General features: G+C 40.1%; 1 protein-coding gene across 1 annotated transcript; it reads right to left on the bottom strand.

Annotated features, from left to right (window-relative positions):
* Positions 1–21722: 21722 nt before the first annotated feature.
* On the bottom strand, positions 21723–69568 carry FAM120B (family with sequence similarity 120B). Its single transcript, XM_030945885.1, has 10 exons — positions 69518–69568; positions 67619–68664; positions 63097–63277; positions 57073–57168; positions 50933–51105; positions 47100–47192; positions 31622–31828; positions 27634–27742; positions 26251–26364; positions 21723–22877 (listed from the first exon to the last, which is right to left on the bottom strand). Exons 2-10 carry the CDS (start codon positions 68636–68638, stop codon positions 22825–22827), a joined length of 2046 nt encoding a protein of 681 aa, XP_030801745.1. The 5' UTR covers positions 68639–68664; positions 69518–69568; the 3' UTR covers positions 21723–22824.
* Between the last annotated feature and the right edge of the window lie 2521 nt (positions 69569–72089).

Here is a 72089-nt window from a genome sequence, read left to right as displayed (position 1 = left end):
AGGAATGCCCTGAGCTTGAGCTCTAAATGCAAGGAGATGTCTCCACCATCCCTCAACCCCTGCAAAGACTTACAGCACACCCTGCTCCAAGTGTTTCCTGAATGCAGCTGTGGGGCAAGAGAGCCGTCACTCCCATGTCTCACCAGCCGCTGGTTGCCATGAAAGGGACAAGTATGATTGGCACCAGCATGTCCCATTATGGTCCAAATGTCACCCCAATGGAAATACTGAGGGAACAAAGGGCCAAAAAAAGACAAGTGCAAAATGTCTTCATTCCTGCTGCAGTGCTTCTCTATTTTGACATTGCCACCCAATTTTGACATTTATTCCATCTCCTCTAAGCACCTCAGATGATTTATTTCAATAATATCTGTATGTTTTTGTGGCAGATCCGATCTCAAATATAGTTGCACACCTTACTGCCAGCAGTTACCCCTTAGCCCTGCTCTGAGTGAGGGGTACTGCAGCAATCCCAAGGGACACCTCCTGCCCATGTTGCTCACTGGACTTGCAGGCTCCCTTTCTTCCACCTCCTCTGTCCCAGTGACTCATTTCTGATGGGCACTGAGGCCTCTGGGGAGCAGGGCTCAGCCTGCTGGGCACAGTGGCTTTTGTTAGCTCTGCTTTGTGACACCTCTAATTCACGGCAGTCTCTTAAGATTTTGGCTGGAGTGTCAAGAGTTCCTGTAGTGGGATCTTCATCTAATCTCCTCTGGGGTAGCCTTAAATGCCTTGTTTTCCCTTTTCCTTTTGCTTGGGCATTGTTCTTTTTGGTTTGCATGTGGCTAAATTCTCAAGTTGACAGCAGTTACTGAGAGTACAGAGGTAACTTCAATTACTTCTGTCATGGTGAGAACTCCCTCCTATTTTCCTCAGCTCTGCTTTACACCGACTGAGTGGTTGCTTTGGCTAATTACCTTAATTGTCCTACTGTTAGACAGATCTACTACCTGTGTTTGACTCTCAAGTTTTCCAAGGCATAGGAAAAAAGAAAATAGGCAAGAATGACCAATGGTTTCAAACATGTGGAGCTGTTAGAAATAGGACAAAACCTCACATTTGGAGACATATACCTATGTTCACTGTACCTGCCTAAATTTTCAAAGGAGACAAGCTGTTAGGAAAAGTGACCTTCACATCACATTCCTAAATGGACACATCAGCAGATAAGAAATTGCCCAATGCATCACAGATTCACAACTGCTACAAAAACAGGAGGAGGATGGAATATTATTAAACAAAGATAAGAGCCTGTTGTTTAACAACCATTTTAAAACAAGTTTACTAAAAAAGAGGTTTGTTCAATAATTTTTCTGCACATTTGCCCGGATTCATGTACACTCAGCTCTCTTAATATCCTTCAAGTTGACTGGCCACTCTCCACCAGGTTTGATGGAAGTTGAAATTGCACTACAAATTATTAAATTCCTACAAGTCTCTATGTAAATAGACACCTGGGTTGAGGAAAGTGGTTCTGTTTATGGCCTCATTGAAGACAAGCCCCTATCAAATGCTAAAGCTTACTAGGTGCAGGGAATCTGTATGGGAGACATTACAAATTTCTCAGATATGGGGAAAAACCTTGACTAGAGACAACATTTTATTAAACATCAGAGTATACAAACACAAAGGAGAAATCCTGCAGGCAGCATGCTCCTCCAGTTCCTGTACTCTTGCTGTGAATTTCTTGCCTTAAATTTTAACTAATTTGCTTAGGTGGATGATTACCAAGTTTCCCTGCCTTGCTCATTATGGGCCTTTTGAAACATCTAAATGAAAGCAAAAATACAAAACATTATACAGGCAGTCAATTTGCCTTATCAATCAGATTATTTAGTCTTGCATGTTTGCCCATCCAAATGCAGGTGATCAAAGAAAGGTGAGTGGGAGAAGTGTACTAAAAGTGCTCTGCACAGGGTGTTGCTTTCTGAGGGTAATATTTATTTCATTTATGGCACTACCAAATACTGATCTCTGGGTCTAAAGTGGGCATTTGCAACTACATGAGTTTTTGCTAAATATGTTGTTTTAATAAAGATTAAATTCTTCCCAGGAGCATATTCATTTAAACAATTTTCTGGTCCAGATCCATCTAGTCACTTCTTATTACAGAGACAATAAAGAATGAATGGGAAGGTTTCAGTTTTCAAGATTATGTACATTAAAATCCAGTAGCAGGGGACTTCTCTATCTGGTTCTAAAGGGGAGACAGAAAAATAATAGCAATATCAGAAATTTATATGAGTTGAATAAAGCAAAAATTTGAGTGAAAGCAATTTGTTCTGATGGAAATACATATTTGCATTATTTTGCTGTTGTATCTTACTGAAGTTGTCAAATTCTGCCTTTTTGCTAAAATTTCACACACTCTGTGTGATTAAGGGAAGTCAGGGATAGTGTAAAGAATATCTGCATTCCTCCTCCTATTCCTGTTTGAGTGTTCTCTGAGGTGGAAATACAGCACTGTTATTCTTAATCAATGACACTGGTAACTAAGTGTATAATTCAAAGGGCCAAATTTTAAGTTAGGATGGTTTTATTAAATTTTATTTTTATATGAATCATCAGATTTTTCATCATCTCTTTGGTTTGGCTGTTGTTACAGAACTTATCTATGTATTTTAGCAGCTGGATGACAAACTACTGCTGTCAATTTGGTTTAGCTTTTCCAAGATGGTAACCAAATAAATGAAAACTGAATACCACAATATCAGTTTTCATTATACATGTGCTCATTCTGCTTATATTTACATGATGGTGAACTTTGATGCTGCCACCTGTACACATCTTCTATTGCCAATTTGTTACATCAACGAAAGTAAGCAGTGGAGAGAGAGGTCAATGTTTCTGAAACAGAGAAAGTGTGTGAGGGTCCAAACACTTCACACAATTTTGGAATGCCAAACTCCAAGCTAAAGTCACATTTGACTGTTCATTTGAAAATACTCTTCTGAAAGCCGCCTAAATCTGCAACCAGATTCTGTTTCAGGATGCTGCCTGAAGCTTGAACAAAAGTGAAGCATCACATATTCAAGATTATGAAAAGTATGAATAACCATGGCCAAAACCAGATCTTCTGGGGTGTCATTGGGTAAAAGGGTTAAAGCAGCAATGGCTGCATAGGGAGACATTTATAGAAAAACCGAAACCAGGATCCAGCTAGTATGAATTTATCTTCAAAAAGAAAAGAAGCACAAAACTCAAAACCCACAGCCCCCCAAGGTACTTCCCCCATGTGATATCTGAGAAGACAGAGGAGTAGCAATTGCCTGTGAGATGTAATACATCATGTGCTGATGCTCAAGGAACATTGCAAAGAACCAGGTCCTTGCCATTTTCAATAGAGAAGCTGTGGCTACAAGAGTTCATTAGTTTCTGGCGGTGTTGCTATTTTACTTTCAAGCAAAGGCAACCAAAATAACAGCACTGAAAAATACCAAATGGATATTCCAAATTTTGGATATTTCACAGGGAAAAACGCTTTTGCATACCAAGCTATCTTTTCTTCTATTTCTCATGAAGTGTCTTTGTCAGTCCAGATGTGATAGCAACTTTTGTCTCAAAGCAAGAGTGATTCTATTGAAAGAGAAAAAATAGAAACCAATAAATAATACTTCAGCTGAGAAAAAAAAGCCTTTGGAGCCCAAAAGGCCAGGTTTGAAGGAGACACTAGGTATGTATCAGCCAGGGTGACAAAGGGAAAACAAACCACATATCCAGACAACTTGTTGATGGATATGCTTGCCAAAGATGATTTAGCGCTGAACACCGAGCTGAAAGCAACCAAGTAAAAATCAATAGGCATCCGAGTGGTGCTGTGTAGAGCAGTTTTACAGAGAACAGCAGACATCAAAGTCTGCAGTGAGAGTGAGCTGTGGCCTTTTGAGTGCTCAGAACTGAATTAAGTCGAATGCACATGGCTTCCTCATACAATGCTAACAGGATAGAAGGAAGACTTAAGCCCATCAGCAAGAACAGAGCAATGGATAAACCTCTTTGACTAAGACTTAGTTTATTTAGTCAGATGGGAAAAAAAAAAAAGCAATCCACCAAAGCCCCCCTGAAACCATCACTATCCCATCTGTCTGTGTTATTAACAAAGACTTGTCCAAAGGCTGAGTGGTGTTAACAAGGCATCTCTGCTCATTTGAACCACACGAAGGTGCAGAAAGTCATAAAGTTAAAACATTGTCAAGCATTTACCAGACAATAACAACAAAAGGTACTGAGAAATCCAAGAGGATCCTCTGCCAGCAAATATTTCAAGGACACAACTGTAGGATGTGAAATCCAAATTAGAGACAAGTTGTTTTCTTGTCCCATCAGCAAGTCAAACGTCATGAAATTCTTTCTTTAAAGATTGTGTGGGGGTGTGGGTGTAAATCACAAAAGTATACATCTCAATTCCACTGTGATCCTCTCTTTCTCCCTAGTCAGAGACCACCACAAGAACACAGGACTTCTCAAAGAGGGAAGATGTGTGTTATACTGCATGCTCAAACAATGGGCACAACCCAGCAGAATTATAGATCTTGGCTAATGCCTGAGAAAGTCAGAAAACAGCCACAAAGCATCACTCCCTGTCAGAAATATAATAGTGTGCTCCCCTGGGACTGACACATGCAGGGCACTGATTGGCCTGCATATCTTCTGGGGATGCAGTGCTGTTGGTGTTTTTTCAGACAAAGGAAAACTGGGAGCCCTAGAACCCATGCAAAGAAAATGTCATTATCAATATAACTTCTCAGTGTTTGGACAACCCTGGGAGCTTTCATCAGGCTTCTTTCAGAAATTACAAGAATTCACATGCCATCTGTTTGTCCCTAAAAGTGCAACAACTGATGCCATTACCAATCCTTCTCTGCCAAAAGGGATGAAATCAACTCCAGCCAGCTTCCCCCATGCAAAGATTGCTTATTCCAGCATGAACTGCATGCAAACCATTAAGCAGGCATTTGGAGATAATTCCTGCAATGTGAACCCACTCTGCTGGATCCAGCAAGTTATGGCTGGACGACTGATGCCAAAGGGAATTTGGACATTCAGTGGATGCCTGAATCATCATCACCAAAAACTGTCTTGAAGCTTATGAATTACAGATGTGTAGCGTCCATTCCTGCCAAACTGATGAATGCTTATGCATTAGTAATGGATTCAAATGCACAGAGATATGCAAGTTCCAAGCTGTACCAAGTAAAAGACTGAAAAGAACAGTTTGCAAGATCACTTCAGTGAAGATTTGGCAGAGAAATATTAGAAAGGGAACAATCATGTTATACAAGACCTGTGAAGCAAATATCTGACATGATTCCACAGGGGGAAAATATAATGTTGTTTATTATGGTATATTTAAAATTATCAGTTCCCTACTTGTGTTCAGAGCCTCTTTTTTGGCCAAGAACTATGTACTCTGATAAAGTGAAGGTTGTCAACAAAAGCATGTTTAGCAGCTCTGAACTACCCCACTGAGGAAGCTTGCACATCTAAGCAGAGTCTAGAGGTAGCAACACCTGTGAGGAGCTTCAGAAGAATTTTGACCACAGAACCATGAGCAAGAGGAATGCCTGACCTTGGCTCTCCAGAGGTTGGCTGGACAAGACACTTGTGCATTTTAAGATCTCCTCAACTCTCTTCTTTTGGAAGATGATCCTTTCAAGGCTGCTAAGAATGGGAAACTGTCATTGTTAAATGGAAATTAAATAAATTTCAGTGGAGACAATAAGATAGTGCTAACCCAGGGAAAAAGTGGCCCTGGTCTCTCTGTGTGCTGGCTCTCACTATCCATCCTGGTGGTATCTTGTCCTGCCTCCTGAAACATGGGCAATTCATGCCATAAATTAGACTGGGTAAAGCAGATTCAGGAACACCCTCATCCTCTCCCAGCTCCAGCTGCATCTGCTCCAGTTTCCCATTAAGTTATTAAAAGTACTGTGGAAGGAAGAGAATAGCATAGGGTGAGAACAAGCAGTCAGAAGCAGAGGAAGTGAGGATCTGCTGCTTTTATCAATACTGACAACTTATGCCAGCTTAAATTATTTGTCTGACTACAATCCTGAGATCTTCCAAGTAGCTTCTCATTCCAGCTTATATATTACCACTCCATAATCCTGTCATCACCGCCTGAAGCTGGTCAAAACACTGCAAGGAGAAAGTTTTATGGAAAAGAGGGTTTCTTTTTCAAAAACTAAGCTCAAGGCTTTATCCATGTGTGAAAAGGACTGAATACCTGAAGACTACTCCTGCACATTTGATTCACCCCAAAACCCACTTTGTCTTACTGCCCTTGACAATCACTACTGCCTGATTACTGAGCACTGAAAGTTCAAAGCAGAGAACATCCTACTGTGAAGATGATTGAAGAGACTGAGGAAGAAAACCAAAAACCAAAAGCCAAAGCTGAATAAATTGCTCACACTCATTCAGAGACCAACCTGACTTAGCTCGAGCACTTCTCTCCCAAGTTACAGAAGCAAAACCATCCTCTTATTTCCCTCTTTTCTTGTATGCCACTCACAGTTTCTTGTTGAGCTCTGACAGTGTGCAAACCCCATGGAGTGCTCTCACCTTCAGTGGGAAAAACAAGCATTATTCACACAGCTCTGGCTCATGCATCTCTGTTCACTAAAAGTGTCAGCAACAAGTATCAGCTTGAAAGCTTTAGGCCAGGATTTTAAAATAAATGTCTTTCTGTCTATTAGGGCCCCCATCTCCAGGATGCTTTGATTTCTACATTGCTATGAAAAGAAAATTTTTTAAATGTTAATAATTTTGTCACAACTTCTTAGTTTCATTTCACTTGTTATCAAATTGGCTTTTGTAATCAAATTATTTCAAACACATTTTAATAAATATTTTGTTTTAAAAATTTACCATAATCTGCCATATTTTATCATTAATTAATATGCCTTTTAATATTGCATTTTTGAGTGCTTTAATATAAGGAGCATAAAGAAACTGGCATGACTGAAATAAGAACTTCAACCTTACTGTAATAAAAATATTTGATCAATCTGAAAGAGTAAAAAGTCTCTTCCTTGACCTAGATATACACTGATTCTGAAAAAAAGCAGATTCCTTCCACACTGATTCTGGAAAAAAGCATCCATGGCATTCCTGCCCTCCCATTACTCTCCAGCCCTGCAGACCGTGGCTGTGCTGGCTGGCTCGGTAGCTGCAGCTCCTTTGGACAGAGCACCCAGCTTCCAGTGCTCCCCCTGAGCTGCAGCTCTCTGCTAACAACCTCATGGCCATTGCTTTTTGGTGAAATTGATTTTTTAAGGCCAAGTTTCTCCATTCAGCACCTGCAGTCCTCTTGATAGCTGCTGAAAGTAATTCCAGAAACGGCCAGAGATTCCTCCTCGAGGGAGGCACAGTGCAGGTACCGCAGTCCCCTCCTTGTCCCCAGCAGCTCCTCCCCTGGACGGGAGCGCACTGGAGAGCTTTTATGAAGTGACATATGTCTAATTGGCTGAAAGGTAATATTCAAAGCTGCTCTTGGAGCTCAGGGACTGCAGCTGGCAGAGTGTTAAATCAGTTAACAGTTGGGCCTTTGCTGCGCTGCACCGCTGCTGCTGCTGCTGCTGCTGCTGCTGCCCACTTGGGCTCATTGAGCTCCCCACTCAATGGAGAAGGCATCTCTATTGTGCACCTCAAAGCAAGCTCTCAGCCCCTGAAAGAGAAACAGGCCCCAAACTACTGGGGCAGATCGTATGACAGGATTACTTGCTTGTTGTTCCTCTGTCTTTCTTTTTTTCTTCTTTAAAGGACTTCTATTGGGCTACAGGAAGGAATTACGTGAGGGGGAGACCGTATTACATAGTGACAGCTGGAAACCCGGGGATTGCAGGCTAGTAACGGAGCTGGGTTCCTTCTGTGCCGGCTGGACACCTACCTAAGGCGTCTTTTAATTAATTTGTGCAGAGAGTGATCTCCAGAGCCCAGGCAGCACAGGGCAAATCCTCTCATGACTGGTATCTGTGGCAGCCCGCCCCAGCACTGGGGTGAGAATGGGATTTTTTCGCAAAAGCACACACAACAGCTCCTCATTGCCAGCCTTAGAGCACAGAAGTGCAAGCATTTGTTGTTCTTACAGGATCCAGACATCCAGATTCAGGAAACGTATTAGAGCTGTGATTAAGCAGAGCTCTGAATGCCTGACACTCCAGTCACAGCAGAGATCAGGTTCTTGGCTGGCAAAAATCAGTATATCTCGAATGGTGTCAATAACCATTGCCCAGCTGATGAACTTCCCCAGCAGCCCAGCAGTGCTTCTGTAACTGGCTGTGGTACACCTGCCTAAGCAACATCAGAGAGGCAATTTGTGACCACCCCTCTGCTTTCTGCAGGCTGAGGCTGTGTGTGCACCTCACACCCCTGTATCTGTGCTTCCAGTGAGACATCTGCAATTTGCCTTCCAGTGCTGCAAACAGGCGCAGCGCCAGGGACCTCTGGCATTGCTCAAGGGGAGGACAGCACTCATTCCATAGGTGCCCATGATGGCAGCAAGAGAATCGCTATCTGGAGTTTCAACGTGACCCTTGGCCCCTACACTTCCCTAGAAGTGCACAGACATTGCACATTTCTGGTAAATTGCACGTATATGCCTCACCTCACCTTGCTGGTGGCATCTCAAGGCTTCAAAGCTCTTTAATTGACCACTCTCACTGTTCAAAGCACTCAGCTAAGACACAGTGTAATCTGTTTTAGCACACATAGAAAGCAGTGCCACTGTTTAATCTGGGCCTAAGAATTGCACAAATGTGCACTCCTGCCCTGGGTAAAAATAGCACTTTCTGTTGGGAACTACAAATCCTGCTGGGGGCTGGACTTGTAATGGCTTATGGTGTTAGTATTCCTTCACATTTTTGGACTGAGGGAAAATCAAACTGTCAAATCTTGAAGCGAAATGTTAAATTCTGCTTTGTTTTGATTCAAAATGCAGAGTTGTCTAGGTCTGTAAAGATATCAGAACTACCAAGCTCTGTGATGTTTTTGGAGAGGAGAAAAGATCAGCCTAATTTTCATCTACATGCTGGCGCATTTGCACCATTCTGGCAAGCAACAAGGACACCAAAGGGGATTTAAAAGCAGACTGGCATGAAACAAGTTGACACAAGAGAAAGTTTGAATTTAGAGTGCTCAGGCTCCGTGGTGGTAATTGTGATAAGCTGCAGATAAATGCTTTTGTCATAACCACAATAAAGGCAAGGTAAGAGACCTGGCATGCAGCTCGACACGAGCACAGGGCACTGCCCCACGTGTGCCACAGAATAAGACCCAACACGCAGGCACTCACCACAAAGCAGATGAGGCCATGTAAATCCCCACCCTTGCTGGCTTTGTGGTAATTTGTTCATGTGCTTGTCCCTGGGGTGAGTAAAACCAGCCTGTTCTGCCAGAATGTCCTGAAATAGCAGCATTTGCTGAAATTGTATGTTATTATTAACACCTAGGATTAGGTCAGAATGGATCATATCTTATCCAGCTCTACCACACGTCATGTGGTCTCTGAGCACACAACATTATTGTACTATTCAGTCATTTAATTAAAACAATAATTGATGCATAGGATGAAAAATAAAGAGCCTTTTTTCTGAAAAACTTACAACTTAGCCTTATGAAAAGATAGTGCAGACGCCTGATAGAAATGGGAAAAGGATTTTGTGCTAGGAACAGAAGAAAAGGGGATTTTAAAAGCATGAGAAGCAAGGGGAGCTGGTAGAAAGGCCAGCCAGAGTACAGCTGACTGGCCAGGCTACAGGAACCACTGGATTGAGGTAGGAAACAGAAAGGATAAGCTGGATGAAAGACTAAAAAGTCTGCTTTTGCAAGCTAGGGGCTGCAAAGAGACACTATATCTGAGAAAAGATTTTCAGAAAACTTGAAAGAGGCAAGGCTGGGGGGAAGGGAATTGAGAGAAATGGAAGGATGATGGGATAGTCTTCCGTTTCAAAACTGGGGCTGAGAGATCAGGTCATCCAGAAACCAAAACCCCTGGGTCAGTGAGGAAAACACTGAGGAATACCAACACAGAAAACAAAAGACCAAGACATTTCACAGCTTCAGAGCCTTTAACATTCCCAAGCATCCAGACTTCCTGTATCCTAATGGCTGTCACATTTCACCCTTTCTGTGGTGGTCAGCTTCACCAACAGCATTCGTTTATCAGATGCTGCTCTATCTCCTCACATATAAGATGGGAGGAACGACAGGGCAGAGTCTTCTCAGCCCTGGTGTCTGGAATGCAGCTCCTCTTGGCACCATGGCAGAGCTGGGGCTCTGGGTGGGTAGTGAAGGGCAATCTGCTCTGGTGATCTCAGCAGGCAAGGCTGGGAGGTGGGCATGCTGCCCATCCGTGCCAGCTCTCACACTCGCTGCTCCCCCTGTAAACTGGGAATGCCACCTGCCAGCCCCACAGGCTTGTCATGAGCATTGATTAATGTCTGCAGACATTTTTAAGAGAGGGGGAAGCTCACCAGGCAGAGCTGCTAAAAGGCTGAGTGCGGGCAAATGGTTTTATCACTGCTGTGGCTTAAACTGAGGCCCACACCATAAAAAAGAATTGTTACATTTGGATTCAGTTATGTCCAAAAGGTCTGTGGCTGTCAGGCACAACTACAACACGCAGAAGTCTCAGAACAAGTGACTCTTAACCAAGGGAAAAATAACCCATCCCTTGCCTTTTGCTTTTCTCCAAAAATCCCTCTGTAGCCTTGCATGTCTCTGGGGCTGCGGGTGTTTCTCCATGATGCCAGTCACAGCGTCTTCACAAAAGCTTTCTAAGCACTACCAGACATGCTCCCTCAGCCCTGGGCTCCCACTGCAAGCATGCCTGGCCCTGGGTCCTAGCTGTAATGCCAGCAGTTAGTTCTCAGGCACATTAGCTCTGCTGCAGCCTTGCAGCAGCTTGCCCCAAAAGTTGCACCTTGAGTTTTGACCGCGCTCCCCACCCAGGCCGAGGGAAGCTGCAGGGATGGGGTAACCCCTGCCGCGGCGGCGGAGCTGCCATTCCAGAGCACAGATAAAAGTGAAACCTGAGCAGAAAATGTTTGCGGTGCCACTGGCAATCAAGGGCCGGGTTGTCCCAGCAACGGGAGCACTTCATCAGCTCAGCTAACAGATGGTCAGTGAGCAACAGGCAGCATATGTTCCAATAAGCACTGACATCAGCACAGATGGAGGGTGGGCAGGAGGCTGGCCCTGAAACATAACCTGACATTTCCTTCTCATTTGGTGCTGCATTGTTATAACTCACACAGGAAGATTAGCAGGGAAAAGTGAATAGCATTAGGGAATCTGCTCAGGAACCGATTACTAACACTTCACTGCAGTTTTAGATTTTTACTTAACCAGAGTGCAACATTGTTAACAACATTCAGGGCCAGAAAAGGAAAATGCACCAGGTTTTAACGATGGGGCTTTATTTTCACCACAGACAGGTTTTCCCAAGAACACTAGTTAACAGATTGCCACCTTCTAGGAGTCTAGATCTCCAGTTCCACTATTTCTACAGCTTTTTCTTTTACTCCTTCCATCTCTCCCCTGACAAAATGCACCCAAATACCCCACAGGATTAAACAAAGCTCCACAACACAGTCACAAAGGGCATAGCTTTCCTCAGCCCAAAATAAACTTTAATGCTTGCTACAAAAGACAGAAAAACAGCCACAAAAGGAAAAAATAAAATAAAATAAAACATATATTCCTGCTGATGAACATTCAATAAAAATAGGATTCAAAGGAGACAGTAGTCCTTGGAATCAACAACGGATCAATCTGGGATTGAGGGTCACTATACAAACAGGTTACACACAAGTTGTGTATTTACAGACTTGCACTGAGGATAATGGGCAAGCATGCTGCACGGCTCCAAAGTGCCTCTTTGTGACAGGCAGCAAGATGCCAAGTAGATGCATCCAAGTGATGTAAGAGTACAGCTGTATCACAGGCAGATATTAAAGGGAGGCAGCATGTGCAGCCACAGCCTTCTGTTACCTCGTGAGATACCTTTAGAAGCCTTTTCCTCCACCAGCTCGTGGGAAAGTTTAGCAGGCACCTCCCGTCAATGCTAATGGCACTTGTATGTTCATCCATCTCTTGTGTCACACAAGAACAGACCCTCCAGTGAAGCCTGTCTGCAGTCCTGGGGGACTGCCAAGCTGTTTTGGAAATGGCAAATGCTTCCATCTCTGCTCCTTGTGCCTTTCTTTGGAGAGCATTAACTTGGTCAGAGATTTGCAGCCTGGATAACCTCCTGTACATCCTCCTGTTTATTCACAGCTTCTTCTCAGGATCTTTACCCAGGTGCTGTGCTGTTGTATTGCCCAATTCACACAAGGATCTCCTGCCCTTCTTCAAACTACAATATCTCTGAGAGATAAATACAGCTTTTAAGCAAAGAGCTGCACAAGGAGTCATCTGCTGATATTTTCAAGTGGCTCCTAGTTTTGCACAGCTCGGTATCTGGCCTCAGCACTACAGAGTTATTGGGGTAATATTCCACACATTTAGTGGGGAATACACACTGCAGCAATCACTTCCCATGTCTCTCAGCTCCTAGAAACTTCTAAAGATGGATCTGTGCTCCAGCTGATGACAATGAGTGTCTCAAGATTCTGGTATATCTTGAGCAAGGTCATAGAGTCAGTAAATGACAGCTCTAGGAAGGTGCAGGGGAACCAGTCAGGTTTCCTAACTCTGACCCCCATCCTAATGATTAGACAGAATCCTCTTACAGCAGGACAAATTAGATCCTCATCAACTCTGAACACGTGTTCAGTGAGAGCTCCCTAATGAACCACGTGTGCCAATGAGTGGACAGACACACAGAAACTGCAGATCACTGCATAAGGAGCAAGGAGTCCCAGGACTGTGCTCGTGTTGCTAACTGCCAGAGGCAAGCACTGCAACTCTAGCAAAGTCACTTAAGAGCACTTTTAACCTGAGAAGACTGAGTAGCTGAGCCATTTTTGATCAATTTCAAGCACAAGGATGCCAGACTGATGAGAGAGGCTCATTTTATGCTCTGGGCTGTGCTAGGCTTTATGCCATCAATGGCTTTCAGTATCAGAAAGGCAATCTGCAAGTCTGGGACTGTGCTCTTGGAAGTCCACCTCTTTTAGTGCTGTTTGGGGAATGGTGTTCCAGTCATAGGGGATGTTTTACCCCTTTCCTCCACTGCATGTACAACCAGAGCTGGTACATACTTACTAATTTGGTGCAGCCTCACTCTCCCAGTTACACCAAAGACTGTAGTTCAGTCATCACCATTGGGTCCTCTGGCAAATCTTCACTGATGTTAAAGCAGTGCAGACCCTTTATGGTGAACAGCCTTCTTTAGTGGAAGTTGGAGATGGTCAATGATAGCCAAAGTCAAAATGAAAAATCCAAAGCATGTTTTAATTGCAGCAATAGTGCTGACTGTTTACAAAACAGCTGCAGGATGAGCATATACAGCCAGTTTCTGCCAGTTAGAAACACTTGGAATCACATTTAACAGTTGAAGCCTTTCAGGATCCAAAAGTATTTATTTGATTTCATATAATGTGCTTTTTATGAGTAAAAAATTTCTGTATCTCTATTTGCACTACATATGTTCCAAAATACGAGGCAAGTGGAGCATTGGGATTATTTATCCAACAAAGCAGGCCCTGAGTGTGCTATTTCTGGACAGAGGTAGTTTTTCTAGGAAAATCAGCAGCCAAAGGAGGTTAGCATTGCTTTGATCTCCAGAAGTTCCTGCCTCCATGTCCATCAGTTAAGAAATCAACCTGGGCAAGGTACCCGAGCATTCCCTTCTAGTGAGTCCCTCAGTTCTCTGGAGCAGCGTGGATAATCTGGCAGGTAAACAGATGAGTAATCTGAGCAAGGAACAGAAAGAGGGGAGACTGCTTCCACCTCTCCTTCACTCTCCAATTTCCTGATCCTCAGAATGAACAGGATATTCATGTTTACCGAAATAAGAAGACAAGAGGCAAGGAAAGGTTTCGTTTCAATATAGTAAATAAAATCTTTACAATGAGAACAATAATTCACTGGAACAACCTCTGCAGGGACGTGGTATGGTCCTCATCACTGGAGGTTCTCAAGGTGTGGTCAGACAGGGTGCTAAATAATCTCATCTGGGCTCCTTCTCCCATGGAAGGTTGGATCAGATGATTTTACAAGGCCCCCTCAAACCTGGACTCTTCTGTGATTCCATATCTCCCACTGCTTAAAAAAACCCACCAAAAAAGTTTTACAAAATGCTTTTGGGAAGTGAGACTGGTTTCACCTTAATGTGGAGCAAGTCCTTCTCCTAAAGGGAAGGGAAGGTCCTGTGTTCCCTCACCTGCTTCCAGCTACCAGGGTCTGTCCCTTCTTTGTGCTGGCCACAACAGACAGATTAACTGACCAAAAGCTAGAGTTTGTTGCTAGCTTCTTGGGGAGGTTTGACTCCCTGACTTTGTGAACAAGGCACAGGCAAAGCGAGCCTGTGGGCAGTAGTTTTCAGTTTGCTGTAAAACACATGACTGGAATGTTCAGGAGAGACAAGAGCAGTGTCGTTTGACTTCTGTGGACACGCAGCCACAAACGTGGCAGACACTGGTGGGTCTTGTCTTCAGCTCCAACCACTGCAGCTGCAAAGTGTGACCACAGGCAGGACCAGCAGTGGATGTGCTGCACCCACAAGTAAAATCTTGTTCAGGCAGAAAAATGAAACCAGGGCATTCATAATGTCAATCCATAAAATACAGAAGAGTCTTTACTGAGAGCACATCCTAGAGCACATCCTGGAAAAGCAGGGTGAATGGTGCAGCTTCTTCTTTTGATGTCCCCACCAATGTGAGGGCTCCAGTGACAGGTTAGAGTCACAAATAGAGAGATCCCAGCAAAACTTGCTCTGGAGCAGCATAAACAGAGCAGTTCTAACAGGGCTCATGCAATGTTAGGGGCATATTTGTGCAGGGACTGGCAGTGTCTTACAAATAATTGCAGGTGCCTGATCTTAATGCTAGCAACTGCTTCTTTTTGTCTGTACTGTAGCCAGGACTGGTGAGCGAGAGAGAGATTGAATGCTTTGTAATGAAGGTATATTGTAACATTTCTCTCCAGGTGGCACTTTGTTAACAACAATTAGATCCTGATTCATCTTTGAAGGGCTAATTCTTATGTGGTTTGCAAGGGTCCTACAAGGAGCAAGTGTTGAGTGGGGGCACTTTAAAAGTATTAGTGAGGGGGGCAAAAAAAAGAATAGTGCCATAAGAAATTTGCAATACAATGCCCAAGCCTCCTTTGCACCCCACAGTAATTTGTTCTTATTCCTGTTATTATCCCCTCGGGCACTAATGGTCACTTTATTAATTAGTTGAAAATTGCATTCTAGGTCAAATGGCAGCTTTTTTCCCTCCCATTGTTGCAAATTGCTAGTGGTATGGCCCAGTAAATGGCAGTGTTACTGCAAAATGGGAAAGATCCTTTGCTTTTCAAGATAAAGCCTATGGACCAGCTGCACTTTCCATGACATTTCTAAGCAGAGCATTTCCCCGGGCCTGCTTTTAAGCAGTTAGGAATTAAACAGAACTCACTGTCATTGTTAAGATTTCTAATCATAGGCTGTTACTGTATTTGCTCTCACTCTCCTCACCCTCCCCCCCATTTTAATTCTAGCCGAGCCTGTTTTCTAAGGTGCATCTCTGCAGTGCTTAGCCCCATTTTCCAGCAAAGTAGGCAGTGTGTTTAGGTGCCTTCATTTCTGGTGCTCTGATGGAAATACTTTAGAGACATCTGCTTTTGCAGAAGAGGACAGATGCTTAGCTTATTTCTGAGAAATAAGGCCATGTCTGTGGCCTCTGAAGTTAGAGACACCAAAATTACAAATCACTCTTGAAAATGTTTGCTGGCTACTGAATGTAGAAATAGAGCAAACCACAGTCTCAGAAAATGAAATGGAAATTACAGATTTTGTGAAAGATTTTTCATAAAGAAAACTCCTACTGGGGACAATAGATGTTTGGCTTTTAAACCAGAGGATCAGCCCACCAGAAGTGAACATCAAAGCAGTCTATTTTCCATTAACTACTTTCTGCAGCCTACTGTGCTGGATGCAATCTGTCATGCCAGTGTTTAGCCCAGCAGTCAGGGAAACTACCAGAAGTCAGAAGGCCTGGGCTAATTTCCCAGCTCTGTCAGCCTAACATATCTAAAAGGATGAAGTTCATATGAAGTAGAGTTGCACAAGGTGCCTGAGACAAAGCATAGCCTTTAATTTTTAGTTTTTCAAGCAACCCTGGCCTCATATCTGATTAATTTTCTTTCATAAAATTACTTTTAAACTTCTGTTCTGTTAGTCCCAACTTAAAACCAACAGAATTCAGGAAAAAAAAAAAAAAAACCCTTCCCCTGGGCCTTCAGGGATTTACTGAAGTCATATAAAGAGGAAAAAACTTTTCATAAGGGAGAAAAATGCTACCGAGTCTCTTACAGAAACTTGACACATGCTGCCCTCACATACCTAAAAGCACAACTGTTTTGTGACTGAGACTATTTCCCCTCAAAGGATAGATCACATCCAGCACACAGAGAGGCATCTTATCCTCCAGCAGGCTGAACATGCATCCTCTCAAAGCCTAAATGCTGGAGCTGGCACTAGCTGTAGCCCCTAGTGAGCACTACACAGAGCAGTCAAAAACCCCCTGAAACTGCACTCCTGGATCATAAGGACAGAAGAAAAGCTTTATTTCTCTTTTTTCTGTTTGCCCTCTCCTCTTCCCCCTCCCTTACTATTTTCTAACATCATAAACGATCAGCCTTGCTAAGCTGGACTCTTTCTACAGGCAGATGGGGGTGTTCATGACGGAGAGGGATGGTGGAGTGATTAAGCAATAACACCTTAGTGTAAACAAATGCACAGTGACAAATTTGGGATTTCTTTCCTGCTTCCAACAAGGAAGTGTTAAGACATGCAAACTGGCTCCTGTTAGCACTTAATATTTTTTCTTTGATGCTATTTTTTAACTTGATTGGAGCAAAAGTTTCTTACAGCACTCTGTTGCCAAGAATTAATATACTAACCAGCAATGCAAATAAGTAAAATAATTTCCTCCTCCTCCTCAAAAAAAAAAAAACAAAACAAAACAAAAAAAAAACCCAAAAAACCAACAACAAAAAATGAAGGCTAAATTTGCAGGTTGGTATTTATTTCTTTTGTTCAAAAACTTCAGGAAATCATTAAAATCTAATCTTTATTTAAAGCATAAACCACAATCAATGCCTAGACTTGCACTAGTGTCACACAGTTACAAGATGAGCCTAGACAGGCAAGTAGCCAACAAAAACCACAAACAAATCTGCATTAAGTGTATTCCAAACCAGTATATGCTCAAGGTTTCTGATTTGTTTTTAAAACCTAGAAGTTTTGGTCTAGATGCACTGACCAACTTCTAAATGCTCTGTGCTTCTGTACTTCAACTGTATAGCTGCTCTCCCTCTTCTGTCTGGAAATGCAATTTCATGGTGGATTTGTTTGAAACTCTCCTATTTGCTCTTTTCTGAAATCCCCCCTCTGCATAGGGAAGGTGGAGGAGAAATTAAATCACACCTACAAAATGAAGGCTTTGTTAATGAGAGGAGTATTGCAAGTTGCTCAAGGATTTGGGGGCAGCCTTATCACCCTATTTAAATGTGGTGATCATTCCTGTGTGTATTATGTAACAAGAAGTTCAGCCTTGTCACCAGCACCCTGCCTCAGACCTCCATAAACGTCACTGGAATTGAAAACCCTCCAGCAGAATGTAGATCAGAAGGACTGAAGGACCTGATGGGTAATTAAACTAGGGACAAAGATGATTATCAAAAGGCAGCACATTATACACTTACATCCCTTTTAGATGAGCTGAATCATGATCACAAGTGAAAATTAAAGTGTTATCAGGAAGTAGATACGGAGCCTGCTGGTCTTCTGTGTTAATGAACAATCTCTTGCCTAAAATAAAGCTGAATGTCACGAACATAACTCCTGAATAGTTACCTTGACATAACTTTTCCAAATGCCATAAATGCCATGCAAGTTTCTCATCACTTTTCTAAAAACTGTGATTGCTTTCACTGATTAATGAGTTTTAAAGCCACCTAAAACATCACAAGGAAACACATCTGATATCAGAACATCTCTTACAGTACAGTTTTACTCTTTAATATGAATCGAAAAACCAGCTGCACACTTGGCTACCTAATTTTTGAGACAGGGTGCACTATTTTCTATTAAAAAGCCTACAGCTATCAAGCATTTTCAGAGAGCTTATATCCAGGATTGGTTTCTGTGCCTAATGTTTCTTGTATCTTCTGGCATGAAAAAGAGAAGCTTAATACATTTGAAATATCAATGTATTAATATAAAAAAAATCATGCCTAGATTAACTATATTAGCAGTTAATATATCCCTGTTTATCTATGGGACCACTACTAATAAAAGGTCATTTGATAAGTGATCTAATGTGTACTGGGAAAATAAGAATCAATGCAAAGACAAATACTCAAAAAGATTCAAAATACTGCAAAGCCTCAAAATACTAAATGGATGGATTGTGTGCACCCATACCTTGCATTCTGTTGTGTCCTTGCTTCCCTAGCCTGCGTAACTTTCAGGTTTGTGCTTGAATCTGATCACCAAATCAAGTCCTTCATCTCCAAAAGAAACAGTCATCACAAAAGTCATAACTGAGGAGAAGAGAGTCTTTTGGTGATTCTTATTGGCAAGATACATTTTGATATTGAGCATGAACACCAGTGCGGAATACAACACATTTCAGTGTGACTGAAATTCTGCACTCAGAACAGTTCTTTGCCCTGAAGAAATGCCTATCTCCCTATTTCACAGAATATGCCCAGTTGGATCATCGAGTCCAACCCCTAGCCCTGCCCAGCATCATCCCCAAGAGTCACACCACATGCCTGAGAGCATTGTCCAAACTGTCCTTGAACTCTGCCAGGCCTGGTGCTGTGTATTTGTATTTGTGGGTTTTAGAGGTATAGGAGACAGTAGGTGCAATTGCTACAGCTGATGTCCTGCCTGCACTCTGATTTCAGGTGTGTTAGGGAGTTTTAAGCTGTGCACTACCAGACCTGCTACACAGACAAAGAGCAGCACCCAGTACAGCATCACAGTCAGTAACTGGTTTGGATTCCTTACCTGAACAAATATTTCAGACTCTAAGGTCGAGGGGTTTTAATGCAATAAAGATGTATTTTCCCAGTTGGCACAAGCAAAACCAAACATTAGACCCATTAGACCTTAATTTTGTAGTAAGATAAATTTAAGATAAATTTTAAGATAAATAAATTTAGGCTGGTGAGCACTCAGACAGAATACCCTGCCAGCTGCCCCTGTCTGTTACAGACAACTTTTCAACTCTTCATGTGTTGTCTCAATGCCATACTTCTAGGTAAAAACTGTAGGCTAAACTTAGTGCCTGATCACCAATCTAGGGCTCCAAAACCAGTACAAGCCACAGCGCTCTACAAGAATCAGCTTCAAGAATATACTCTTTAACAAATGAGCTTCTGTGTTCTGAACCAGCTTCACATTTGTGGTGGGCACAGCTGAAACACAGCATACCCATCAGCCTGGCTACGGGTGAGAAAGGTCTGGGTGTCAGCTGCAAGGTTTAGGAAAGCAAAGAAAGCAAGGTCCTAATTTGCAGGGATGCACAAAGACACTTGGCTGGTTTGTAGCCATTTTCAGTTTTTTTGAGCAGTTTTCAGCCCACAGGCCATATCTATTGTTTTGACACTATCAAAGTACTGTGGTGGTTTCAGCCAAACTTCCTGACCCCCTGTGCTGTCAGAGCCTTAAAGTTGTCATGGAGCAGCAAGGGGGGCCTGCTCCACAAGAGAAGGCAAGCCAGCCGTGGAGGGGCAATGCAGGGCAGTGACCTCACTGCTGAGGCTGCAGTCCCACAGCACCTGAAGAGCAGCAGAGCAGGACTGATGGCAGTAACCAGCGTCACACAACAGTCCTGTGATCACTGGACAAGTCCATGGGGATGAGGGATGTCTATGTCACACAAGGAAGTCAAATCATCGAGGCAAAGGCAGAATCAGACAGGCACAGTGCTGAATTCCTGCAAAGTAGATTAGGCAAGCACCAAGGGCAAGGACCTGGGCTTAAACATTGCTCTTGAGTCAAGAGTCTCATGAGATTCCCAAGAGGTTTCCCACAGCTCTCTCACACAGATTGTCCTCACTGACCAGCTGGATCCAAGGGCACCCAGCTGTAGGCAGTGAAACCCCTCTGAGGACCAGGAGGAGAGCCTGGCAGTGCCTTCAGGATGCAGGCATGGAGCTGTCAGTCACCTCTGCTCCAGGGACACCAGGAAACACTGGTGCCTGTAATAGTCACCATCACCGAGCCCTGTCCTGAGCAACCTCAGGCACCCTGAGTGACCTGCACTGAGGAGCTGCCAGGCCATCAGCGTGTACCCATGAGGGCAGCCTCACCAGACTCAGAAACTCACGGCATTCTTGTGCTCCCAAGTACTATAGCAGAAACATACCAAGGTTTCTGCATATTTACTGGGCTGACCATGCTTCTATAGAACCCAAAGATACCCTCTAAGAGAAAGAGGCTCTGCACCACAGAGGACTGTCCCATCAAACTCCCAACTGAAGGAGCATATACTAGCCTGTCTGCCAGTTTAGCTGCCAATGGGGAGTCAGCGTTTAAATGTGAACACGTACACTTTTTATTTTTCTCCCCAGCATTTAAATAAAGATCACCTTTGCAATATAATACCACATGTTGGAGTATCCTTATACTTTTGCTCAGACATCTTGGCACAAAAAGATCTATAGAGCTCCATCTCAGCACATCACTTGCTAAGATAGCAGAGCAATCAAAACTGTAGTCTCCTGTTTTATAAAAGAGGTACAAACTATAAGTTTTGATAATTGCAGTGCCACAGCATCACAAGATTAACTTGTTGTTTCAGGGTTTTTTCTTCAGCCCAGATTCAGATTCCCAGTGTGATGGTGTCACAAATGAGCAAAGTAATTTGAGAGGAAGGATACATGAAGAGGAAAGTTGATAGGTATGCTCCTGTCAGTCACTCTCTCACAATGACCACGCCACAATTTCTGCTGAGTCACTACTGACTAAGTGATTGATGTTATGGAATGTTCTCTGGATCTCCTTCCAGAAGGGGAACGCATAAAGCTAATAAATCGATCCACAATTTCAGTGAATATTTGATGAAAGGCAGCTACCCAGTGCACAGGCTAGAGAAGACTAAGCAGTACAGCAGAACAAGAATGCTTTTCTTCCCAAACACACGTTCCTTCACTTCAAATCCATGTCTGTTTGTCCTCTGTTCTGTAACCATTCAAAACAGCCCTGTGATCCCCATATTAAGGAAAGCCTATTAAACTGGAACCTTTGTGGTCATGTTCTCTGATATGATTTCTTTCTAGAGTCCATAAGCTTTGTGGTATTGTGAACAATTCAAAGTTCAGTGAGTTCAGTGAGACAGGACCTCTGCGTTTCAGTTTCATGCTTCTGCTTTCCCTCTACTATTCCTGGTGGGAAAAAAATCTTCTGGCTTGGAAATAATAATAAGCAGCTTCTGCTTATGGTCTAACATTAGGAAGAAAAAACAACCTCACAGAGACGCTATCAATTCTCCAGTAATCAGGGTAATTATTACCAACAATTCATACCACAGCTAGCACAGCAAAACTCCCACTCTGACTGTATTTAACTTTGTTTATTGAGGATAACAGACATCTTTTCTCATATCAAAGCCTGAAGAGGGAACTACCAACACATTCTGGCACACAATCGCATTCTTTTAAAATACACTATTGTACATCATGAGATCCCTGAAACCAGAGAAGTCTTCATAAAATTCAGACCACATTATTTCAAAAGGTTTGTAAGGGAGGGATAAAAATGATAGTAAAAAAAAATGATATTACAATTACAGTCAGTGGAAAATCGATTGGAAAAGGAAGCAGGAATACCCCTGTGATGACAGTGCATTTCCTGAAATGCAAATCAAGACACTATGTTATGTGAAATGGTATCGGCTCATACTTTTAATAGAACTAGAAATCCTTATTGCTTTTTTTTGTTGAATTGCCGTATGAGAGTATGAAAAATATATTTATTCATTATAGAAGTAAAGCATGATAGATTCCTTCCTCAGCTGAAAAAATTACAAAAAGTTCCTTAACTAAAAGTATCAAATGTAAAAGCAATTTTTTTCCTTTGTAAAAAAGTGTTACATTTTACAAGAAAGTCACATTGTTTCACTGGCAGATGATTACAGCAGTGATATCATGTTTCAAACTATTCAGGGTTTCAGAAACAACGGTATAACCCTTAAAACACAGATATAATCCACAATCAAGACATAAACTACAATACAGTGTAGACATGACACATTATTCATGGTGAGGAAAGTATTGTAATATAAACAACTATTACAAAAATATGCAAGAATTATAGTTTAAGTCTTTAATTTACACTCAGGAATACCTCACAATGTTATAAAAAACAATTCAGACTTTCCCTTGTCAAATGGACAAAACAGTGTAGCTATACTGGGATGCTACTGTGCCTCAGGTAGCTTAACTTAGGTTTTGGTGATTCTGGTCTCGTAACAAGCTTAGACCTTACATGATAAGTGATTAACCAGCTGAACAGCCTCAGCTTTGTGTGATTTCCTCCACAGTCACACTGTCCAGTTACTCTGCACAGTTCATAAAAACAGGTGAAAGCCTGAATAAACAAAAATTATCCCAGTGGCAATTATTCCACCATCCCATTTGCCACTTGTAGACATGAATTCTTTACCGAGGAGGGAGGTGATACCTCCTCCCATGTGGATGTCCTGATCCTCTACCTGGAGAGAGTAAGAGAGCAATTAAATACATTCAGTGAACATTAAAGCAGGAAAACAAGGGGTTATTAAGATAGCATGCAAGAAAAGTTACAATTATACATATCTTAAAAGAATACATGTCCCTGCCCAGTTGGTGTGTAATTGTGGCTAGTATTCAGAGATCCTGGAGAATAAAGTGCATGGTGGCTCTTTTTAAAACTCTTGGGTGATGGTAACTTTTAAGCCTAGTCCAGTTAATGGGTTAGGATAGTGAATCTCATTTGTGCCTGGTAGATCTGTATGAATTCAGGTAAGGACAATATGCTGTTTAGAACCAGACATAATCTATATTTACACATATTGTCATACTGGTTTAAGTATGCCTGTGCACTATACTGCTTTAGTTAGAGAGCCCTATTAGCAATGCAGCACTCACAATGTAAATTAAATCTTTTCTCAGCACTGAAGTTCCACCAGGTCCCATCAGCATTACAGTCCTACCAAAATCCCATTAATCAGAAGCATGGTTGAAAGCAACACCAGTGTGGAAGACTTGACTAAGTATCTTGCAATTGAGAGGCTGCTTGTATTATCAACAGTTATGTGTTTTACAGTGCGCTAACACTGAAGTGAATGTACCCTTTTGATGCAATTACATTCTGTGAAGAAATGGATAATTAACAGTGATTTCCATAGTTCTTAATGCTCAGTTTATTTTTAAGTTCTTATAGAATGAGTTAACATTGTGATGTAAACCAATGTATTAGTGGTCTTAACTTCTAATTAATGAAGTTTGTCTACCAATAGGGTATATGGGCTGTGGTGTGGTGTTGCAGCCACAAACCTAAAATCCATAAATTATCAAACAAGAAATATTGAGGGAAAATCTACCTTCCTGAGGCTTAGATGTCCTGCTCTGAATAACACAGATGTGCTTTATCCATTTGTAACACACAGCCAAGAAATTTACGGAGAGAAGTTAAATGAATAAAATCAAACAAAAAAACCCCAAACCTTCCCAAAATGCAAAAAAAAGCCACAACTGAATTCCCTGCATTGAAAATACAGCTAGAGGATGAGCTGCTTATTACAGCAGCTGGGTACAGCAGCTACTACTGGCCATGTAATGAAGCATGCCTGTGTCCAGTTCTTGTTCTGCCTGAGGGGATTCAAGCCATCCTCTCAGAGAAATGCCACTGCCTCTCAGGTTGATGCTTTCTTGGTGGAGGCACTCTTTCCTCCACTGTCTCACTGAAGCTGAGATATTGTCACAGAATTCTTAAACATTAACTGATAAGAGAGAACAAAGGCTGCCTAATCATTATATACACTCCGGATACAGAAGATATGGGTCCCATGGTTACTGTTCCATTACTTTTACTGTATTAAATCCAATGATTTATGCATGATATGCAACAGCAGGAACCATAACAGTGTGCCACGGAAAGGTACATAGAGGATGGGATAGACAGATATCAGTATTATTACTAGGGAGTTTTATCACATAAGCTACCATGAACAGAAAATGGGTATTCTTTTTTTCTCTCGCTTTGCTGAGACACACATATAACAGACAACAGCTACATAGAGAAGTAACCCAAATACCTGTGCTAATATTAGCAAACTTAGGAAAAGAATTTTGCCAAAATGAGTCATGTTGGCAGATCACTTTAAAAGGAGCTCTAAAATATTGAAGGCCTCTTTTATAAGGACAGATGTATTTTTCCAATAAACCTGTTTCACTTATAACACAGGCAATTTAACTGCAGTTATGGGATCATGTTTTAAGAGTGTCCTGAGGGTAAGAAATAGGGATAGTGTAGAAGAAGCCAAGATGTTCAAATAATGCTACTGAAAGACATTCGTAACACAGCAAACACAGCAGCACAGTTACTGTAGAACATACCTTGTGGAATACACCTAGCCATGAGATCTCTGGATCTGGTCAGAGATTATCTGACCCCTGGTTTCTTCAGATGGTCAAGAATTAGTAACAATGACCAGTTTGGGTTTTGCTTATGGTCAGCATAGATACACCATATTTTAGCTTTATATTTTACATAGAGGATCAAAGAATATTATTTGTGAATCAAATTATATTATCTTACTCTGAAGCATTCAACAGTGGCAGCTGAAAAACATTTAAGACTTCACTATATCTATTTATTATTTATCTTTCCTAATCACATCAGTGATCTTATTTGAAAACCTCACCTGGAAACATACAAGAAATTCAGGTTCTGCAGACTTAATAAAATAATTGATGTTTCTTAGACACCTCTCTTCCTTTTGCTTATTTTCTTTAATCTATGTGCATGTGCTTCAACTCACAGTAATGAGGAAGTAAAACTGAATTAACCCAGCTCAACAGTGTTACCCACTGTGGTGTTTCACTGAAATGTCTGTTCTTTTCAAGAAGTGAGACTGGTGAATGATTTAAGATTAATGTCAAGGCAAGACAAAACTTGCATTTGTATCACTTAGGCAGTGACCTGGAAGTAGGGACCCTGATCTAGAAAACCACTTAAGAATGTGTTTAACTTTATTCATATGCTTGAGGGTTTTGTTGAAGTATGAACGAAGATCTGCAGCTAAAGACTTCAGACACATTTCTGTGCAGCTGTGCCAACTTGTTTTAGAACTGTTGCAAATTTAAACACAGTTCAGCTGAGACCAAGCATGAAAATTACAAATACCACATGAAAGCTTATTTCCCAGAACACTGTGAGTAGAAGATGACTGCAGATTACAATGCTACACTCCACCTCACTGTGCAGAGTTGGTTTTTGCAAGGGGCAATACACAACTATGTAACTGATGCTGATGCCTTGTGAAAGCTGACCTAGAACAGAGGCTAGACAGAGTTAAAGAATGAAGTAGGTATTTATTGAAAGCCCTCAATGGATACACCTTGGGCAGTACAAGAGCCCAGCCAGGGCAACACCCAAGATGAACCCAAAATGGTCATAAAAATGGATGACCGGTCATGAGGTCTCACATTTTTATAAGTTTTGGAGTTAATTGTCCAATTACAGCTTTAGGTTATGGAGTCCCATCCTTCTTGTTTTCTCTTCTCTGTCCACATTGCTCCTGCTCTGGGCCCGAGACTAGTATGGATTGTCCTTGGTCCCTAGCTGGAAAAGGACTTGTTCTGTCTGCCTACTCTGTGAAGAGAGCTTACCAAGCCTTAAGGTGAAGCTCAGAACTACACACTAAAGCAGCACAGAATCTGAAAAATATAAAAGCTAAAACTTAAAGCATCAATGCAAGTTTTGTTGCTGACTGCTTGCTATAGGGTTACTGCACACATAAATATGAACTGCAGGTAGATACAGAGCTGTTAGACTGGTGATAGGGACAATTCCAAACCCAAAAACATGCACCCATTTTTTACCTTGGGATTGCAGATGTCTTTGTGTGAACTCCCTCATCTGGTTATGATATGGAGAAACAACATGACTTCTGTGTGGCTGTTGGAACCTGGGATTAAAATCTCTTTGTTCTCTTCCTGAAAAACAGTATGCACTGAGCAACTCTGACAATATGTAAGATTAAATGGAGAGAAAGAGGGACAGTGTATTCTTTTTCAGGAAACAGAGTATTTCTTAGTTTTGTGCCAAAACACTCAAGCACAATTACGATCTTTCTAAGCTAAAGTCAGCCTAACAAGCATGGTTCTTGTCCTCATTTCCATCTATGCACATCATGATTACAAGCTGTTAACAAGTGTATTTAGAAGCCAGATCAAAATTTTATGACACAGATTTGGAGACTGCAGTCATTAAAACAAACAGAAATCCCTCTCCAAATTGGAATCACAAATCATAATTAAAATGGTTAAATATAGCTCTCAAGGAAAAGCAGATGCTACCAAGGTCTGGTATTATAAATCACCAACAGATATCCTCAATTTTGAGTGTCCAGCATGAGCTCGTTGTAGAGCCACATCAGAAGTATTGCTGCCACATAATGCAAAGTACTGAACTAGCAGAAAATAATTTTGTCTGTTGTAATTTGCTCAAGGAATTCTGAAGGGGTAATTTTTATCCTCACAGACATTATAACTGATCAGGTATTGAGCAGGTGATAAATATAATATGAGCATAAACACTGAGATTCAGTGTAAATTATTTCAAAGTCTTGAAGCCTCAACATTCAGGCTGATATGTGATTGACGTTAAAAACCTTTTAGATGTTTTTTACTGTGAAAGTCAGGCAGCTCAGGTAGGGAAAACAAATTTGCAAACTGAGTTCTTTAGCAAACTGAGCCATAAAGTTGGGGGAAAGAGCAAGATCTTAAGCAAGAAAGCAGAGTTTTTCAAATTGTCCAAAAGCTCTCTTCTGTTTTGAAATATGTCAGTGAATGCAATAAGAAGTATTTCATCTTCAGTGCCTCATTTTGACCTTCAGCTATCAATGTTAAATAGCTCCCCTGAGAGACTAAAAGAAAAAGCTGGGCCATTTAATTTCTCCTATAAAAATATCTTTAGTCACTGAATAAATAGTTATGTTTCTGTCAATTAATGGTACTTATTGCATATATCTCACTAGTTATGTACCTAGATGGAAATATTATTCTATATAAACTTGGGTAATCAAATTCACATCAATTGCTAAAAAGAGTAAATATTTTCTTAGATATTTTCATTGCTTCTTGGAGAAAGAACTTCAAATTTACTTAGCTTGATGGGCTGCCTATGTAATTGCTGCTGCCACTGAAGGATAATTTAGCTCATCTATGTATTAACTTTATTGAGAAAATTCACACAATGCCAACCTGTGTTAAATCCATTTCCTCTTGGTCTGCTCTGTATTGTTCTGTTCTTTGCCATGCAAATCTTGCAAATGAGAGTCTTCAGATTCTGGAAGGGTGTGTACAAAGACTCCTGCAGAAAACACAGTTAAAAATCAATTACTCTTCTGCTCTTCTTTCTTCAGGTGCAGCACAAATCAAACACATACACAACAACTATAAGACTTGTCTTAGCCACACTTGTGCACGCATGAAGCTGGTAGATCTGGTTCACACTTTAACAGGAAATAAAGTTTGAACATTTAATATTAAATGTGGATACCTGGAGGAGTGAGTAGGGGTGCAGAAGAAATGCTTTCCACTTTCTCAGTGAAGTAGTTTTTCCTTCTCTGCTCACATTTGCAAATCCCTTGCTGTCCTGTCCTATTCTATGACCTTGCACCTGTAGATACCCTTAACTAGACTTCCATCTGCAATACCTCAGGCAGAGATGGTTAAAGCCTCCAGACAAGGACTGATGAACTCATGGAAAATACACCAGTTAGAATCTGTCTCTTAATCTCATACATTAGAAACAGAACTTACCCAACAGCAACACATCTGCCCCAACTCCTGACTGATAAAACATAACTCAGTCTAAAAAGAAATGGGGAATTAAATTCAAGTGTTGACCTTGTGGTGTGATGAAAAATTCTACTGTCAAAAGGACAAACTGAAGCTATTTAAGGGTGCGATATTGAGAGATATGATACATCCTTAACTTTCTCTGTTTTCTGAGCTTTGAAAAAGTGACAGATCTTAGAATGTATTTTTTTTCTGATTGGTACTGGGCATGTGGGATTTACTACACAATGAAAAGAATTAGGAAAAGAGAGATTTTAGATAGCATAATTTGTTATTTTCATAAAATTGAACTGATTTTTACAGGATGACATTTCTTTTTAAAGATGACAGGATGAGCTAAAAAAATCTAACAGGTAGCAAGACTGCAGTAACTAGAGAGGTTTCTTAAATTAAAGGTAGAGTCTGACTCCCTGAATGAACCCTGCTGAGAGCTTCCCTAACTTCCCTAATACATTTCTGGAGTTAATAAACATCTTTAGAGAGACTTAACTAAAAACCACTGATTTTTTTTTAAATTTTGTTTTACCACACAAACTAGGTCTAGCCTGTGAAGAGCACAGAGAAATCCTTTCATTTTACTCCTGGAAGAATAAATTCAGAATGTATGGAGGTTGGATGAAAAGCAAGATCAGAAAAGAACAAAACATATCAATTATGCTGACCCCATGATGTAATTTGGTTTTAATTTAAAAAAATTAACCATGAACATACTCATTAGTGAGAAGCACAATAAAAAGGCTAATAAAGTGATAATATCATTGCCTCACTTCTTTATGAGACTATTATAGCCAATTTTCTGTGTGGATAAACAAACTAATATGATTACAGTTTTGAAAAACAGAACTAGCATAATATGAGCTTAGCATAATTTTGTAGAAAAACAAGATGGCTCTATTTTTATTCTTATCAGAAGTTGTCAATTTTTTTATCTTTAACAGCTGTTAGGCTACAAAGAGCTGAGCTACCCAAAAACTTGCCCACAAAAATATCAACTGCATTTAGTGTACACATTTTCTTCTTTTGGTATAAGAACCAAAAGGAAGGTAGGAGACAAACCCTGAGATGTTCCAAATTTTTTATACACATGTAAATATTTAACCAGGATTGTATTTCCACTGTAATTGTCAGAAACCTATTAACTGTATTTAAGCCTATCAGATTGAAAACAACACTGATTCTGAGATTGCCTCAAGTCCCTGAAGTAATGCAACTATTCACATAATAGAGAAGGGACCCTAGGACTTAGGAGACAAGCACTGAACAACCAAGGAATAACTTTTTCCTAGTTTCTTTTCCATTACAAAACATACCATGCAGAATAACTTCTTTTCTGCATACAGTACTGTCACTATCACCAGATTAGATTTGTGGTGCTCAAGGTTAGATTGTTAACAAACAAGTGCTGAAAGATCTTGGCTTCCAGCAGTATATTAAGCTCTGCCAGGAACTAAGTACCATTTTTATTTATTAAAGTTGAACTTATAATAAGAGGAAAAACCAATCACATATACTTGTTCTCTTGCCAGTGTTCCCAGCTAAACTGGCATCTCTTGGCAATTCTCCCCAGAACAGATTCTTGCCTCAAACTGATAAGCTGAAAGCTATTTTATTAGTCTGGGTACATATCTCTGCCATATATGTACCATAAAATTGTACCTAAAAAAGAAGAAGGTATTTAAACTACTCTGAAAGTTCACATAGCTAGAGTATTTTTCCTCACAACAGAACAGTTTATCTGGGGCTTGTTTAAAACAGAGCATCAGGCTTTAAAAAACCCTAATCTAGATATTTCAGTTGACCAAGCATATTTCTAACTCTGTTCTAGGAAAGTAAGATCTTTCCCATCTTCATTATAAAACAGAATAAAATAGAACTCCAACCTTAACACAAGATTTTAAAATGTTAGCTAAAACATGCTACATAATAAATTTAAAAATACCTGTATCAATTAATATAACAGTTGTACAGATTTAATTTTTTATTGTCAAAGTTACCCACCAACCTGAATTCTACACAAGAGGAAAACAAATATCAATTTCATTTTGGATACTTTAACATTTTCCCATTTATTCTTTAAACCCTCTATTGTTTTGTAAAAGTCCTGCATGAAATTCCTGGATGAACCATTAAACCCAATCCAAAATCTACTGAAATCAACAGCCCAATTAATAGGAACCACAGGATTTGGATAGAGGTTATGGTCCTAATCATATGATGGAACACATATGGAAAGGATTATTCTCCTCCTTCATGCTAAAAACATGTTCATTCCACCCACCCACAAGAGCTGCACTCCTCACTCCAGACCAACATGGTATGCAGCTGGACACAAAATCACAAAAGATAACCAGTTACACAAAAATAACTGGCACTGATGCATAAGATTAAAACAAATCAAAACGGAAACATTTTTTCTCTGTAATTACTTTAACCTCAAGTGATACATTCAGTAGCAGGTAAAAGCACTTCAAAGGTAAGATTTTCAAAAGTAATTAAATGGTACAGGCTTCTCAGACACATTAATTGAGAAAGACACATTAATTGAAGGTCTTTAGAGCTGCCTTCCCAGATGGGTACAGACCTACCCAAGCATCTCTCCACATATTCTGTGCTGGAGGGGCACAAGGCAGGTCGGGTTTGAGGCTTTCCCAGGGCATCAGCACAGTCTGGCACTGAGCCCAGCAGACCCTACCTGTGAGCCTGGCCACATTGCCCCTGAGCAGTGCCCAGTGCTCAGCAGGACCTCCCTGCCCAGACACATCTGAAATCACACTGCTCTTTTGGTAACACAGCATGCAAATCTTGCAAATTCCCAGATTTGTAAGATAAAGTGGAACTGAGAACCAAACAAGTACTTAGAGCTACAGGAAGGTACTTGATGAGATTCTAAAAGAAACACCCATATTTACCTATTCTAAAAGAATGTACCTTCTTCTGATTTGCAGTTCCTCTTTGAATTTGCCAAACTTTCATCTCAAAATTTAGGTTCCTTAATGCCTTTAAAAATATCACCTTAAACATTTGGTTTTTAAAAAGTGTTCTTAATATGTTGCTTAAAATCTTATGGGAAAAAGATCTCATTTATATCCCAGTACTGGAAAACTATTGTGGGCATTTTCATTTTTGAAATTGACAACTGTTTTCCTTTATTATTTTCTGAGTAGTGGAAACAAAATTAAAGGTAAAATTACAGCTTCCTTCATAAGCTCACTATTTCTACTTTTTTTTTTTAATTTTTTTTTGTGGAGAGAATGAAAAAAGAATAAGAGAGAGAAGAAAAAATACAAAGAAAAGGGGAAAAGTGTAAACATGAATACAAAAACAACCAACAAAACGGACAGGTACATTTTTACAAAGAATGCAGAACTAAAAGGAAGTGATTACTTACATTGCCTTCCAAAAGTTCTTCCACAGAGCAACCTCTGTGTGCCTTCTGGTATTTTTCTTGAAAAAGTTTTCCATCAAACACTGCCCACGGCATCAGATCATCCATCCTGAACGGAAAGCCACAGGCACTGTTGGCCATGAGCAACGTCGTAAGGCCACGGATAAGGACAGCACCCAGGTGTACAGCCCTGGAGTCTACCTGTGCCAGCTGGGAACACACACACACACAAAGGCAGGTCTCACAAGTCAGGAAATATGAGCCACCTTATATGGTGTTTGTACCACCATATAAACACACAAGCAGCAGAGAAAATTGTCAGCTGTCCCAATGTTGGGACAGTGATAGCCCTCTACTCCACAGCAGAATTTGTCTGAGCATTCTGTATCTAGTTTTATTCAATAAAGTGGAAGAAGTGAAGTTTAACAAACACAGCATGTCATTCAAGTTTTTAAGACAAATACATTCAAAATGTAAATGGAAAGAGAAAATAAGTGGCTCCACAGTATTTTTCAAGCATTAGCAGCTCTGCAGGAAAAAAGTTCTGTTAGTGGAATGCAAAACATGAACTGGGAGTACAAATTGATGTGTACAGTGATCCACTGACCTTCCAGAGTTTGCTTACCCCGGAAATGTTACAGTGTTAGAGATAATTTAAATTGCAGCATTTGACAGAACAAAGTTTATTTTGTATCCTAGCTTTTATTTTAAACACTCCAGAATTTCCTTTGACTGTAATCTGAAAGTCAAATTATTTCACTTCAACCTGGATGTCTCCAGAAGAAATATTGGAATCGTGTGACCTCATTTAGAAAATGCAAAATGAGAAGCTCAACAAGACAATTAAAACTCACAGCCAAGATAAACTCCATGTGTGAATTTAACATCCTGTTGTGGCAGAGGACAGCAAAATATAAAAACCTTGAATCCAGTATGGGGAAAGCTCTGATTTTAAGTATTGTTTAAGCAGTACAAAGCTCTCAGTGGGCAATGCCTTTTCCAGTCTGTTCCACAGCAGTCTGTTAGGATCACGAGAGATTCATAGCAATGTGGCCATCAATACTGTAATCCCTGGTAGCTGGTGTACCCTTAGGGTATAAATTATACCAGAAATGGAGGATCTGGTATGGATATACTCAGGAATGGAGTATCCAAAAGAGTCCAGAACAGAAAGGGCAAAAAGTGACTCAAATTGTCTTAGCCCTAGCTCCCGCAGAGCTGTGAACTGTTTGACTAAAATGCAGTGGAAAGGTTTGGCCATTATTACTACATCCTATACCTTGAAAGACCTCCAAAAGACTTAAAGGTATGAACATACAGCATCAGTGCCTTATGTTATAAAAAATGACAACTAGTAGCAAAATCAGTGAAATGTAGTACTAATGAATCAGAATTTTTCCTTCCTAAGGCCCACATAACAAAATCAGGAAACCTTTGCCAGCAAAAAAGAGCTACAAAGCTTCTTCCAAAAATGAAAATCATAAATTGTTTGGAGAATAGAGCCAGACCCTGGTGAAGGAATTAATTTTTCTGCTCTATTACACAATGAGCTGAGTTCTGTTGCAAAATTTGACTAGGTGAAGCTGATCTCTGTGATGGGGCTCTCCCCAGCCACAGACAAGGGGCAGTAGGGTTCTGTTAAGCTGGCTTGAAGATACGAGGTGCATCTCCATGGGCTGCTTTCTGCAAAATGCAAAAGCAAAAGAGGACTCAGATATGAAGTTGCAGGCAGGGAGATGCCAGGCAGGGAGGTTCAGAGCCCTCTGGGAAGAACTTATTCTGTCTCTAGTGATTCCTGGAAAGGCATCAGGCTGGCCACCAGGGCACTGACCCAACACGACAGTCAGTAGCTGAAATTCATCCAGTGCAGACAACTGGCGACAACCACTGTCATCCAGACAAATGCAGACAACACAAGCTAATTTCACAGAACTGTACGATGGTTTGGGTTGAAAGGGACCTTAAAGTTCATCTTTTTAGTTCATCTAGTTTCAAGCTCCTGCCATGGGCAGGGACACCTCCCACTAGAATTTGAGCAGTCATTTAGAAAATGAAAGATCCTTATTTTTCTGATCATGACATTTCATATTAGAGTAAGGAATCTCTCTCCTGCCCTCCCTTTAAAATAAATGTACTTTCAGTAGGGGATAAGGCCACTGAGTTTCAGGAAGTTATGGCCTCCAGATGTCAGCTACCATTTTGCCAGCTGAGACTAGTAACTGCATGCACACTCATAACTCTCTTGCTCTGGCAAGTAAAGCAGGGGTTTGCAAACGGTTTAACGATGCTGAAGGGTACTTGAAAGAGGAATGTGGTTTAAGTGAACCAGTATTTGTACTAAAGTAAACTGCTAGAGTGCACACAGTCACTTATCATGTTGCAGCTGAGATTCTCACATTGCATTTACTAGATTGTTTCTGATCACCAGATTAAACCTAAAGATCTGCTGAGGAAGTGTGTCCACATCATTTACAACCCTAGCTGTGTTCTTTTCAGTTAAACTTGAGACATAGTGACCAAAAAGATAATGCTGCTGGTGACAGGCTCTATGGTTAGAAGACTTCATTGTCTAGGGATATCAGTCCAGAACTTTCCTAAAGCACTTTAGTATTGGAGGGTGGAGGGTTTGTGTGAGGGATATCAGGTAAGGCTTGGTGTTTTAATGGAAATTAGTATGAGCAAGACCAATGCAAGAGCTATCAACCAGTGATTTCTTTATTTTAAGAGGATAGGAAATACATTGACTAAAGGGTAGTTTCTATTTTCCATGTCTGGCAATGAAAACCAAAGCAAATGAAAGCACAGTGAGTCTGTAACAATGAGGCTGTGCACATGGCAAACCACAGAGTGGCCTTGCCATGGGAATGCTCACAACTGCTTGGTGCCTGCAATGTTAAGATATCATGATGAGAAGTGGAAAATAGCAAAAGAAAAGAAGTCTTGTCTTGCAGGGCATTACACCCTAGAGATTACTTCCTTTCGAAAATTGTGTCTGCTCTTTTTACCATTTCTATAAACCCAGGACCCCAGCGAACCACATGAGATGCAGCCCTGTGATCTCGCTGATGCTACTCCTACCACCAGCTGATGACATTTGTGTGAGCGACACAGGGACTGTGTGAGAACTGCTCCTCCTGCACCAGCTGTCTCTGCTCTGGCCCTGCTGCTGAGCCTACCAATGGCAGGTCCCCACCCTCCCAGCACTCGGGGAAAAAGAGAACTTTTTTCTGTTTGAAGACTCAGAACTCAGAAGTTCCCAGTCCTCTAGCATCATTGCAGCAGAGGTTATTGATATCAGAGGCTTGATCTGAACTGGGTAAGCTACTTGAAAAGACCAAGAGAAGTGCTACAGCACCCACAACACTATGCATGAAGTTTTTTTCTAAAAATTTCAGAAATCTCTTTGCTAGAAGACTTATATCACTGAGTTCAGGCCAATCTCTGTGGCTGTGTGCATGTGCATTGGTGACAGAAAGAGGCTTGGCAGGGTGGAAGGTGTTTGCTCACAGCAGCACTTTGCAAGTCTAGACCGAGACTGCACATCCTGATGAAGTTTTAACTTACAGGAAGAGAAAATACATGGATCTTGCATATGAAATGCAAATTTCCAATTCAAATTTCATCTAACAAAATAATAATTAAAAAAAATAATCAGGATGTTTTAAGGAAATACTAGTAGTCCTCTGACTCTTCTTTGTAGATTCAGAAGGGATTTTTTGATAGAGGTGTAAACCTTATACAATGCATTTTGAAAGCTGCACAAACTATTTCCAGGAGCATACTAAAAAAATCGTTTGTCCCTCAACTGATTGGAGTTTAAAAGCTTCAAATTCTGTCAAAATTATAATAAATAGGTTCTATTACAGTAGAAATGTGAGGGTGAGTATCTGAACATGCCAGATGTCACCAGACACAGCAAAGCCATCTCACCATCTGAATTTCTTGAAACCAAGGAGAAAATATATGATGACAATTTCACAGTTCTTTACTTGTGGTACTTTACATGTCCTCTGTATCTCAATGTAATAAATACAACATTTCATTTAAAAACATGTTTCTTTAGTAGGATTTTCAACAACATTCTGGGCATGTTTTTTTTTCAATGTAAAAGGTCTGTATTAGTAATTGTTACTTAAATTAGAGTTTACCTTTTTCCTGTTCTGTTGCTTCCTTCCTGTGGTGAAGTTCAATACAGAAGACATGACTATGGCTAACATTTTGACATAGAAATTTAAAAAGGAAAAGCTTTAAAATTACATAATGCATTTCTCTACTCCTCCCTTCCCCACCTTCCTCACGCACCTATAAAAGAACATATCTGTTTTTGTGATAAAAGGGAAAATATAACTCTCATGGACAGGTTAGTATTAGATGATTTCTAGTTAAAATGAATCAATTCAACAACAATAGTTACAAATCAATGTAATTTGTCCCATGCAATAAACTGCTGGAATTCAAGTGGTAGTGATCAAAATCTATGTACTTGTCTGGTTTAACCAGCTCCTTTTAGATCCATTTGAACTCAGTCAATATATCATCAGCATTGCTGCTTCTTACATCAACTCTCCTAGCAGCCACCTGTATCTTAAATGATCAAATATTTAACCATAGGCAATTTGTGCTTGAGCAATAAAGGCAGCAGGTAGATCCTATCTCAGGAACTTGTCACTAGAACAGTAAGGCTTAGCTTTGCCTGAGAGCTCTAAGGCACACCGTGTTCTAAATATAGAGAGACGAACGCTCTGCTGAGACAAGTCCTTGCAATGGAAAGCATCACCAAACAACCTCAACCCAAGACAGAGAGCAGACTGTCCTGCCTTCAGCCATTACTATAAATTCCTAGTGGGAGCAGGCAAAGGATGCTGAAGCCCCTGCACACTGGAGCTCTACCCTCTGTTCTTGAGAAAAGGATAACTTACACTGGTGCAATGTTGGTAAATTACAGGAGTGTCACCCTGCAGAGGTGGGCTGGTGAAATAGTGCATTTACTAGACATCAGTCAGCTTTAAGCAATAAGCTGCTGGGCCCTGTCAAACTGAGGGGGGAGAGGAGCGCCAGTATTTTGAAAACAGACTAAGGTTTATTCTGATGAAAGATTATGGCTTAAATTAAGCTCTTCCTGCTTAAACAAGGTGTGTGCAAAGGAAAACGGGGATTGAAAAGAGATCCTATGAGGGCATTGGCTGCAACAGAAACTAGAAAAACCAGTTTTTAAACACTTCTAAGACTTTGAAGTAAATATTTAGCTGTAAACAACCCAATTGTTTAGTATTTATATGTTCAGGAAAGTTTATTTACTATGTTTTATCAGGACTTTGATGTAAAATGATACTTCTCTGTGGAACAACACTCGTATTTACATTAAACCAAAACCATCTCTGAAGTAAACTTTAAAAAAAATTAAATATTGCTTTTACCATTACGCACCATTAAGCACAAATAATAACGCAAAAGTATTACTGCTAACCAATTTGCAACTAGAAAAAATTTCCTTCAGTTCCAAAAAGATTATATCTCGTTTCTTGTTTAATTTTCATAAACAGTTGCTTTTATTAGAAATCTTTATCATATCCACAACAAACCCTAGCATAAGTGACATTTCTGTGATAATTAATTTCACAATTAAAAAATTTTGTCCTCTCAGCTTATTTATTCAATTCTGCAATGGACAGCACATTAACACCTGCAGAAAGACTAAAATAACATTACTTCCCTTATTTTAGCCACAACTGCTCAACTCTGATCTAAAGTGCTAGTGACAGTTCACAGTACTTATGACATCTACAGAATGCTGACATCAATTTTGGAATATAGTCACCAAGCTAACCATCTGACTGCAGCCCAGCCAGCAGCCACGTCCCGTCCACAAATGTGAATGGATTTTAATTTTTAGTGTCTTAAATATTTGTTCATGTTTTTGGATTCATACTTATCCTTGAACCTCCTCACCTTTCCATCACATGGATAGAGCTGAATTTAGTTGGTAGGGAAACACATTTTAATTTTCTGGGACTGTAAAAATTCTTGTAGCCCCCTGTAGTGATGTCTCCCTCTCACATGGATGCCCTAATAAAAGTGATGCCACAATAAAGTTTTGTCCTGTTGGGCAACTTGGAGTGCCTTCCCCATCTTCCCTGCTGTCTATTTAAAACAACCAGCAGTAAGTATTGCTCTCCCAGACTCCTATGTTTCTGTCAAGTGCAGCTGAAATTGGCCAACACATTCAAACGTTATTAGGGGACACAGAGAAAAAATTTAGAAAGCATGCAAAAGGTCACTTCTCTCCTAGTAACTTTCCACTGTAAGGCTTCAAACACCAAGCTTTTTCCACTCTTTTACTTTCTGACATTCACTATATATTTCTGTATTCTACTCTACACTGCCTAGCTCCATTACCAAAATCTTCAAAATGAGGGTCTTCATTTGCTGCTCCCTCATCCTGACCATACTCCTGATCTGAAGTCCTTATCCACACCTTAATCCAGTACTATCCCTTTGTTCAATCATAGGACTGGTCCATGGAACACAGTTTTAGGCGTAAAAATTCTGCCACCAACAGAACTACTAGGCAGAGTGTGCTTGGCTGCCTTTGCTGATGGAGTCTGTCCTTCCAGAGCCTCAGACTCCATTGGCAAATGACAGCTGCTTAGGCCTGCAACTGCTCAGTTGGCTGCTACAATTGTCCCAGGCTTAATTAGCCAAGCTTAAAAATCAGTATTCTTTATTTTCCTCCCTAGATTCAGAGTGGAGGTTCAAGATTTATTCAATTGTACTAATGGGGATCATCCTCTCTCTTAAGCTGTTTGAGTTTATACTTCTTAAGGGTCTGCTTTATTTCACACTGCAAACAACAGAAAGATAGGTGAATTTCACAGAATTAGACCTGGCAAAATTTAGCATGTCTGAAGCACTGCAGCTTCCAGAAACATTATCACAACTGTTATTCTTCAAATAAAACTGTCATTGAACCAAGATACCTTGTGTAGAGAATTCCAGTAGAGCAAATATTGCTTGCCAGTGCAATATAGGTTTCGTAGTTTTTCCCCCCCCTTGAGTTTCTTTGTACTGCAAAGCAGCTGCACGGTAAGATTGTTGATACTGCGGTTCACCCTTTGAAGTGATACGGGCCACAGCAAACAGTTCTGGCTAAGGAATTTTCTAGGTGTTAAGTCCACAGGTTGAGAAGGAAAAGAAGAACTTGTCTGCTTCTATTTCATGACAATCCCAAGCTCCAAGACAAATCAAATGAGTCACGCAGCAGCATTTCAGATGACCTGTGAAGGGAACTGACAAACTGTAACCTGTGATCAGGGATGTTCAAGATATCAGGATTTCATTTGAAACTAAGCTACCACTTAGTAGAGTATCCACTTCCAGAACACCTATTCCTTTCAAAATGGAAAACTGCCAGACAGCTTGAAAGTTGCTGCCTTTTGCACAAGAATGCCAACCCTGTGCTGTGGTTTAGATGAATGCATACAGAGAAATTAGAGAAACCTTGTTTGGTGCACACAGCTGTTGCATAAAGATGGTCTTCTGAGCTATTCAAGAACTGACTAAAAATGTAGGTTTAACAAAAATAAAATTATTTACAGGTAGTATTTTACATTTTCTTGTGTTAGCACTATGTCAGAGCAAATTAAAAATAAACAGTGATACAGTTCATGTGAGAGTAACTTGGTCATTTTTAAAGACTTATTGAATACAGAGAAGAATGTTGTTTTAAAGAAAATGCATGCTCTGTAACAAGCCAAACTTCGGCATTGCAGCCCTTCAGCCAGCATTGGACTCTGCAGGCACTTTGCTGATAACATTTCAGCCTCAGGAACTGATCCCCAGCCATTTTAAAACAAAGGATACCTTTTTTCCCCCCCTTTTTTTTTGATGCAGAAGGTGATGTGCCAAAATAAACTTCCTGCAGAACACCACTACGCTTTCAGACTCCTGTAATTGAAAAATACTACTTACTATTGCTCCTAGGCTGAACTATTTCTCTGTTGTACTGGAGCCTCAGGGTACAAATACAACATACAATTGTATGATTTTGCTAGAAAGTTAAACATGCTGACATGCTGATGAGATTACAAACAATTAACTACATCTCTCCATAAATCACTAATTTTCTTTGGAGGTAATACACAACTACCTTTACACATTTGGTATTTATTGTCCCTGTTCTTTCCTCATGTGTAACATTGGGATTAAAATGTCTTAATAAGTGATGATGTCTTTAGATGCTAAAAAGTAATGCTGGTAAGGGATATTATAACGTACTTTTATCACTTTTCTCTTAATACAGCTCCATTTCTTTAGAAAAAGTTCCTTCAAGCACATCTCAGCTGTTTCTCAGTGAACATCAAAAGAAATAATCCCAAAACAAGGATGAAGGGGAGGAGAATACATGTATGACATCAATATTACTGTTAGCATATTAAAAGATCACTTTCACACAGCAATTTTGGCTAAAAAACTTATATTATTGAGACTAGCGTTACAAGCAAGAACAAAAAACTGAACAATTTGACCAAAGTCATAGAAGAAGCAACAGATAGGAACTGGACACTGTCTTGACTTTCAAGCCCTGGACAGTGGCCATGTCAATCAAGAATACACCTAAAAAGAAAGGGAACAACTCAGCTCTTGCTGTTTCTGACATCTTCCAGATGAACATTTCTACTATAGTAATTTGAAAACCTCCAGTAGGTCCAGCAAAGCACTGTAGCCACATGCCTATAAATGCATCCACCTCTCAGTGCTCATTTCAGCAAACACTTGGCTTCTCTGAAGCTGCACACAGCCATCTGCTCCTTTTTCCAGGGCCAGATGTGCAGCTGGTATTGCCGCTGGGGCGTGCCAGAGGCGCGGGCAGGTGCAGGTGCCCCGAGCAGATGCCGGGCAGGTGCGCGCGTGCCACCGCTTCCTGACAGCGCCGCTCCCTCCCTGCTCCTGCCCCTGGATGTCACCTGCCCTGGGGGACACAGGGCAGCCCTCAAAGGCAGCGGGGAGCAACCCCACCCACGCCATGCAAACACCACCTCCAACCCCCACGGGCTGCTGGCTCCTTCCAGCATACGATATGCAAGGAAGTGAGAACTATTGAACTCAGAAGTAAACGTACACTTTGACCAACACAAACTTGGCAGGAAAATGCCAATTGATACCAGAAATATTTATTTTCCCCTCTCTGTAATAAGTTATCTCTGACTTTTTCAAAGCTGTCAGTTTGCTTGATATTTTGGGAGAGCTTTATTACCCTCACTACTAACAAACGTTTCACTTCCTGCAATATTATTTGGCATGGATTAAAAATTAACAGGAATTTTGTTATCTGAAATTCCAGAGTGTCTTCTACCTTAAGAATCCTGAAATATTCTTTAAGCTATATACAGTCTAAAAGCAATTTATAACTGAAACATTGCTGCATTTCCATGTTGTTGAAACCTTGCTAATTATGAGCTACAGGACAGTAAAGGGGAAAACTCACAGAAACACACAGCAAACTTAACACAATTATCCAGAAACATGCAAGACCATCTTCCACTAAGGAATAAAAATCCTCTTTTTAAGACCCTTGCTCAAAACCTTGAGCAAGATTTTCCATCTAAACAAATGAATTTTTTTCACAAAGTAGAAGAGATGACCTACAGCTCAGCTCTCCACGGCTACCCAAAAGGAGGCTGCAGTGAGGTGGGGGTTGGTCACTTCTGCCATGCTCCAAGTGAAAGGATGAGAGAAAAATGGCCTTAAGCTGCGCTAGGAGAAATAAAGATTAGAAAATAGGAAATTTTTTTTACTGCAGGAGTGGTTAGGCACTGGAGTAAGTTGCCCAGGGAGGTGGTGAAGTTGCCATCTCTGGAAGTGTTCAAGAAGCAACAGAAGATGGCACCTGGGGATGTTGTTTAGGGGTAAATATGTTAAATTTGTTGAATATGTTAAATATGGTGGTGCTGGGCTGATGGTTGGACTAGATGATCTTGGAGGCCTCTTCCAACCTTGACAGTTCTGTGATCTAGTTATGCTGTGGTTTGTATTTGTGCCAGTTTCATATAATAGAATTGACACAGCTATGTGAATTCTGGCACTGGGGCTCACGTCAACTGCAAAAAATGTTCAGGAAAATAGACTCTAATGATACTAATAAATATACCAAATTTTGTCAAGAAGAAAATGGGGAGAGTGGGGTAGAACACCAACATTGTCTGCAAGTTGAATAGGTTAGTTATGCCCAAAATTTCTTTTTAATATGCTTATGAACCAACAGCAGCAAAAAAGGCGGAGCTAGTTGTCAATAGACTAAGAAAACTTTATTCAGAACTTTAAAAGATGCTTATGAAAATAGCCACAAATTTAGAGATGGGTCTTCGAAAAGTGCTGTAAGTGGTGAGTAACTACAGCTCCTGAAATATAATTGTATTTGCACTAATACTCGACCCATATAAGTGCAGTGGAACTGCTCTATTTGGACTGGTTCATTTAAGATCTTGAGTATATGAGAAGAATATTTCTAATTTTGAACAGGGATTGAACCAATACCAACTTGAAATCACATCCCATACTGCTGCACTTTAGTTCCAGATTAGCCCAGAACACTAAGGAAACCTAAAGACCGCAGATGAGAAAATGGGCTGGGGAGCAACGCCAAGATCAGCAAATCACCTCAATCCCCCCTGCTCTCCACCACCTGCCAGTTACAATCCTGCCTATAATTTTTAGAACACTTTTGACAGATGCAAATTTTGAGGGAATATGAACCCTGATTCAGTAAAGCATCTGGGAATGCACTCAAATTCCATTTTAGTTACTACTAATGTACATTACAGAAGCAGGTCCTTTGTATATAAGAAGGGTTTATCCCTAAGATCTTTACAATATTCTTATTTGCATTTTATGTTTTATTCAATCCAATTAGAGTTCAAGCAAATATTAATTAGGAAACAGTCACACAGACACAATAAACATACACTCCTTGGGGGAAAAAAGGATTTTTTTTTCAACAATCATATTTTGACAAATACAGACAACTCACAAAGGCTGTTTGGGGTCTGTTTGAAAAATATCACACATCATGGTGTTGACAAACATAGCTTGGCTTGCCAACACATCAGGAAATTGAAATTATTGAGTGTTCAGAATCTGGGTATTGTTTATGTATTTCAATCTGCATGGCACAGAAGAAAAAACACAGAACAGATGTAGCAACATCCTTTAAATCTGAGGGATCCCAACCAAGACACCTACACTACTACTTATGACTCTAAAACATAGTGCTATTTTACATGGATGTGGCCAAGTATCCCTCAGGAAAATAATCACAGAAAAGTACCTTGCGTAATATTGGTATAATACCAAGGTAAACCAAGGTAATTTTGCTTCCATGACACTGCACAATGAAAAATACTCAAAAGTTCTGTGCAACTAAGATTCTTGCTAAAGCTATTTCCAGCTTTCAAACTAGTTACCTAGTTTGCTGAGTACTTATTATTATTATTATCCCAAAAGTAAATGAAATAATACCTAATACATATTGTGTGAAAGTTCATTTGCAAACAAGTAGCAAAGACTCTTTGAATCTCATCATTTCATCTAAAATTACTGTGCTCATTTCACATCAGTAACAATTTTAAATAACAAAAAGCTCTCAAAAAATTGAAGGAATATATTTCAGTGCTTGACTGTTTTATACCTCATCCACAGCCAAACTGCTCCTTTTACAAGTGGTACAAAAGATGTTGTTACTCTTAAGCAGATATTCTGGCAAAATGGGACATTCTAAAGCAAAGTTTCCAAGGGTTTGCAAATGTCCCAAATTCCAGCAGTGATGTGTATGTCCACCCACACACCTGCTATTAACTTTGATTTCCTATTTTCTGACATACATTTCATTTCTAAAATAATTTATCAGGACCTAAAATTCATCTACCGATTTCCAGTTTTTATTTCCTTTTTAACCAAAGTTTTCCATCTCATCTTGGCTCACAACTTTCAAAAAAGATGTGATTCACAGCTTTACACTTCCAACACAATTTTTTCATATTGTCACATATTTAGTGAAATCTTAGAAAAAACATAATTGTATTTATAAATCATTATAGTTTTTCCTGTCTGGGCAGTGTTTTACATGCATTATTGTAATTGTACTTGTAAACAACCTGGGCCAGCACAATGTAAGAAATGAGTCTGGAAGCACAACTGCTGGTGCCTCTTTTTCTCTGCAATGGCCTCCAAGTTAGACTGATGGCTTTCTGGGCTTTTTGCCAACACCACACACCAGATTTAAATAGAAAGAAGGGAACTAGACAACCTGGGGTCCAAAATTTAATTCTGACCTTATGTATAAGCTCTATGGGAGGCTTGGGCAAAGTAGAATGCTAATCTACCATATAAGGGGGGCACTACAAGAAAATTAGAAAAAATCTAACCAGAAAAATGTCTTTTTTATCGTGTGCACGTTTTGGTATTTTGAAACCATCGATCTTGAAAAATAATCAAATCTTCATGTATAAACATTATGTTATTCTCAGAAAGTAATATTTAATGTACAGTGTTGTTACATGTTCACAGCCCACTTTCTTTCAGCGTGAGATAAACTATATTTTTTATGGCTTTAACCCACTTTATTCAAACCATAGACTTTTCTGTTTCATAGACTTGTGGGTTTATGGATCTCATTAACTATGAAATATGGACAGCATATTAGAAAGGAGATTTGAAAGTGAATGCTGAAATGCTCACTTCATTCCATCAGAATGGGCTCTATTTATATCTCCTCTCATATTTCATATTGGAAGTTAAGTATTCTGCTAAAACATATTTGCTAATTGACTTCTTTACAGAAAGAGGTATTTTTATAAAAATCAAATTAGTGTTCTTCAAAGAAATACTTACAAGAAATAAACATTTTTTTCTACATTTAAATAATACTATAATGTTAAGTCCAAAATGGCAAATGAGAAAATATCTTCATAAAATTTTGCAGATGCTGACTAATTTTACCATTTTCTTTGGAAGCTCTGTGATTTAGCTGTTTCTAGGAATTGTTTTTAACTTTTCAATGGAGAACAAAAACTATGGTAAACCGATTAAACTCTATTCCTGATTTCTTACAGTAAACTCAATTTATTAATCAACCTCATGTTAGTGTAATTCATTGCTCTTGGATCCTTTGATTTTAAACACAAATATCTAGAAAATAAAGCTGTTAAATACCTATTGAAACCTTATTCACTAACTATCAAATTAATAACTCTACTGAGCATAACCCAAGTTTGTAAAAGGACTAAATAAACACAGTAATGAGTAAAAACTGTTTAAGCTATTCTGAGATGGGATCTTGAAAATTAGATGCTTAAATGGTAATTCTCAGAAAGTTAGCTTTACTGATCATTATTCTTAGAATATTTATATAAGATATTCTATTTATTTAGTCCCCTGCCCTTTCAAGAGAGAATTCCCAGGACATCATTAAGTTCTCTATTCTTGATACAGCTTGACACGACACAGATACACATACAACTGAGAAACAGCAACTTTTTTCCACAGGGAAATTCAGGTCATCAAAACACAGGAAAAGAGGTTAATTTGAAGGCAATGAGGGAAAGTTTTGAAACTCTTATTTATGTATTCACGATCTCAGAAGAGAAAGAGACCAAAATCTTTCCTCACTATTCCCTTCAGAAGGATTTATTCTGGCTCAAACTATTACCAAAGGCACTACCGTGAATTTTGACAGAATAAGACAAGGAGCTGATCTACGAAGTGGCCTGATACAAAAAATTTCAGCTATGTTACATGGATCTTGTGCTGGTTTCTAGCACAGCAGAAGGAATTGTGGGACAGTGCATGAAGTGCTTGTATAAGCAGCAGAGTGACATAACTTTGGAAAGGAGTTGGCAACGGCATCAGAAGTCAATTCCAACGACATTCTGTCCACTTCATAAAGTGGTACATGACACAGGGTAAGACCAGCTTCACATTTCCTGCACTTCTGTGTGCACAGCTAATCTGCCATAAGCTTTGTGGGCAAATAACAAAATCTTGTGAACAACTTTTAATCAGCACAATGCTGATAAGCAGCATACATTGATTAATGTTATGCATTTGGATGCAGATTTGTATTTCCAAAGAGCCACAACACAAATCAATCAAACAAAGGCCTCTAATTCAAGCAGAATAAACTTAGAAGCACTTTAGAAACTTATGTAACAATCCCTGTAAATGCATTTATAAACAAGTTGTTTCAACACTTCCTGCTTGGCCTTGATTTCCCTTATGCTGCTGCTGAATGACTGCCACACAGACTTGAGGTACTGATCCTCCCAATGCTGAGTGCAGCACTATGTGCAGTAATGTATGACAGAAATAAATACTACATTTCTGCTGTGTTCCATATTGCCTTCATTTCATTGCTTCCTTTTTGTTACACAGTCAGCTACAAGTCAAATTTGTGATAACTCTGAAGAAACTTGTAGGAGACTGGACTTCATCTGTTATAAGGAATCAAATAATGGAACTGGGATCACACTGGTTTTGTTATTTTGGTACTTGTGCACTAGAAACAAGTGGACAGTAACAGGAGCATTACCTTGAGACCAACAAAAAAAGTACTTCCAAAATTCTCTCATGGACTGTTCAAAGAAACAGGGAAATTATTGGAAATGCAAGCAAGATTTACAGAATGAAGATATGTTAAGGTTCTAACCATTTCTAACCCTTTCCCACTTACTTTTATGTAAACCCACAACTCAAATAGCAATTGACATGTTGAGTCTGTGCTACACGTTTCGAACACTTTGATTGCAATTTCAGGCTATGAAATCAAAAACACTCTTGCATAATTTCATGTGCAGGAAGAATTTTTTAAATGGTTCTTCTGCAGTAACCATCTAGGAACCTTCAATCCACATGTGGAAAGGCAGAAGATAAGAAATGAAAAAAAACCAGATTTGCATGGAGTATATATAAAATATTTAAAAGAACTTCCAAATAGTTACAGAACAGTGTAGTCCAAATAGTTTTCACTGCAATGAGTCACATTAGGTAACTTTTTTCTGGTTAGGTTTATACTGTTCATATTCTCCCTCAAGCAGTAATACCAAAATTTAATTTAATCTAGAGATTTTCATATAACTCACGTCCAAAACCAAAATCCTCCTCAGTATAAAAAATGAAGCAATGTTGTATGACCAGATTCACATTACCAATTTTTCATCAGATGGAAGTTTGGAAGCTAAGGAAGGAAGAAATCTGAGAATAATTTCCTCACTCTAGGACTGCAACAAAATGTCCCTTCCATTTTAATTTTTTGTGTGATTAGCAATTACAAGTACTCACACAAAATATAGCACAAGAAAAGCCTACATATTTACCCCGACCCTTAGCTCCTGTATTTGTAAAAAAACGAATGTAAAATGATTTATCCCCAAAACATTCATCACAATGTTTCCATGAGTATTTCATGCTACAAAATTATTCCAGTGCATACCTGCAGGCCTGTCAGTTGAGCTGCTGATTTCCCTTTGAGGCAGAGAATGAGTGCCAGAAATGCATTTAAGTCCTCCAGAGAGAGGCTACTGACCTAAAACAGATGAAAAAATGACACATTATCTGAAGGCTCTGAAGAGAACCTTTGTGAAAATTGAATCCTCTTGCTCAAGCACATCAAACTTGGAACAGTGACCTCAATGATGACCACCAGGAATGCATCATCTAGGAAAACATACAGGGAACAAAATACTTTCTTTCACAGCTTGAAGCAATACCCCAATGCTTGTGTATAGAGTATACACATGGATTTCCACACACCAAACAAAATGCCCACCCTTCATTTTTCTCTTCTTCACTTTCCTTGGATTTTCTTAATAACAGGAAATTTCTCCCTCTCTGTTACATCAAGCATAGTAAAAAAAAAATTAAAAAAATATTTTAAAAAATTAAAAAAAATCCTTTATAATCAAGACACAGCATAAAAACCAGCTCAATGAGCCACAGATATGATGACCATTAGGAATTTTTAAAAATGCTTACACATTTATCTGTTAGAAATTACAAAAATATTCAAAAAAATTTCAATTACCTATTTTAACCTAAATTTCAGGATTTATCAAAACATATTTGATTTCTTTCAGGTTTTAAGGCTAATTATGGAAGCAGAAAAAACTTAAAACTAAAACCTAAAATGTCCAAGTGGGGAAAAGGAAATGACAAGTCTATATTGATGCAACAGTTCACTTTTATCAGTAAAGTGGGCACTTTTTCTGCTGTGAAAAAGTGTTTAGAGATGTTGCAGAGGCACATGATCAGCTCAGAAGAAACACAGCACCTTGAGAGCAGCTGGCATGATTCCATGACACTACCAGTGGAGTTCCAATCCTTTCCTTCCTCCCATAAAACACTGTGTATTACACAAGTGCACCAAGACCACTTATCTGTTACAGCAGCTGAGGACATACAGTGTCCAAAGTGAGATCCACAGAGCGTTACAATTCCTTATCATTTGGAACTTGAGGAAAGGTTTCTCCTGCAAAATGTGGAAATGTGCATTGTGGGTGTACCAAACACTTAAGAAGCTGCCAGAACCTCTGCATTGCCTTCCTTTTAATAAGATAAAAATCATTCAACCACTATTCAGAATTTTTTTTTGATAAATCAAGCCCCACTGCTTGTCCCACTGTAAAATACTTTCTCCTCTATGACGCTGTTAAATCTTGCATAAGGCACAAGAATGTGAGGGATATCAGAAACATTTTAAGCTTTCAAAATGCTCCTTGGTATTCATAAACTCCACCTGTCTGCTAAGATCTGATAATGACCCTCCTTTACCCTGTAATTCAAGTCAGGTGTCACCTTTGTGTAGCTGGCAAGAAGAGAGGTTTACTAAACCTGCACATTTCATACACTGAAGTAACAGAAAAAGTGAGTTTTATCTACAAACAATTCTTAGTACCTGCACAATTTTGTCCTAAGAAAAAGAAATCAAAGATTGCTTGCAAGGACAACAGCAAGAAAATGCCCTAACAGAGCAGATCAGCCAAAAATGCTTATGAATGTAAAAACACTTCTTCAGAGAAATATTTTATTCAGTAATCAAACTTGGTGAGTTATCACAGTTCCACTGTCAGATTTAATCCAAAACTGTTAGAAACTGATTGAGAAAATTCCTTTTGTCTGGAGGCTTCACTGTTTGATTTGAATTCATTTGCTGCTTTGCTGACTTTAAAGACAGACCTAATATTTTGTAATTTTTTCACTATTTTTGTTTTTAATTTAGAGACTATTTGAAAGGTACCCTTGAAAAAAACAAATTTCAAACCAACACTTTTTTTACATAGTTAAGGTTTCTTAAATGGATTTTTTTTTTCTTAAAAAAAATGCACCTGAAGTTTTCATTAAATACTTGCACATACATTCTGAGGAAGCCAGATGGGTTGGTTTGTACGCTGGTTCCTGCAAAACACTAATTTTTATCTTAGATTCAATTATAAGAAATGAAATTTTTAAGAAGTTTATTTTCCCTCATATGAGCTGAAGGAAGACTTCAAGCCTGCTTCAAGGCAACTTACAATTTCCTCAACTTAAATAATTTCTGAGGAAACAATTCACCTTCCTTCTCTAATAAGAATTTAAGAGCAAAGTATAAAGACAAGAACACAGCTAGACAAGCCTTGTTTTCTCAGCTATAAAACAAATGGAAGCAATATGGCCAGCTAAAAGCATGGCTACTGACACTCCTGCCCTCATGGTTTCCTCTCAAACATCCCAAGAGAACAAACAGACAATATCAGAGAAATAACCAAAGTTCAAAACAACTCAGCAGTGAAAACCATTTTACTCCAAATCAATTCCCCAGGCTGGTAGATTGTATCAGTTCAACTCCGAGGGCAGAAGAGAATCAGGAAAATGGGGCAGTTCTTGTGAAACTGGCACTGCCATGAAAAACCTTCCATCAAACTGAGCCCTTTGCATGGTCTCTCTGCTGTTACTCCTGCTGAAACCAAGAGCTGTAAGTCTGATTTTGTCTCTGCTTATAACAGTGGCCATTGGATAATAAGTTCTGAAAACCATTTTCCTGACAAGCATTTTTTTCTATTTTATTAATATCCTGTGATCAAGGTTCAGTAAATCCACACCTCTGTAGGTGTTCCATCCTGTTACTCCTCTTCTTAATCTCACTAAAGAAACCCTTCTCAAACAATTTAGTTATCATGCTATGAAAGGGTGCACAGAATAAGTCAATAAATAAGTGGAATAGTGATAAATGAAACTGCATTTACATATTCTAATAGGAAAAACACTTCAAATAAGTATCATCTTAAAAAAAAATTTCAATTTGTATTCTGTTCTATTAAAGAAAAAAAAGACCCATATGGATCATTTGTGTAATTCCCGTATGTACTTCCTCAATATGTCATCTAAGTCTGAGTAAACATATCAAGGGAAATGAAAGGAAAATTCAGGGAGAACTTGTTTTCATGTGTCACACACCAGTACATATCTGTAATTGAGGAAATTGAAGTCTAAAAAAGCAAAACAAAAGACAAAATGCAGTTCAGTTTAAGTACAAGTGAAACTGAACTTATCAGATTAGATAAATGCATAATCTGCTCATCCTCAGAGAGGAAAATCTGCTTGTGAGATCACCATTTGAAATGTGGCAAGTACAGACAATATATTAAATACCTAAGAGAAAAGTAAATAATGAAGCAATATTATATTTAATCTTATTTCCCTTTTTATTTTAATTAAGGTAGTCTGCAGGATGCCAAGTATTTGGAACTATAACAAGTGCTACCTAATGATCCCCTATTACTCAGAATTTAATGAGAAGAGCCATATCCTCAATTCTGGCTTCAAAATTAGTAGACTGACAAGAAGGCATGAAAAAGTAGTCAATGAGAGCTGACTAAATATTTATATTGTCTGTTTGCACAGTCTGCATAGTCACCTGAGGGAATGTCTCCTTTTGATGACACAAAGGAAAGACAAAAGGAGCAACTTTAATTTGCACACAGGTCCCAAAGAGCAGGGGAAATCCCTCAGTTTATACTCTCTGCTAGATTGCCCAGGGGGTTTTGTCATGGGCATGTGAGAGTTATGATTAGCTACTAAAAACCCCAAGTATTTCTTGAACAGGATGGTGCACGCTAAATGGAGTAATTAAAAATACTGTAATGCAGTATTATTATATTTGATCAGCTATGCCTACAGTAAGGATTAAGAGCAATGCCCAGCACAGGCTAGCAAAAACCACTTTATTTGTTCTTTGCACCTATCAGGGCTGACAGCCCTGACTGAGGGAAAAGCAACCATCCCTCTTACCTGCATCATAAGATAGGCCAGCAAGCAGCAGAATCCCGCAACAGGTGCTTCCAGAGCTTGGAGCTCTTCCATCTCATCTTGAAGGTGAAAGCAGGCCAGAAATGTACTATACCGTTGCCTCTCCACGTCAGGCCCCTTGGCAAGCCACAGTATTTTCAAATTAGGTGTTCCACCTACAAAAGAAATCCATTATTTTATTTTGGCAGCAACAAGATGAAACATGTCTACCTCATTACAATCTGAAAGGAAATGACTGCTCTGGCAGGAAAGGAAATGAAATGCTCTTGGCAGTTGCCAGGATCACTAAGTCAAAAATAAAATGTATTTGACAAAACTTGTACATTTGAAAGAAAAAAAAATTAACAAAAAAATGGCCTATAATTTAAACCAAATTTATTGAATACAGGCATGTTTAAGCAGAGTGGACTAAATTCAACCCTTACAATAACATAGACAACCTTGAGACAGCAAGCATTTAACCTATGCAAGAGCAAAGTTTGCCTGCAAGTGTGTTCTTTCCCTTGGGGATGCACAGCATTAAATGGGGCTCACTTCATCGTAAAACAGTGATTCAGCAGAGACCCACCAGGTCTGTTTTTCTCTCTCTCTGCTGGAGTTAACATATCAGGGGTCCCTGAAGGATGCTCACACTGCCTCCCTCCTGATCACCTGTTTCAATGAACACCTCAGCCACTCGGTGGTGAGCAGGCACTCTCCACCAGGCACTGTGTGGCTCTGGCTCCTCTGCAGAGCATTCCAGTTTGAGAACAAAAACGGAGGGGATCTGGTGTTTTTCACTTCCTAAGCTACTGTATGAAACACTGTTGCAAACACACACAAAAGAACTGTCATCAGTTATGAATAATGGATCTTTCCAGACTTTCTCTAGTATCATTCGTGCTTGTCTCTAAATTCTTAATATTTACCCCATGCTGCCATCTCCCAGCTTGTGACACGTGTGGACTAATGCAAAATTTGCTCCTCATTTAAATTACATTTAATCTGTTATCAAAATAAACACTAAGGCACGTGAAATAACACACCAGTGAACTGGTTATGCCTGGGAATCTCAATAAAAGACAGAATCGTACCATAAAGTATGGTTGCTTCTGTAGTTAAATAAAATGAGGTGTGAATTTTAAATGTGGACTAATTAAGCTACATTTGGTAACACCTCTTCCTTTTTTATGTGACACGCAGCAGCTGCAGACCAGTTAGGAACACTTGGTGATAATAAATGGTTAAAGTGACAAGGTGCTGAAATCTACAGAGATGATGTTTATTTAGCCAGGAAAGCCCATTAACCAAATGGTACTAATCCTTTGGAGAGGGGGAAACCAGAAGAAAAGTTAGTACTGTCTTTATCTCCCTGATAGATGTTTCCTTTACTATTTTCAAAGCTAACTCTCCTGTCAAAAGTTTTAACCATAAAAAGAACTACTACCATAAAATCTGTACGTGTCTAACCTTATTTCTAAGGGAAATGTATTATTAAGAAAAAAAACCAGCTGCTTGATTGGAGGTAGAAATGCAGGAAAGAGATAAAATAAATAGTGGCAGTGAATGGGGTAGTACAGACAACACAGTAAGACCCACATTACTGGTTTTGAGATTGGAAATTGCTGCCTTAAGAAAAAAAAGAACAGCAGAGACTAACTTCCAGGAAGAAAATTAAATATAACATGCATGAAACAAAAAAAAGCCAACTTCTGCTACCAAGCCTAAGCAACGCTGATGTGTGAGACAAGCTGTACATGGGTAAACTCAAACAGTTTTGATGGTTTCTGCACATGAAGAGATACACCCAGAATCAGTCAAAAGAAAAGTTCTCTTTTGCATCCAGGGGCATAGCTGAAAACAGAAACCCTTCTTTCTTCAGAGTAAAACCATTAACTTCGTCAATGTTCAAGATTATAGATCTATACTGAGAGCGCTCAACAAAAAATTCAAGACATCTCTTCCATAAACAGTTTCTTCCACTTTCAGAAACATCTACTGCCTGGGAAAAGAGGGTACTGATAAATTATCAGTTATTTACTCTGGGAAAGAAAACCTGATGCTGTCTCCTTTAGGAACACACCAACAAAAGGCACTTTTTTTCTGAAGAGTTCTCTTCTTCAAGTAATAAAATTCCATGTAATACCCAAGACTAATCTATTATATCAAATGAAAGATAAGTAAAAAAAAGAAACAAATATCCTAAAGTTTAATCACTGTACCACCATAAATGCAGTCCACAGCACATCTAATATTCATCTACAGTAGACCCTCAGAATGTTCTCTGCTTTACGTATATCCTTACTACATTATTTACAGTAATTAGAAAACATTTCTGAAATAGAAATGTACTTGGAGAGGCAAGAGAAATATTTAATTTTCTCAACATGTCTATACATTTACGAAATTAACCTGAAAAACAACCGAAACTGAGTAACAAAAGGAAAACACTCCAAAACATATTTATATGTACCTAACTGAAACACCTTTACTATAAAGACTAGTAATAATAGAATTATCTGTTGGGGTTGTAGGAACCGCAATTTCCCATGAATTACACAAACATATGCAAACATAATTACTCTCAACGGGCACAAAATTGTGTGAAAACCATATTCAGCACTATGTGAACTGCAGTCCTCAGGAATCTCAAGAAGAGGAGCTTTAAAAAGACCTCCATGGAGGTGAGATATTACTTGCCTAAACAGAAAAACAGACAACCCATGAATTAAAAAAAAAAAAAACAAGGACAAATCACTTTCTACCTTTTTCCTTTATACTCACACATTTAATACCATTATCATATAGAAAGCAGCATGAGAAACAAAAGCATTTCAATGGACTACATAAACATTTATTTCATCTGTTTGAATTTCAATAATCGATTTATGGATATGCAATACATGCAAAAGTTGTGGAATGCATGAATTCTATTATACCATTTAACTCAACACTTAAAGGTGATCCTCACATTTGTAGCAACTTTAAACACATCATTACTGAGTATATAGATGTATAATAGTAAATGTTCATGTATATTTGAAGTAATGACTATTGAAATTTTATTTTATAACACCACTAATAGAACTTTAATACTTCTTCATTTTTACATGCTCATGTAAATACCAAACAGTAAAAATAAGTTTATAAAAATGTACTTGCTAGGAACAGTCAACAGTAACTTCTCAACAACTGTGGCTGAAAAACTCAAATGCCAATTAAATCTGACCATTAAAGACAGAGACAGCACTTTGAACTTAAACATATTCATGACACATTCATGAAGGATGCAATGATTAGAATAATGAAAGTACATCCAAACTCTGTACTATGAAGCTACAGTATCCTATGCATTGTCAGAAATAAAATGAACAGCAGAATCTATACATTTCCAGCAAAGACTCTATAATTTTTTCTATTCCACATAAACTGCAGACATATCAAATATAGCTGCTATGTTCACAAGATATGGATGTGAAACAGTATTTTCCTAGATCATGGATCTTCTACACAAAATTTATTTGCCAGTGACACTTTCTATCAATATAAGTGCTGCTCTGTCAATGTGTGTAAATCATAATCATATTCATTCAAGTGTAAAGAAACATTCTAGAAGGAAGAGACACAGACAATGCAAGCAAGCACAGATGCTAATTCAGAAGACTGTTTCTCAAAAATAAAAAATATAGTTAATACATACTATATTTTAAATATATTTTAAGTTATCATCTTACTTACCATCCTGCCTTTAGGATTCGATATTTCGTTTTTAAAAAAAGCTAACATTCAGTCTATCACCTGCAACATTTCCAGATGCAAGGTACTTCTGCTGTTTTATACACCACAAAATTAGTAGGAATTCTACTTTTTTTTTAAGATTAATGCAAAATTTAAAGTATTTATCATAATGTACACTATAGTTTAAAGTTCACAGTTTCTTTAAACTTTTTGATCTAAATCAAACTGGAAGAGAGTCAGGATTTTCCACATATTCTCAATACAGCTCTAAGGTAGTTTTGATGATCAGGTTATCAGCTTTTTCCAAAAAAAAAAAAAAAAAAAAAAAAAACCTTCCCAAATTAATTGCACTTTTTATGTTTCAAATCGGTTTTTGACAAAATTCTTTTTTGTCTTTTTGAGTAAACTGATATTGATTGACATCCTTGAACTCTAACTTCCTGAAACAACTTTAAATTTAGCTCTAAATATGATCCCTGTCTGAAAAATGTGATGTGCCGTAGAGAACCTTATTTGGTGAATTAGAAAGTCATGCTGTGGAAAATCAAAGATGCATGAGCGAATGTAAGGCATACAAATATGGACTGCAAAAATTTTAGAAAAATATTTGTCCGCTGAAGGAATGACAACAGAGCACTAAAAATAAACACTAAAAGTCCTCCTCCCATTTTTTAATAGTCTGCTTGAACAGCCTGAGTTAGTAAAGATTGTATCTGAGAAGACTCTGTTTTTATAAACTCCACTTATGTGGTTGCTATAAACAAACACACTCACAATCCTGTTTATTGTCAACATGAAGGTGGGTTCTATGTGTTGTATATTTGCACAGCTATAGAACCAGAGTACATGAGATTAAGCACATTCTCCAGAAAGGGAGGAAGGAAGTATACTATCTGGCAGGGAAAATGTCACAACAGTAAATACAGTATATTTGCCAGACAATTTGAAATGTAACTACATAGGTACAGTTTATACTTTGTTGAGTTTTGTTTCCTTGTTTTGCAGCATGTCCCCAGACCACTGTATGCTGAAATAAAACATTTGCTCAGGACGAACTGATCAATTTTCACTCTGCATATTCATATTCCATTTGAAAAATCTCACAGCCATTTCTTGCTATCATAAAGCCAATTAGATAATCACTCTCCTAATATTGTGTCAAGGGTACCGGACAGCGAAAGTGCTGCATATCAAATAAAAACTTTGTCTATATAACCAATCTCTTTCTGAACAGTCCATTAAAAAGGATTTTGAAAAGGATGACATCTAAAAAGCAACTGATTTTCCTTCATCTTTGATTTCAAAGACTCTCATTGAATATATGTTTCAAATTTGAAGATAAATATGCAATCTTTGGATACTGAAAAAGAAAATTTACGATAAATTTACAAAGAAGTGCCTGCATGTCAGCTTCTGAATTTGGATTTAGACCATATCAGTACAAAGACTGCTACAGAAGGCTCTGGATGCTGAGGGAAGATGTGCTGGTAATTACTCTCCAAAAACTGAGTAGATAGATAGTAACTTTTCTTAGCAAGACATCAACGAAACAAATAAATTTCATATGAAAGACTAGAAAAATCCCTGAGCTGCTGATCCATTTGCTAACAGATGACAGAGAGAGAGAGAGACTGTGAGATCAAGGATGACTACAACTGCATGGACAAATGAACACTTAGAACAATTTTCCCCTTGACATAATAAAATTGTTTACTTCCCATCCTAAACTTATACTGCATGATACAATTGTATATATATATAGAGAGAGAGAGAGAGAGAATTATATATATACAGTGCTCAATCTTTTCACTGAAATGTATGATACTTCCTCATAAATGTAGCACATTTCTCATAACTCCAATTTCACTAAGAGTGCTCATTAATGTGTTTTTTTTTACCAAAGGGAAGAGGATAAAACCACACAATATACTTAAGAGAGCAGAAACAGCTTCACAGAAACAGCCCAATTTTTTTTTTTTATTAAAAGCTAGAATCTCTCTCTGGATTGTCAGAGATTATATAAAAATGACTCCTTTTTACATTCTCCACTGTTCTCATTAACACAATCTGTCAAACAGCTTAATGGATGAGTTTTAATTTGGACCCACACACCACCTATCCTGGCCTCAGAGCAGTATTTAGAACTTCTAAGAAATTGTCTGCATTTTAGAACTGATGTTTCAATTAGCACTGGGTTTAACAAGACCCTGCAAAAACCCTGTATCTCAAAGCTGAATCCTATTATAATTACAAAAGGTAATTAAAAGCAGCTACAAGAGTGCAGCTCTTTAGCTCCTTGTTCTCCACAGTCATCCTGGATTCTGTATCAAACATATGATGGATTGTCCCACCTCATTTAGTGAAGTGGTTCTTTCAGTTTGGATTTATACGCATTTTTATTCTACCTGTAACAGAAGGTTGTACAGGTTGTATCAGGTCCGGCTGCTTGAGAGGATTTCCAAAATAGACAAACCACTCTTTTACCGAAGGACAGGTTCCACCTAAAAAAGACAGAATTGGATCAGGAAGTCAAAGGCAAGTATTGACACTACTGTAACAGCTGGAATAAGCTGTGATCAGGATTCTAAACAGAAGGCACTTCTTGATGACTTGTTTGCTCAGCTTTAGAAACAAACCAAGAAAAAATTGTTTCAGTATCTTTATGACAAATCATCAGAACAAATAAAGAGAGTTTCAATTACCTACTATAAACATGAGTTTGGACTGGGGAACTGCAATCAAAACTGTAAATACAAGAGTCTGTGGAAAACATTCTGAAACAGGCTTAGGCTTTCCCACTACAAGGCAGCTCAGGAGGCTCTGGAGGCATGTGGCATAGCTCAGGGACCTGCATGAGCTACCTCAGTCTCTCAGCATTGTCATGCTGCCACATAGCCAGGCAGAGCTTAATATGATTCACCTCCCAACTTGCCCTGACGTTTCCTGTATCAGGGTTTGAGCCAAAATCTTAATAGGGAGGCCTTGATGGCTATTTGAAAGCTGACAGCAATGGAGTCATACCACCATCAGATGCAGAGCTTCTATAGTCCATTGTTCCAGACCTTTTGTCGAGCATAAAGGAATTGTTTATACATAACTTCAAGTGGCTTTCCTAGTCCCTAACCTGAAACCTGCTCAGCCCCCCTAAAGATGGCCCTTAAATTAAAAATTTAATTTAAGGACTTCAGGAATTGTGCATCTAACTGCTTGATGCTTAAAGAAACCCAAACAAACCAACCCACAGGAAAAAAAAATCATGCATTTAAGAATTTTTGAAATGCAGACTATCCAATTTACAAGAACCAGCTCAAAATCATTCAAATGCAAGTCATCATTTTAAAAAACCAAACAAACATAGAATCGGTGCTACTATCAACGGTGTTTTGCATTTTGTCCACATTTTGGTTATGGTACCCAAGTCATAGTGCCCTAAATTTCCTCTCTGTGGTCTGGTAAACAGTATGAATTAAAGAGATTTAGCTAATCCTGGGCACTTGGAGTAGAGTTTTCAAATATTTCCTTTTTTTCCCTTGTCCCTTTCCAGATTCACAGGATTGCATCTCTAATTTCTTCCGTCTCTCAACCAATACTGAAGCCATTATCCTTTAAAAATCCTGCCTTTTATCACCAATTCCAAACTCCCTAAAATTTACTGCACAAGTATTTTTGATGCCATGTGAACCCTAATCAAAAACTTCCCCTAGATTAAACCAAACCAAACAAACCTTTCCAACACTGTCATTTCCTTGTCCACCCAAAAAGGTTTTGTCACACAATTTCCTGATCTCACTCATAGCCCAATGCTGGAGATAACTGTTGACATGAATGAAAAAGTAGTGTGCTATGGTGCAAGGGAAGAAATTCCTCAGATGAATTTCTAATGTCAGGGGTAAGAGAAGGGAAAAAGAACACTACAAAATCTGTTTTACAACCCTGCTTCTTCCTACCTTCCTTCCTTCCCCATGGACCTGCAGCACAAACTCCCAATAAAGATGAAGGACTGAAGAACCAACACATGGAGTATTGAGAGACTGTGTTACATATGACTTGCCATGCTTATCTGTTCAAAAACCAATGACATTAAAAATAAAATTTAAAATCCCTACACTGGAGGGGGGAAGAGTCTTAAACTGTACATTCCAATAGCTGAATAATCTCACATCTTGATTATAAATCATTGTCTATGATAACGTTATTTCATGAACAAAATCCTTCCATTAAATAACCCAAAGTCACTTTCGGAAACATTCTGATGTTTTAACATTAAGTTTTAAGATTTAGTGTGTGGATTACTCTGCTTTATTCAATTTATCCAGCTCAGTCAGACTCCTAAATTTTAGCCTGGTTTCTTAAGGAGGCAAACATAATGCAATTAGGACATCTATCTTATAATTAATTCATGGATGCACTGCTCTTGCTTCAACTAAATCTGCCAAAGGAGAAGTGATTTCAAATGGATTTCAAAAGTCCTAAACAGTTTGTGAAACTGAAGACTCAGCTGACAGAGGGATTCTATTAGGGCGCCAATTGAAAGAAAGGCAGGAAAGTCAACTTACCTGTTGTATACAAACAAACTGAGTGGCAAATCAATACACAAATAGCTGTAGAAAAGCTAGAGATGAGACAAAAGGTAGATGGGATTTGGGAAGGGCAGGAAGCAATAGGGAACATGCTTAGGAACACCATATACTGCAGGAGGGAGTTTTAAAGGACATGAGGAGAAGTTAAGATGGTATAAAGAAGCATGGAAATAGAATAACTTTGCTGATGAGAAGCATTGCTCTTCATGAGTTCCACAACTCACAGAAAAACATATCAAAATGTGTCTTGATTCTAAATACCAGTGAGAGATTATTTTTGACATCAACCATTGAACTCATGCACAGTAAAAAGGGAAGTTGATAGGAAATCTACAGTTTCATTCTTTTAATGTTTGTGAATGTAGGTACAGGACATAGCCCCACATCAGCTGAGTGCTTTTCATTACTATACTGAGTGCTTTTTATTACTATTAGTAATAAACACATATTACTGTTCACATAAACAGCCAAATAAATACAGGTGAAAGCAAGGTCCTGCAAACTGACAGCCTATTGACATACCAAGAACAAAGTGGAGGTATGATTTCTAAATGTCAACTCTCTCTGCATGGAAATGTCTTGGGGAAAAAACCCCTAATGTTTTTCCCCACAAAGCATATAAAGAATATCACCAATTAAATAAAAGTTCCTTTGTTTAAATAGATTCTGAATGACCTGTGAAAGCACCTAAGGTAAGCTTCAACTATGTGCAAACCACGAGACAATTGGAAAATGTTGTTAAGTGTGTTCCTCTATACCTGCAACAACCCCAACTCTTTAGAGCGGTCACTGGTGATAACTGGCAAAAATTCTGCTACGGAACTGGTTTTGACAGTGTCAAAGCAAGAATCAGTCTGGCCTGCTAATGTTAGAACTGGGAGTGATGCCAGGACTTCGAGGAGCTGGCCACAGGCTCAGGCTATATTACATAACCTCCTAATTGGCAATGGACATGCAGGTGCAGGTATTTTCATGGACTGTGTTAGTGCCAAAACCTGCTGGCTTTGTTCTGAACCCTTTGCACACATAAGAAAGCTTGGCTGGCCTATCAGGGTGTATTATTTACTGTTAGTTTTCCCTCCTACTTGAATTTTTCCAGAAGTACTTTTTCTCAGAAAGACCCTTAAATGTTGACAATTTCTATCACTGTATGCAATATTTCAGAACATATTGATCAGAATGGCTCAATTAATTATAAATGCACTTTTGAAATACACAGACAACAAATGCCATGTTGTCAGAATCATCATCAGCACCCTATTTATTTCTGTAGGGTCAAAAATAAGGCTGTGATTCTCCAACACTTCCATGAGTAAAGGTACACGCACCACACACCAAACTATACCAAAGGCAATGTTATATAAGCAATTGTTTCAGCAGCTCTGCTATATTTTACAGGCAGGCACTGATTTGCTCATTCCCACTCCCTGCCATTCCCTCGGGGTGTTTCAGCGCAGCTGGTTGTGGCTACACAGAGCCAGATAGGGAAACAGACCAGGTTTACCTGACTACAAAAAAGGCAGGGAAGAGAGACAGAGGCTATTTTCAGTTTCTCAAACTAGGCCACCACACAGCTGCACAAACAGCTGCAACAGCACAACTGAGACAATGTGCAAGGATTGAAAGGAGTGGCTGTGCAAGAAAATTATTTAAAGTGGCACTGATAGCAAAAGCAACACATCCCACCATGGCTTCAGGCAAAGTGGCATGGTATGGGCCAATGGCTTCAAAGGATATGATATTCTGCTCCTATGGATTGGTGGGTCTCTTAAGCACCTTTGGAAATCACAATCTAGACATTCATAACTAACAGTCTCTTGTTTCAGAGTAGGGCAAACAGTTCACATTAGCTTTAACCTGTTCTTACTAAAACTGTAACCACTGCTTTTACTAAATTTTGGCTGCTTTGCCAATTAGCAGTAAGTAATCTGCAAACTGCAAGTGTAGAGTAAGTCAAATTAGCTTCAAATGTGCTACATCAGCAGCTGTAAAATGGTGGCAGACTCCACATGGATTAATTTAATTCGTTGTCTTGTTCCAGTAAACTCTTTTATAATGCTAATCCAATGTCATTCTACATGATACTACAACCTACAGACAGTGTAGACTACTTCTTCCCATCCTGTTCCTTATCAAATTACAAAAACCAATCAACTTGATCTCATCTGAGGGAAACTGGCAAAGGATTCTACTTACTTCGTAAAGAACAAACCTTTGTAGGTCTAGCAGTGAATCCATAAAAACTAATGCTTACGCATACCTATGCATACCAATACAGACTGTGACTAATGATCTACACTCTTGACTTAGAAGCAACTATACACTGGAATAAAAAAACAACTCATGAGCTACTAGGAAGTGACATGGTTAAAGCAGTTAGAGGTAGACACATGCATTGGAAATGCAGATTTAATAGAGGCACCCATCCAGACACAATCTACCTACCTTTCTCTGGAAGGGTTAAGGCCTGATTTTCTAAATGACGGCTTAGTTTAGAAAATTATCACTAGAATTGGAAGCCTGAACTGAGAATAAATAACCCATGATATCTGTGGTTTTATTCTAAAACCACTTCCTTAAAAGAAGACAACTTTCACATTAAAATTTCATTTTCAATATGACTCTAAATAAACGTTTCTGTATTTCAATTCTAATCTTCTCTGAGTACTAAACCCACTGTAACACAAATGCTAACCTCCCTACTACCCTGCCATCTTGCAGCAACAACTGTTAATTAGGAATTTTGGCCTGGGTGTTTCTGAAAACATCAATGAATATCCTGCTGTTTAGATGAATAAGTAAAAACCAACCAAGTTATAATTATCTACAAAATTTGGAGGCAGTACACCAAAAAATGAAAAATGACAGATGTGCATGATTAGTGCTGGGATTTTTGTTATTCTCTCCAAATTGCTATGTAAACTCTGATTCAGTTTTCCTATTATGGCACAAATTCAACCTCTGGCTGCTGAGTGCAATCATGTACTTAATTACCTTTTTGTGCCTTTCTAAGCAAATAGTTTGAATATTAGGTTTGATGGCGGTGCACTTTCATCAATAAAATGTAAAGCAATTGCCACGGAGAAATCAACACATTCAAAGCAATAAAGTTCAGTACACTTTTAATTTTCAACTCACTGGCTGAAAGACACTGTAAAGATAACACTTAACTAATGGAAGTCTTAAGAACATGAAATTGGTCCAAGGATGTGAATAAAGAACTCTCTGTCTTCAAGGAGATGAATGCAAGCACAGATATAAGTAACTGCTACCGAATCTGTTTATACCACTGGATAAGGAAATCATATTTTCTAGCATTTGGATGAAAGAACTAATAATAGCTGGCATGACTACTTGCATTTGTATTATTACAGTAACTGTATTTGACTGCTCTGAAAATTGCAGACTTAAAATCAACAGAAGGTAAAACTTTAACAGTGCATTATTGTTCTGTAAAAGTGTATTACAACTCACTAATTCATCGAGAGCCACACTTACCCAAGAACATTTGGTTTCATATACCTTCAAACTTTCAAAAATCTTGTAAAGACCATTGCTTTGCTCAATTTTTCGGTCATTAACAACTTTCACAACTTCCCATTTAGCAAGGAAAAAAGCTCCAATTTTTAAAAATCACTTTAAAAGAACTGAAATAGAGCAGCATATAGAAAAAGCCCCAGAATTTCACAGTTTCTCTTGCTTCCATAAGAATTACATTTCAGCTGCTCGGAGTTTTTAATCCTAAATGCATTTTCTATCCTAAATGCTGAGAAAGCCGCTGAAGCAATGAATTCAAAATTTCATATTTCAAAATTGAAAGTACAATGGTGTAAGTAGTTTAATACTTACCATTTCCAGACTCAAACAAGATAGAATAAATATGCTGACGAGCAGGGCGGTAGATAAGTGCCTGTCCAGGAATCTCTGTATCATAGTCATCTTCCAAGGAGTTGCTGCACTCAATCTCTCCATGACTCAGGATATTGAAGATTGAATAATTTTCAGATTGGATATGCTGTTCTTTAGCTAACTGTTAGTTCAAAGAAGGAAGAAGGCATTATCACCAAAATCAAGAAGAATCAAAAAGTAACAAAATGTATTCACTGTTTGAGGAAATAGATATTTCTCTATCAGTAGAAATGGAGGGAATAGCCAGGGAGGGAACAAGTGCTTTTTCAAGTAACACCAATATAGTATATTTTCAGACATCCATCTTTTTGTGGAGAGGAATCCCCAGGAAATCCCCTTTCTTAGCCCCTCCTTTAATTCTTAAAATTTAAGAGCTTGAACAACAGTTTTCTAGAAAGTAATTATTCTCAAAATTAACCATGAATTCCAGCATAGCTGCCCTCCTTTGGTCACCTGAAAATGCATCTTCTTTCTTTAAACAGTGAGTGAAATCACAACAAAATGCAAACTTTCAATTTTATTGCAAGACGAACTATATAAGACAGCTGTATTTCTTTCCTGACCTGACTTGGTGTAGTTTACATTCTGGTAAAATTAGAATACTTAATTTCACCACACTTTTACGTTGCAACAGCTCTCCACTGTGAAAAGAAATGCCATATCTACTCTAGTGAGGAAAACCAGGTCTGCAGGCATGTTGCTGAACAGCAGAATTAACAGCATCACCCAGGCTGCACATTAACCACACACTGGATGCAGACACATCTGGCTACAGCAGCTGGCTACAGGCAGCCTCAGTACCAGCAGGGTCTTCTAGGTGAGAAAGCAACAAAGATGCTCTCAGCATCATTCTGAGCTCATCAGCACAGAATTCCAACCAGTAACACTGGCAATCTGGATTGGTCAAGTGCACAGACAGACAGACTTTCTACTGCACAATCCCAGACCAAAACTTGGGGTATTTAAACAGCTGAGCAGAGTGAATATTTCCATGGGGTGCCACTAACAAATTCTCCAGGACCTGTGCCATATGGTGAGCAGGCACTGACGTTTCTCAGCTCTGCATTCCCTGTGTGTGTTGTGCCAGTTGTACTATTTGGGTTGTGCCATCCGGCTGAAGCTACCACAGATTCTTTCACCAGGAGTTACTGGACCACTGGCCAGAAACAAATTCACCATTTCTGCAGAATTCCAGTATCTGCAAACCCAGGAACTCAGCAGGTCAAAGCTGCAGGAATTCACTGGGTAATTAGTGATCAAAACTAATTCTACTAAAATGTCATACTTTCTGTGTACAGCGTCAATCAACAGAGCACTTATACAATAAATTAAAGGCTTCCCTGCAAGAAATACTTCAATATTTCTAATATGTGTAAACAATGAAATCCTATCAAGTATACTTTTGTATCAAGTATTTCTAAGCATGATTTTAATGAAGCACTGAATTATTGCACAGAAACCAGCCACAGATGAGACCATCAACAATGCTAGCTTATTGCAATTTGCCAATAAGCTACACATCCTTATGTACTGAAAAAACTACAAGCTGATTTCAAAAGTATTGCTGTATTCAATGTCTGTATCTTGAAAAATATTTCTGATTCATACCTAGATCCAGCTAGGAAGTTATGCTCTTCTGAGAGAAGCAGCAACATGAGGCTGTGCCCTCATGGTGGGAATTGAGCTTTGTGTGCCATTTATGTGAAGCTCAGACAATGTGCAAGGTAAGCAGAACTACATATGGGTTTCAAAATATGAAGCAAAGCACACACATTACATATACAAATATTTGAACACTTGTAACAAAAACAAAAGAAAAGTTAACACGTCTAACATTTTGACTGTAAATTCCTTGGCCCAGGGACTGGCTTCATGTAGGATTCTTGCAGCAACAGGCAGGCATTCTTCAATGGAGTTTCTAAACATTATTATTTTATTAGAGCAGTAGCTCAGCATGATGCTTCAGAACTTCTACCCTTCAAATGAAAGACCAAGCCAAGAAATAATGACCATTTGTCATGAAGACCACATGGTACATTCTCTTAAGGAATAAGGATATTGCCACTATTGTCATGGCCATAATCCAACCTAGATAATTGCATTCTGGCTGTTTATTCCTTGCACTTCAAGCAGAAAGAGATTTTTCAACATCTTATTATGATGTATGGCTGCTGATTTTTAAAAATCTCTTCTATTTAACTACAACAGTCAAAAGTGATATGTACTGTAGCTATGTGTGGTGAATATAAAAACCCAAATATATCTACAGTTTAGCTGAAATGAGCACTGCATAGGTTACAATGCAGTTATAAAATGTTTTATAGTCTTTCTAGAAAGCAAAATGTAAATTATATTGTTACTTTAGAGTAACGTGAGGAAACAAAAAATAGTTTTAAAGAAAATGCTCAAGATAAGCAAGAGAAAGAAAAAAAAAGCTTCTGTGTTTGAAGTCTACAAGGACCTAATAAAACAGGGAGTAACAGATGGCTAATATAGGGTCTAAAATACACTTCCTTGTATAGATTTTTTAAAAAATCTCAATATGCTATCTTAATTGTCACGAATTGACAGAATTGTACTCTAGACTTTCTACTGTACCCTAAACTCTGATGCAAGGTAGCACATTTTCTATTAGCCAGGTACACCACCCTAAGCTAATATATCCAATTTCCCAGAGTGACTCAATCTGCCTTACCATATCTCACCCCAGCACCAGCGCATCCCTGTCCGTGTGGGATGCCATAACTAAAACTTGCTACTGCACCCCTGCCCTTTGGGAATTAATAAACCTATTGAAGCGCTTTTGGGTCATTCAGGGACAATGAAAACAAGGATAATTTAACCTGAACCAAAAATGAGAAAATACAGACTCATTGCATTTGACACGGTCCTATACAACATCCTTGTCCCTGAACTGGAGAAGCATGGATTTCACAGATGGACCTCTTGGTGGATAAGGAACTGGTTGGATGGTCACACTGGAAGAGTTGTGGTCAATGGCTCGATGTGCAAGGGGAGGCCAGCGACAAGTGGTGTCCTCGGGGGTCATTACTAGGAACAGCACAGCTTAACATCTTTGCCAGGAACACAGACAGCGGGATTGAGTGCTCCCTCAGCAAGGTGACACCAGGCTGTGTGGTGCCATCCACATGCAGGAGGGAAAGGATCCATCCAGAGGAACCTGGACAGGTGGGCCTGTGCAAACCTCACCAATTTCAACAGGGCTGAGTACAAGATCCTGCAGCTGGGTCAGAGCAATCCTGACCACAAATACAGGCTGGATGGGGAACGGATTGAGAGCAGCTCTAAGAAAGGCTTTAGGGTGCTGCTGAGTAAGCAGCTTGACCTGTGAGCTTGACCAGCAACATGCACTAACAGCCCAGAAAGCCAGTTGAACCCTGGGCTGCATCCAAGGCAGCGTGACCAGCAGGGCAAGGAAGGGGATTCTCCCTGTCTCCTCTGCTCTGGTGACACCCTACCTGCAGTGCTGTGTCCAGCTCTGACATCCCCAGCACAGGAAGGACTTTGACCTGTTGGAGTGAGTCCAGAGGGCTGCAAAGATGATCAGAGGGCTGGAGCACCTCTGCTATGAAGACAGGCTGAGAGAGCTGGAGTTGTGTAACTGGAGAAGAGAAGGCTCTTGGAGACACCTTAGAGCAGCCTTCAAATACCTAAAGGGGGCTACAAAAGAGCTGAAGAGGGACTTTTCACAAGGGTCTGTAGCGACAGGATGAGGAGAAATGGATTTAAAGCGACAGAAAGTAAGTTTAGCTTAGATATTAGGAAGAAGCCCTTTGCTGTGAAGGTGGTGAGGCACTGGCTTAGGTTGACAAGAGAGGAGTTGGATCATCCCTGGAAGTATTCAAGGCCAGGTTGGATGGGGCTCTGAGTAACCTGGTCTAGTGGAAGTCTCCCTGCTCAGGGCAGGGGTTTGGAACTAGGTTATCTTTAGTCCCAACCTCAACCATTCTATGACTCCATGACATGATTCTGTAGGAGTTTCCATGTCTCCACCACAAGCAATTTCAATTTCTGCATTCTTAGCACAGCTACCTTTGATACCTCCACTGCAAGGCACAGCCAAGCAGATCACTGACCAGCTTATGGCTGACCTGTGGGTTCTCAAAGTAAAAACCAAGTCAATACATAAATCATATTAACATGGGAAATCATATAATACATGGGAAGTACATTTCTGTGTCCAGCTGCTGGCCTAGAGAGGAGCTGCTCCCCATTACATGACCTACCTGACATTTCAAAAAGAGAGAAACTACTTTTTATTAAATGTGCTGCATCTGTGCTCATATTAATGCATGCAATAATCATAACTGAGGCTCTACTTAACAGACAAAAGATTCTTGCACAAGCAAATTTAAATCAATAGGATTGATGTACTCATTACTAACTTCCACTAATTAGTCATGGCAATGAAGTGATCATTAAGCTTTAAAAAACAAGTTACCTGAAAGATTTCTTTATCTTGACAGAGAGCTGATTGTTGTTGAAGGGATAACATTTGACAATTTGTTTCATTGGGAGGAACCCATGGAGACTGCTGCCCAGGCAAAAGGTAGGAGTTCACTCCTCTGCAGAGCAACGTCTTGTCTGATCCCAGAGGTAGAATCTCTTCCAAGTGTTTCAGGCTGCTGTATGAGCATGGAATTTTTGAGATGTAATTTGCTACAGACAGCAATATGTTTGTTCTTCTGTTGTAGCTGCGGTTCCTGTGGGGACTGTTGGTTAAACATTTGTTCCAAAATCCCTCCAACATGCTTTCTGGAACAATATCATTGCCAAGCAAGCACGCAAAGAGAGGAAGATGTGTCAAACTAATACCCAGCACACGGCAAAGAACTTCTCGAGAGTACATAACAGTGACCAGTCTGTCCAAACGGAGGTTCTCAATGGAAAAGTAGGGACATGTGTCATAGATGAGGTAGTCACTATCTTGCCCCAGAATTCCTATACAGTTGTGCTGCAAACCATATGCAGCCACCTCAAAGTCTCCTTCTTGCAACGTGCAGACTGTTTTTTGACCGAGTGATTTCAGGGCATAACGTGTAAAAGTAGGCAGAGCTGAAGGAAGAACAAACATTTCTCTCCCTGGCTGTTTCCTGTGAGTCTTGATAAACTGAAATAATCTGGCTATTTCCTCAGTATTCTTCATCCTCCGTTTGATCCACTCATCTCTCTTTTTCTCTTCTACCACCCCGTCGAAGTAAAACACCAACTTGATACCAGCTGCCATAAAAGCATTGATAAAATCCTCTAAAATGGCAAGGTACTCCCGCCACTGGCCACCGCACACCCAGGATTCTGGAGTGTACCAGCGTCTAACACAACTCATGGCATCTACCACGATAACAGGTGGGCAGTCAGGATGATCAATGCGATGCTTTTCTGCCATTTCTCTCAGATCTACCGTTTGGCACGCATCAGGGCAAACTCTTGCCACAAATCCCTGCAAGCCTCTAACACCCATGGCTGATCTCCAAAAGTCACAGCAGTCTGAAAGAAGAGAAATAAAAACAACATTCTAAGATGCAATACTGGAAAACAATGAAATTCTACAGTAATATTTTTAAAAGCTGCTTGGAAACAGAACTGTTATTTTTCTGCTTTTGCTGATAGTTCATTGCTGTATCCCAGCTTTTAACGATTTGAAACAGTTTACTTCTCCTCTGCAAACCAAACATAGGTACACATTCATTTTCCCTTCCATTTCTGGCTTTTGTATCAGTGAAAAATATAAGTATCAAGAGATTCTGGTAAGTATGACCGAACAAAATTCACTCATTTATTCATACTGAATGAGTAAGGCTGGAAGGAACCACATGTCCAACCTCCCTGCTCCAGCAGGGCTACCCCAAAGCACACAGCACAGGATTGCGTTTGGATGGTTCCTGAGTATCCCCAGTGAGGGAGATTTCAGGTTAATAGCGTATAGAGAAGTACACAATACAAGAAAAACGAGGATAGATTTTGCTCTTTTATTAAGAAATATACATGCTTATGGTATTCAAAAGGTAAAGAAAGGAAAGTGAGTTTACAAAGTACAATGAATAGAGAGCTTTTAAAAGCATTCCCGAAACCTATCAGTTAAAGACAGAGTTCAGAATGCCACCCTCTTTGATCACAGTTTGGCTTCGGAAGGACCTCGCAGGGTGCGGGGGGCCGCTGCGCGCAGCCCCGGCTGGGCCGAGCCCCCCGCCCCAGGGTCCGTGCGGCTCCCGAGCCGCGCTGCCCGCGCTGCCCGCGCACCCCGGGACCAGGGATCCGGCCGCCCCGCCCCGCCCCGCTCCGCCCGGCCCGGCCCAGTCCCGGGAGCCCCCGGGCTCCGGCCCCACCGCCCGGCACTGACCCGAGCGCCGCTTCCGCTTCCCGCGGCGCGGGCGGGCCCGCGCCTGCGCTCGGCGGCGGGGCGAGCCGTGCTCGTGAGGGGCCGGGCCGTGCCTGTGGAGGGGCCGGGCCGTGCTCGTGAGGGGCCGGGCCGTGCCTGTGGAGGGGCCGGGCCGTGCCGGTGAAGGGGCCGGGCCGTGCCGGTGAGGGGCCGGGCCGCTGGCAACAGTGGCTGTCCCCGCCCGCGGTCCCTGGGCTATGTGCGGCCACAATGGGGCCGGAGGGACCATTGTGCCCCCGAACAAACCCGGCCGGCACGGGGGAACGGGGCGGGGGACATGAAAGCGTCGCGCACCGAAATCGCTTCAAACCCCCCCGAGTCGCACTTGGGAGATTTATGTCCCCCCGGGCAGCGCGACCTTCGGCGGGGGGCGGGTTCGCTTTGTCGTGCCCGACGATTGCCAGCGGAGGGGAACCCCCCGTTGTCGCCGGGGGCCGCATGTTATCCCGGGATAACGCCCCGGGTGCGGGCCGGGAGCGAGACCCTCTCGCAGCCCGCCAGCAACAGGTGGGGACCTGAATAACTTCACATCTTTCCGGGAGGGGCAAGAGGAACACGGGGGAGCCCATGGAAGATTAGATCAGATGTTATTGCCGGTGAAAAATTAAAGAGCGCGGTGCTCTGGGGAGTGCAGATTAATATATTTGGTGACTCCGAGTGCACAAAGCCTCACCATTGTGGCTGTGTCTGAATGCCTGTGAATAGGATGGAGCATATGTGGCCTGTCACCGCAGGTGCCCACATCTGTTCGTCTCCGGGCAGATGCTCTCAGAAAAGGGGAGAGCATTTCCAAAAGCTCAGGCCCGCCCCATCCATACCCATCCTCTTTCTCATAATCACCTTCTGCAGAGTAGTTTTTGTCCGCACCTTCTCCCACCCCCTGCCTACCCTGAACGTGGAGAGATGAAGAAAGAAATAAAAACTGCACAAATTGGAAGTGGCTTGGAAAGCTCTGGAAGCATGTAATCAAACTGCTGCCCCCTCTCCTCCCCAAAAGTTTATTAGCAGCAAGTTTTGCACCGCAGCCAGCATACAGTGCGCAAGATGCACACACTGTGCAAAGGGGGGGAACACAAAAACTCTTCATGCATGAAATGCAACACAGTACAGCAGCACTCAGTGCTGTCACAGGGCTCTAGAGAGGGACCTGTGCTGGCGTGGTGGTTTGCAGCTACTATTTATAGTTCTGGCTTAAGATGACAATTAATAATGCTGGGCAAAAGAGGGAGTTTTCTTACAAGAACTGGCAGAGACAGTGAATATTGCTACTGAAGTTGGTAGCGGAATGGGATCTTTCCAGCCATCCAGCAGAATCTCATACCTGCTATGCAGAACATTTTTTTGAGGAGTGCCATCCCATTTTTTATCACCTGCACACGATCTGTGTCCTATTGCTCACCTTCCCTCTGTGACACTGCTGCCAAGACAAGCCAGGCCTCAGCGCTGCGTGAGGTTACACTGGCCTTGCTTGACAGCGCAAAAGGGGTGCTGGGGTGCAGGATAAATTTCAGGATCAAGGGATATTTAATGAGGTAAGGCACTTCAGAAGGTTTTCTAGTTCAAATATGTTCGGTGGCTTCTGGTGTGGTGAAGACCTTGAGTATCCTTGAATTTAAAGGCAGGCAAAGATGCCAGTACTCCAAATGCAAGGCCGAGGTGCTCCCAAGGGGGGCACAGGCAGGAAGAGCATTTGAAACTGCGTGTCCCAGAACAGCGACAGGGGAAGGAATGGGACCTGCCCAGTTCAGGGCACCCACAGGAGGTTTCGGGAAAAGTTATGTCCCACACCGGGACGGATGGGGGAGGGAACCCGAGGGCTAAGGGAGGGCAAGGAGGGGGGAAGCCTTATTTCCCCGAACCCCTTTTGTCCTGTCGTTCCCTGGGGGGTCCCGTGGTTCTGGCCCCCCGGCGGAGGTAAGCAGCCCTTCACCCTTCCGACTTTGGGAGCAATGACAGCTCACGCACACGAGTGATCAATTTTATCCCTCTTAGTTTCCCACAAGCTAAATCCCGTCGGAAGCGAGCCAGGGAACAAACCCAAACAAACAAGTAGCGCAGAGAAACGGGGCCGGGGCGGGGGAGGGGGTATCTGGCTTTCTCCTCGTGTGCAATCAGTAAAACACATATAGGGGCCACTTCGGGATTTGCCCAGGGAAGGGTTGGAGAGCAGCTGGCTGCGGTAATCTCCTCGGGAGACAAAGGAATGCCCCGTCCCAGGATCACAGGTAAACACACAACCATTGTAATGAAAATGAGGGGCTAGGATAGGGCCGGAGCAGATGATTTGCGATTTCAAAAAGGGGGCTGGGGGGAAGGGAAGACCCAGAGCTGCTTATCTATCATCTGGCCTCGCTGTGTGCCAGCTGAGCCACGCGACTGCCCTTTCTTATTCTAATCAGCACATGCCTTTGCAACTTTGGGCTAACCTACACGCTAAACTTCTTAATCCTCCTCCCCGCACACGGCAAGGGCGGCGGAGCGCCCCTCCGGCACCGCGGCCCCTCCGCGCCCGTCACGCACCCGCCTCAGGTCG

The sequence above is a fragment of the Camarhynchus parvulus genome, chromosome 3, assembly GCF_901933205.1.
Source record: "Camarhynchus parvulus chromosome 3, STF_HiC, whole genome shotgun sequence".
Lineage (NCBI taxonomy): Eukaryota > Metazoa > Chordata > Aves > Passeriformes > Thraupidae > Camarhynchus > Camarhynchus parvulus.
Note: the sequence above shows the minus strand (reverse complement) of the source record. Positions and strands in the feature narration are given on the sequence as shown.

Excerpts from the sequence above, each read along its gene's own strand:
- FAM120B (XM_030945885.1), bottom strand. The coding sequence starts at position 68,638 with ATGGGTGTTAGAGGCTTGCAGGGATTTGTGGCAAGAGTTTGCCCTGAT. Across the intron at positions 63,278-67,618 it reads AAGATAAAGAAATCTTTCAG|TTAGCTAAAGAACAGCATAT; the intron begins GTAACTTGTTTT and ends TTGAACTAACAG. Across the intron at positions 26,365-27,633 it reads AGGAAATGGATTTAACACAG|GAAGAGAACAAAGAGATTTT; the intron begins GTTGGCATTGTG and ends ACTGTTTTTCAG.